Here is a 72,089-nt window from a genome sequence, read left to right on the forward strand (position 1 = left end):
GGACTGGACATTTCAATTATGTCAAGAAATTCGTGAGAGGAGAGGACATGACAGAGATAGGAACTGTTATAGGTGTTAGAATGATTGAAGACACTGATCCACAAGACGATACATAGATACAGTGTTGGAGCGGGATTAGGGAATAGAAAGATCCCAGGCAGCATTCCCACCATCTATTTGCAGGCCTGCATTCCCCTCTGTTGTCCTGGTGCTCACCAAGACAGCACACGTCTGGATTGAACACTGGGAACTCCAGATGCTGTCTCAGTACAATAAAACTTAAAGTAGGGGTGGTGATTGAGCCTGAGGGGAGTCTGTACTGTGCTCCCCCTCCAGCACTATATCTGTGTCATGCCCAGTTCGCTGATGTTTGGAGCCCTCTCACTGCTCTTTGCTCTGTGCACTGTGAATGATCTTACCTCACTGCAGGATTTATTGAAGGCTCCCGACCTCCCTGACCTTTGTCTCTCTGGCTGACCAATCATCTTCCCAACCAGCAGTTGGCAAGTCTCTTGAGTCACGAACTCCCTGAGTATCTGTAGAAGACACACAAATAGTCAGAATGGGAAATTAGACTGATATTTGTGAGGGTTACACATGTAGAATGGCACTGAGCCCACAGAGATGTGGAAAATCCCAGTCTCCATTCCGTGCCTGCACTGCCTCATCTCTCTGGCTTGGAAAATTTTGTTGGCTCAGGAGCTAGAGTAGCTGCAAGAGTAAGAGACGTTGATAGAGGCAGTAATTAGACCCACACGGTGAGGGACCCCACATGGAGGGATACTGAGTGATATCACCAGGGTTCAGGATCAAACAATTGTGCAAAAAGATAGGGTTTCGATTCGTGTTGCACTGGGATGTGCAACCTGTGAACAGGTGAAGTGATGGCCTAGTGGCATTATGTGAGGCAATTTATCCAGAAACTCAGCAAATGTTCTCTGGACACAGGTTCAAATCCCACCATTGCAAATGATTGAATGTGAATTAAATACTTCAAAAAAGATATAATTAAAAACAAGTAAGTGAGTATTAAACAATTGCTGATGTTAAGAAAAATCCCTCGGGTACATTCCTGTCTTTAGTGAAGTAATCTAAGATGGGACTGGGATATCACAGGGATTACAGAACAACAGCGGAGGGAGGGACAGGACAGGCAGCTAAATGCCCCAGGGGACAGATGCTGCAGGAAGGACAGAAGGGGAGCTGAGAGAGGAGGAGAGCTGCTGGTTCTGATTGGGCGAAACATCACAGCAGGACTGAGAGAGGATATTCCTGCGGGACCGCCCAGTGACGCTGTGTTCATGGAATTAATCAATGACAATGGGTCTTCCCTTTCCTCTGATTGTTCTACAGACACCGATAGCTTAGCCCTCCTGCACCTTGACCTTCTCAAGATGGCGGCCCTCAGGCCCGCGCTCCCTCTTCCCTCAAACAAATGGCGGCTGTGACCCTGGGCCGCTTCCCTGATCAGAGACCGCCACCTCCTTCCCCGGGCCTGGAGGGGCTTTTTCGGTTTTTTTTAACATTATCGGGGACTTGTGAATTCTCTCCGCTCCTTTCTCCCAGCGAGGCTCCCACACACCGGCTCTGAGCGCCGCTCTCTGAAGCCGATCGCAGCCGTTGCCGGAGAAAGCAGCTCCATGTCTCTCTCTCCCTGTCCTGATCAGTGTGACACTGCGCATGTGCCACATAGGAACCAAACTGCGCGTGCGTCTGAGGTTATCGGTGAGTTTATAGAGAATATTCATATCTGCACGGAATCATGGGAGAAATGTTTGTCATTAACAATTGTTCTGTCGAGTTAGAGATGTACAGATATCTAGCCTGCAAGTAGGTTGTTCAGTCCAACTTAACCATACCGGCCAGGTGTTTAAATTCCCAGTCGTTCTGGGAGTTTGATATGAAGTTTCTTACTCGATTTGTGTAAATCGATTGGAAATATGTACGTTATCAGATTACTACTCAACTATTTCTTAAAATCTCACATTGATTTATGAGAGAGGTTTAATACTCTACTATGTAGTGAGGACGATCAATCTGCAAAACAGTTTGCTTTCTGACCAATCCTGAAGCGTTCGCTCCCGACAATGCTTTGGCCCCGCCCCTCACTCACTCTGGTTGGAGGACCGGCAGCTGCTTGGTCCTCCAGTTCTGCCCCTCCCTCCCATTTGCAGAGTTGATTCGGGCGTGACTCAGCAGCTAAGCACCCGAAATATTCAGGGACAAGGGAAGCTAGAGTCGATGAAAATATCCCGAATCTTGGAGCAGGAGGCTTGGGTTCAATTCACAGCTAGTGCAGATGTCTCAAATAACTTTGAACAGGTTCATTCGGAAAAAAACAAGGGAAGTCAGAAACAGAGTAAAAACAATAGAAACTGCATACAATTCGGTGGGGCTCTCAATGCTCAGATGATTTTAGTCTTTACCAAGTGTTTCAGGGCCCTAATGGCTCCCAGTGCAGACTGTTCCACTCTAATTGTGCACAGCCAGGTACCACCATTGTAGGGCAAAGTGTTGTGGTAGGATAAAGAGGTGTTTTTTCTGGAACTCCCTCGGTTTTGGAGGTGAAAATAGGTGAGAAGGAGCAGGGTTTTGTATGGAGTTACCTGTTCCACTCCAGTTGCAGTATCTTAATCTTGCCCTGACTCTACCTCGTACATGTTTGGTAGAGATCAGTGACATTTCGTACGCCCACAATACAAGATCTGTCACTCTGTTTTAGACAGCAGAAATATCTTGTAGCACAATAATCAAAGAACAATATAGAGCAGAACAGGCCCATCAGTCCTTGATGTCGCGCTGACTTGTGAACTGTTCTCAGCTCGTCCCCCTACACTCGCCTAAATCACCCATTTGTTTATCTGAGGATTGTTTTAATCTTACTGATGTGGCCGAGTTATCTACATTAGCAGATAGTACATTCCACGCCCTTACCACTCTGAGTAAAGAACCTGCCTCTGGCCTCTGTCTTGAATCTATCACTACTCATTTGTAGTTTTGCCCCCTCATGCACACTGACGTCATCATCCTAGAAAAAGACTTCCACTGTCTACCCTATCTAAGCTCTGATCATCTTATATGTCTCTATCAAATACCCTCTTAGCCGCCTTCTTGCCAAGGAGAACAGGTTCAAATCTCTCAGCCTTGCTTCATAAGACCTTCCCTCCAGACTAGGAATCAACTTGGTTAATCTCCTCTGCACCTTTTCCAATTCTTCCACCTCCTTCCCGAAATATGGGCACCAGAACTGCACACAATATTCCAAGTATGGCTGCACCAGCGTTTTGTGTAGTTGCAGCATGATATTGTGGCTCCGGAACTCAATTCCTCTACGAATGAAACCTAACACGCCGTATGCCTTCTGAACAGTAGTATCCACACGGGTGGCAACTTTCAGGCATCTATGTACATGGACTCCAACATCCTTCTGCAAATCCACGCTACCGAGAATCTTTCCATTGACCCAGTACTCTGCCTTTCTGTTATTCTTCTCAAAGTCCATCACCTCTCATTTAACTGCATTGAGCTCCATTTGCCACCACTCAGCCCAATTTTGGAATTTATCCAAATCCCCCTGCAACCTGTAACATTCTTCCACACTGTCCACTACTCCACCGACTTTAGTGTCTTCGGCAAATTTACTAATCCATCCACCTAGGCATGCGTCTAAGCCATTTATAAAAATGACCAACAGCAGTGGTGCCAAAACAGATCTTTGTGGCACACCACTAGTAACTGGACTCCAGTTAAATATTTTCCATTAATCAACACTCGCTGCCTTCTTTTACAAAGCCAGGTTCTAATCCAAACTGTGAAATCTCCCTCAATTCCATGCCTTTGCATTTTCTCCAACAGCCTACCATATGTAACCTTATCAAAGGCTTTACTGAAGTCCATGTATATCACATCAACCGCCCCACCCTCATCTACATGCTTGGTTACCTCCTCAATAAACTCAATGAGGTTTGCGAGACACGACCTGCCCTTGACAAAACCATGTTGATTATCTGAAATCAAACTGTTGTTTGCAAGATGATTAAAAATCTTATATCTTATAATCCATTCCAAAACCTTTTCATATAACACATGTAAGGCTCACTGGTGTATAATTACCTGGGTCATCTCTACTGCCCTTCTTGAACAAAGGCACAACATTTGGAATCCACCAGTCCTCTGGTACCAAACCTGTAGACAATGACGACTCAAATATCAAAGCCAAAGGCGCTGCTATCTCTTACCTAGCTTCCCTAGCTTCCCAGAGAATCCTCTGATGAATCCCATCCAACCCAGGGGACATGTCAACTTTCACTCCTTCTAGAATTGATAACACCTGTTTTGAACTAATCTAGATCCTTTCTAGTCTAATATCTCCTACCTCACTCTTCTCCTCTCCAATATTCTCCTTTTCCTGAGTGAAAACCGATGAGAAATATTCATTTAGCACCTCTCTGATCTCCACAGGGTACACACTCAACTTCCCACCTCTGTCCTTGATTGGACCTATTCCTACCCTAATCATCCTTTTATTCCTCACGTACCTATAGAAAACTTTAGGGTTCTCCTTGATTCTATTTGCTAAAGACTTCTTGAGTCCTCTCTTTGCTCTTCTTAACTCTCTTTAAATCCTTCATAGCTGATCTGTAACTCTCCACCTCCCCATCTGAACCATCTTGCCTCATCAACACATAAGCCTCCTCCTTCTTCGTAACAAGAGATGCAATTTCTGTAGTAAACCACGTGTTCCCTTACCTTATCAATTTCTCCCTGTCTGACAGGGACATACCTACGAAGGACACACAATATTTGTTCCTTAAACCAGCTCCATATTTCCATTGTCTGCATCCCGTGCAATTTGCTACCCCATTCCATGCATCCTAATTCCTGCCTAATCGCATTATAATTCACCTTGCCCCATCGATAACTCTTGCCCTGTGGCATGTAACTATCCCTTTCCATCGTTAAACTAAACGTTTGTGAATTATGGTCACTCTCTCCAAAGTGCTCACCAGAACTAAATCAAACACCTGGCCTGGTACATTACCAAGCAGCAGATCCAATGTGGCCTTCCTTCTTGTCGGCCCTTCATCATACTGTGGCCGGAAACCCTCCTGTACACGCTGGACGAAAACTGATCCATCCGACGTACTAGAGTTATAGCATTTCCAGTCAATGTTGGGGAAGTTAAAGTCCACCATAATGACCACCCTACCCAGAATAATTTTGCTGATCCTCTCTTCCACTTCCTTGCAACTCTGTGGAGGCCTATAAAAAACTCCAAGCAATGTGACCTCTTCTCCGCTGATTCTAACCTCAGCCCACATTACCTCGGGAGACGAGTCCTCATAAAAAGTTCTCTCAGCCGCCGTTATACTATCCTCGACTAACATGACATGCAAGGACCCATTGCAGTGCTTCAAACTCCATGAGGCAGCCATACTCTCTGTGACAGACAGACTCAGTCTGGAACCTCCTCTGTCCTTAAAACCTTATATACTGCCTGCGTTCCTCCATTTCCCTTTTGCATGTTCCCTTTCCAACCCACCCCACATGCATCACTCCACAATTGGAGCTGTCAAGGGCAGAAGTATGTGGAATAGCCTCCCTAACCTTCTCTATTCTCCTTTAAGATGTATTTTAAAATCATTCTCTTTATTCGATGTTTTGATCATCCATGAAGCACCTTCGGAGATTTGCCATTGTGAAAGATTCCATACAATGCAAGTAGTTATTGTTTTTGCCGTACATTAGGAGAAACAGGAATGATGCATTCAAAATTCTAACAAGGAAGTCACGGATAGGCATAGTGTGCAGGCCACCAATTAATAACATCACATTGGGATGGGCAATAAACAAAGAAATAACTAATGCCTGTAAAAATGGTATGGTTATTATCATGGGTGATTTTAATCTACATGAAGATTGGTCAAACCAGCTCAGTCAGGGTAGCCTTCAGGAGTTCATTAAGGTATCCATGATAGTTTTTATTTGACCAGTATGAAATGGACCTAACAAGGGAGCAAGCTATCCAAGATCTGGCCCCTGTGCAATGAGACAGGAATAATTAATGACCTCAGAGTTAGGGATCCTCTTGGAAGAAGTGATCACTGTATGGTTGAATTAGAATACATATGGAGAGTGTGAAGATATAACCTAATACCTGGGTCCTGTGCTTGAACACGGGGAACTAACATAGAATGAGGGAGAACCTGGATAAAGTAGACTGGAAACAAAAACTTTATGGTGGGAAGTGGATGAGCAGTGGAAGATTTTCAAAGACATTTTATAAAGTGCTCAGCAAAGGTATATTCCAGTGAAAAGGAAGGACTGTAAGAAAAGGCATACTCAGCGATGGGTATCCAAGGAAAGTGATCAAATTGAAAGAGAAGGCATACAAAGTGGCCGAAAACAGCATGAAACTAGAACTGAAAAGCCTTTAAAAGGTCAACCGAAAGTCACAAAAGAGCTATAAAGAAAAGTTAGATATAACATGAGAAAAATAAACTAGCACAGACTGTAAAGACAGATAGCAAAAGTCTATATAAATATTCAAAGTTTGTTATATATATATATATATATATATAACGAGAAAAGAATGGCTAAAGTAAATGTTGGTCCTTTGGAAAATGAGAAGGAACATTTAATTATGGGATATCACAGTGGAGGATGCTAATATCTTGCCAGTAATTAACAAAGAGACAAAGGTAGGTGAGGATTTGGAAAGTATCATTATTATGGAACGGGTAGTTTGAGACTGTTCGGAAGTAATTGAGCTAACGATAGAAAAGTCTCCTGACCCTGATGGAATGCATCCCAGGGTACTAAAAGAGATGCCAGGAAAAATAGCAAATGCACTGGCAGTAATTTTCCAAAATTCACTGGACTCTGTGGCAGTCCCAGCAGATTGGAAAGCAGCAAAACGCTGTTTTAAAAAGGAGGTGGACAAAAAGTGGGGAATTATATACTAGTTGGTTTATTCCCTGCAGTGGAAAAGATGCTTGGACCTCTTATCAAGGAAGAAATAGCAGGGTGTCTTAGTAGAAATTGTCCCATTGTACAGACACAGCATGGATTCATGAAGGGCAGGTCATGCTTGACAAATCTTTTGGAATTCTATGAAGACATTTCGAGAAAGGTGGACAACGGGGACCCAGTGGACACAGTGTACCTGGATTTCCAAAAGTCCATCAATAAGATACTGCACAAGAGGTTGTTGCATGATATAAGGGTGCATGGCATTAGGGGTAGAGTATTAGCATGGATAGTAGATTGGTTGACTAATAGGAAGTAATGTGTGGGGATAACTGAGTATTATTCTGGCTGGCAATCATTGACAAGGAGTGTGCCTTAGGGATCGGTGTTGGGACTGCAATTATTTACAATTGATAGAGATGATTTGAATTTGGGACCACACGTAGGGTGTCAAAGTTTGCGTATGACACTAAGATGGTTAGCGGAACAAAGTGTGCGGAGGAGTGTGAAACTTTGCAGAGGAACATATATATATTGGGTGAGTGGGTAATGGTCTGTTAAATGAGTTAGAATGTTTGTCAAAGTAAAGCTATACACTTTGGTTTGAGTGACATTAAAAAAAAACTTGAATGTTAAAAAGTTGCATCATTTGCTATGCAGAGGGACCTGAGTATCATTCTGCATGAAGATTGGTCACCAGGTACAACAATCAATTCAGAAAGCAAATGGATTTTGTCCTTCTTTGCTGAAGGGGTTGTGTTTAAAAGCAGAGGTTATGTTCCAGCAGTATTTGGGTGCTGGTGAGGCCATACCTGGAGTACTCCATTTAGTTTTTAATCTCCTTAGTTGAGAAAGGATGTACTGGCACTAGAGGGGGTGCAGCGGAGGTTAACAATGTTGATTCCGGAGTTGAGGGGGTTGGCTTAACAGAGACTGAGTAGATTGGGATTATATTCATTGGAATTCAGAAGAAAGGAAACATGTAAAATAATGAATGGAATGGATAAAATAGAAGTAGAGAGTTGTTTCTACTGGCAGGTGAATCTAGGACAAGAGGGCATCACCACAAGACTAGAGGCAGCAAACTTAAATCTGAATTGAGAAGGAACTTCTTGACCTCTATGGAATTCATTGCCCAGGGAAGTAGTTGATGCTAGTTCAGGAAACGCTTTAAAAGCTAAGTTAGATTTTTTTAAAAATAAATAATTAATTAAGGAACTCGGTGAGAACATGGGTAAATGGTTCTGCATCCATGAAATGATCAGCCATGATGTTATTGAATGGTAGAGCAGGCTCCGAGGGCAGGATGGTCTTCTCCTGTACCTAGTTCTTTATGTTATACATTCCTCCCTCACTCCTGACTTGGAGGTGCTGGTGTTGGATTGGGATGAACAAAACTAAAATTCACAGAACACCAGCATATTGGTCAACAGATTTTTCTGGGAGCACTAGCTTTGTTGTTTCTTCATCAGGTGGTTTTGAGATGGTGTCGTGTCATTTATAACTTTTGTCCCTCACTCTTGTAACTAATGAACAGCAACAAAATCCGCGAAGCAGTGCGCATGCTCCAGGCAACAATGGGCCCCGGGGATTGATGTTAGTGGTGGACCAATGGAAAGCTGAAAATGTGTTGCTGGTTAAAGCACAGCAGGTTAGGCAGCATCCAACGAATAGGAAATTCGACGTTTCGGGCATAAGCCCTTCATCAGGAGTTCCTGATGAAGGGCTTATGATGAAAACGTCGAATTTCCTATTCCTTGTATGCTGCCTAACCTGCTGTGCTTTAACCAGCAACACATTTTCAGCTGTGATCCCCAGCATCTGCAGACCTCATTTTTTTTCCCGTGGACCAATGGAAAGGCAGGGACAGAGCTGGAGGGCCTTGCCGGGCAATTATTCCTTTGACCAATCAGAGTGAACGAGGGGCGGGATTAGACGTGATCATGCTCGAGGTCGGCGCGGTTGGTGCAGCATGTGCGGGCGAAGAGCTGTCGGTAAGGAAAGAAATAAACAGCCGGAAGCGGTGGAGGGGGAGAGAAGCATAGTGCTGGTATGGGCTGAGAGGTTTCAGAAACATTTGGTGCACATCGTAAAATACAAATTTGAAACTTAGTCCCATTTTTGCAGTAAACGGGAAAATGTCTCATCTGGCGATTGACTCGAGTAAGCGCCGCCATCTTTATTCGGGGCAACGATTCACTGGACACGTGCAGCCGCCAGCTTTGTAGGGGGCAAAGTTCAGAGGGGAGTATGTGCAGCTCTCCCTGATAGAGAGTCATAGGACAGGATTTGCACAGAGCACATTCAAACCCAGAGAAATGGATTTTTTTTCTGGATTTGTTTCGTTATTCATTTAATTGATTTGGATACGAATAGAGGCGGTACAGTTGGTAAGTTTGCAGGTGACACCAAAATTGTTGGTATTATGGTCAGTGATAAAGGTTGTCTCAGAATACAATGGGATATTGATCAGATGGACCAATGGGCTGGGGAGTGGCAGATAGGGTTTAATTTAGATAAATGTGAGGTGCAGCATTTTAGTAAATCAAATCAGAGCAGGACTGACACACTGAATTGTAACATCTTGGAGAGTCTTGCTGAACAAAGAGACCTTGGAATGCAGGTTTATAGTTCCTTGAAAGTAGAGTCACAGGTAGATAGGATAGTGAAGAAGGCATTTGGTATGCTTCCCTTTGTTGGTCAGAGCGTTGAGTAAAGGGGCTGGACAGGACATTGGTTAGGCCACGTTTGGAATATTGTGTGAAATTCTGGTCTCCCTCTTATCAGAAGGAGGCACTGAAACATGGAAGGTTTGAGAATAGATTTTCAAGGATGTTGCTGGATTTGGAGGATTTGAGTTTCAAGGAGAGGCATAATAGGCTGGGGCCATTTTCCCTGGAGTGTCATAGGCTGAGGTGTGATATTACAGAGGTTTATAAAATCAGGAAGGGCATGGATAGCGTAAATAGACGAGGTGTTTACTTTGGGTTGGTGGAGCCCAGAACTAGAGGATACAGGTTTAACGTGAGAGGGGAAAATTCAAAAGGGACCTAAAGGGCAACTAAAATAGTTATATTTAAACATGATTTGAATAGGAAGAGTTCAGAGGGATGTCGGCCAAGTGCTGGTAAATGGGAATAGATTAGGTTAGAGTATCTACTTGGCATGGACGGTTGGACGGAAGAGTCTGTTTCGGTGCTAGTCATCTCTGACTGTGGGATCATAAAAGTGAACACGGCTCTAATTCTTCTCTGGTCTCCTTGATTTCCACTTGTTCATTAGCTTCCTCAGTCTCTCATGAGTGTATTTTTGCTCTGTTTAGTAATTTACTATTACGTTCACAGACCCTTTTGTAAATGAACTGTACACTGCTGCCCGGCTCGTGACCAGATGCTGCTCATTATCAAGTTTTTTTCCCACAATATCTTTTACAGTCAAGAATTTTTTTTTTCCCAATAAGCGAGTGTATTTTCCTTCTATTTCTGACAGTCAAATTCTGCACCATTTTCTTTCCCTATAATTCATATTGCACTCCCTGAAACATCGTGTGTATTTCTCCTTCCACAGTTACCAGTGATCAATGCCAAAGTCATGGTGCCTGTGGAGAGTGTAATGTTTGACTTCCTTGTACTGTTGCAGTTTTTATGATGAAGGTGCTCCCACAACGTGGTTGGGTAAGAGACATAACAGTTTATTCACTCAGCTATAGTGAAGAGTAGAAAATGTCTGTGCAAATCAACATGTTTTTAATTTCACAAAAATATTATTGAGGACTTTTGACATAAGACCAGAGATGGAGAATATTCTGTCCGGTGATCACAACCATTGCCAAATAATCCGTTTTCAGGAATGCCTTAAAGGAAGAAAGCAGGTCTTAGAGGGTTAGGGTGGGAATTCCAGACCATATTGCCTTGGAAGCTATAGAAACAGTCACACAGGTGAACTCAAAAATAAAAACATCGTTGCGCATCTGAACTAAAATGAGTTATTCAGATATGAAAGGGTATGTGTGTGCAGGGAGATAGGAATGATTACAGCCAGGAATTAAATCAAGGGTGTGCAAGTAAATGGTTGTTGCTTATAAATGGGAGCCTTTTGGTGGATCAGCACGTTTTGGTACAAGTGAGCACTTGGCCCGTAGCGTTTTCAATATTCTTGAGATTAACAGGACAGTGAATGTGGGATGCTGGCCAGGAGTGGGTTTACATAATGAAATCTAGAGTTAACAAAATGAATGAATGAGAGTTTCAGCAAATGTGGTGAGGTCAGATGATATCACTGAAGTCTAAATAGTGGTCTTGGAGTGGGACTGGCTATCACCCTCGCCTCACCTCCGGAATTCATCTGTTTGTCACTTTGTCAATCAAGTCTGTAATAAGATCAGGAACTGAGTGGCCCTGGCAGAACCCAAACTGGGCGTCACAGAAGGTTATTGCTGAGCAGCTGCTTGACAGCATTGTTGATGACACCTTCCACCACTTCACTGCTGAGCGAGTGTGAATGCATGGAGGGAAATTGGCTGAGTTGGCTCTGTCCTGTGTTTTTGTGTTGAACATCCATAGGCAATGTTCCACAATGTCGATAGATCCCAGTGATGGAGCAGTACTTGTCTTGGTGGGCAGCAATTTCTGGAGCACAGCTAACAGTATTATTGCCGCGATGTTGGCAGGGCCCATAGCCTTTACACTACTTGTCCATTTCTTGATCTGATTTGATATAAGTTTTCCACAAATTCGATTCACATCTGTGACGTCAGGAACCAATGTAGAAGGCTCATCCACTTGGCACTGTTGGCTGAAGATTGCTGCAAATGCTGTTGTCTTGTCTGTTGCATGAATATGTAAGACCCTTCCATCAGTCAGGTTGGGGATATCTGTGATGCTTCCTCCAGTGAATTGATTAATTTTCCATCACCATTCCTGACTAGGTGTGGAAGAACTGCTGAGCTCAGATCTGATCCATTGGTTTTGGATCATTTAGTTCTATTTGGTGTTGCTTGCACTGTTTAGCATGCAGGTTTGGAAGCTGCACCAGGTTGGCACCTCAATTTTTGCTATGCCTGGTACTGCTCCTGGCATGCCCACCTGAATTCTCCATTGAACAAGGATTGATCCCCTGGCGTGATGTTAATGGTTGAGTGGGGGATATACCAGGCCATGAGATTTCAGATTGGGCTGGAGTACAGTTCTGCTGCTGTTGTTGGCCCACAGTGAGGCAGAATTTGCAGTGTCAAGAGGGCTGACTTTGTGGTTGTAGTTGCCAGTGCATTGGGAAATGTAATGTGGTCCATCCAGTTTCATTCCTTTGTTGAGACTGTTCAGTGATTAATGCAAAGAGTGTTTGGGTGGGCTACTGTCAGGAATGCAACTTTTAAAACCAGGTTTTGTGATTGACACATGAAAGAAATGAAACTATTATGGTATTCGAACAGATGAAAGACTCAACAGACAATCAAGGTATTTTTCAATGTATAATTTCAGTACATCACACTGTAAATTTTTTGCCATAAATTCTGTGACTTAGAATTGTGCCCTCCACAATCACCTGATGAAGGAACGGGGCTCCGATAGCGAGTGTGCTTCCAATTAAACCTGTTGGACTATAACCTGGTGCTGTGTGATTCTTAACTTTGACAGCACTACTAACAGGGCTGCATGTAAACAGGCTCAGTCCAGTTAATCAATACATTCGGAAGGATTTCCTCCAAGTTTGATGATGCAATATTAGTCAAAAGCGTCAACTTCAACCTGCAATGTTGCTCTTAACAAAAACTTTAGGCTGACACAAAGCTCCCCACCCCATTGCAATGTGGTAACTGGGCCCGGCCCAGGAACTGGAACTGGGACATTTGTGGACTGTGATCTCAAAGGAAGCAAGCAAACAGAATTCTGACAGATTAGTCCTCAAAGATGAGTAGCAAGTTTGAGACAAGGCAGTTGGTATGCCTTCTTGCACTTAGCTTAATTGCAAAACACGACTGTAAGTAAGAAATGCAAAGTATAAAGAACTGTTGTTTTTTCCACGGTTGGGGAGTTTTATCCCAGTTGATCACAGTTGCTGCCTCTTGCTCCCGAAGTCAAATCATAGGACCTATAACAAAACAATAAACTGCAGGTGCTGGAGATCTAAACCCCAGAAACAAAGTGCTGGACAAACTCAGCAGTTCTGCGGGCATCGGTGAAGAGAAAAAAATGTTACATTTCAAGTTCACTGACTCTTCGTCTGAACGGACAAAAGATCATGAGACTTTGAACTTACAATGTTTTATTCCCCTCAGAGATGCTGCTGGACCTGCGGTTCTCCAACATTGTGCTTTTTATATTGAACTTTATTTACAAAATAGATTGGAAAATACTAATCTGCAAAAGTGAAAGGTTCATTGCAAACATGAGCATAGTGTCCACACTTGAGTTCCACAAGAAAGCCTCAGTTTAAAAACAAAATTTAACTAAAAGTAACATTCCATCTCAAAACTAGCCGAGTTACACCAGTAATAAAACTCATCCACCCAATGAGGCACAACATCCTGCATTGTTGTACACAGTCATCTTTACCAAAGAAAGATCACATTTCACAAAATTGAAGGCCAAGAGCATGTCTCTTTAAAGGAGCTGAAGTCAAACTCTCAATTTTTTTGGAAGGATTTTTATTAAACCTGATTGAACATTTAAATCTCAGAGCATAATCTTTGCTTTTTTAAACAAAGTGTATGCGAAATATTTCACATCTTGGTAAAGGTTCAGTTCGGTCTGATACAAAGAGCCAAAGGTCAAGCAAACATCACACTTTCCATTCACTTCTACGAATTGTTTGTAAAATCATGTCACATTAAAGAACTGGACAATAAATGTCACTGTATGCAATAAGAGTGAAGCCTGTGACAGCAGATTTAGCTTTGGAGGGCAGTGTGTGTGCTTTCTAAATTCTGAGAGCGCTTTGGGAGACTGCTCCCAGATGGTGATTGTGAGCATATCTGGAATGCACTGTTTAGATTTGGGAATCCTTGGGAGACAATCTGTGGCTTCAATAGTACTTGGCTTGTGTTGTTGGTGTACAGTAAGCAATTCATAAAGTTACTTATGTATTGTTGTTGACTACCTGAATGGTATTCAAATCTGCCAGGTTGCCTTCAATAGTGTGAATGCATCTATTGTAAATATTTGGAATATTCCAGAACTGCCCAGTGCTTGGCAAATTCAGGGGGGACAGAAAAATCACTGTAATTTGAAATTAAGAATCCAAGAGGACTTAACCACTGAAGTATTCCATTTAAATAGTTAAATGGAGTGCTCACATTTAAAATGCCTGTTATCCATCGGAATGGATGGACTGACAGAATTGGAACCAAATTCCTAGCTGGGGAGTGTAAAATGTGCTTTGATAAAGTCACCTGCATTTACCAACAACAATTTTGCAAGCTCGGAAATTTAAAAAACAATACGAGCTTCATTGCTGCTCCAGTCGGGTCCCAAGCTCTGTGAAAAAATAACCATGTTCAGGTTTATTGCATACACTCTGGAACACGTGTTTCTTCTACAGATCCTGCAAATTTCCCCAATGAGCATAGTCCATCCAAATGGTGTTGCTAACTTTGGCCAACTCATTTCTTTCCGAGTCTTTATAGCCTGAAGAGTGACCAGAAGCAATTACTCCACATATGTGGGAACATTACCGACGAGGATGTTTTCCTTCAGAATTGACTTCCATATATTCAGTGTCCGAACAGATAAAAAGCTTGTTATCTTTTATAGAGCAATGATTCAGTGGGAGTAAAACGCTAACCTTTTTTTGCTTAACAATCAAGCTGCCTAAATTTTAAACATGAACACTTCTTAATAGTTCACTCGATCCTAACGAAATATTTTGTGCGAAACAAATCACATGATACATAGTTATTCAGAGAACAAAACAAGTTTGTTCATTGAAGAACCCAGAGGAAGAGGTCATGAAACAATGTAAGTTTGATATACCTCAATCATCATTTCAAGTGCATTCTCTGCATAAATTCTCCTTTTCCTCCTTGAAGTTTTCAACTGCTTGAATAATTGAGAGAATGAAGTCACAGTTGTACAATGCATAAATCAGACCCTTCAGTCCAACTTGCCCATGCTGACCGGATATCCAAAATTAATCTAGTCCCTTTGCCAGCATTTGTTCCCTATCCATCTTAAACCCTTTTTCCTGATTATCAGTTTATTTGACTTTATCAGCAGTTGAAATATTGACATTTATTTCTCCCAACATTGGTTTAAGAAATCATAACTTCATTCATCCAAGTTAATTTTGTAATCTTTCACAAAGAAACAAGTGAGAACAACACATAGGTGAGTGCAAACCAAAATACTGCAGCTGTGTGATATCTGGGAACACTCTAAAGGTGAGCCACTGATACTTTGGTGTAACCTGCAGTCTGGCCAAATTGCAGCAAAAAGCTGTTCAATTTTATCGCAAACTATTGAATAAAATCCTCCTTGCACAATAATTAGGCAGCATTTTGGGATGTCATTTTTAAAATATATTAGTTTCAAAGTTTCGCACAATTAAGAGTGATCATTTGGTCCTGTCTGCATAACACAGTACGAAAAGGAATTAACAGAAAAAAAACATTATATGCCAAATTCAGAGTCATGAATTCATTGATATTGTATGGGTCCAGCATTTTATAAGTAATTGATTTTTAAAGATAAATAGATACATTTACTAACTATATTGGAGCACAGTCAAGTTTCTTACTGAACAGTGACAGGATTGGACAGAGTCCACATGGATTTAAGAGAGGAGAATCATACTTAGCAAATCTACTGAAAGAATCCACATAGTCAAATATTAAAGTAAGAAATTGCAGGACATTTAGAAAAGCTTATCATTAAACATGGTCGACTGGGTTTTGTGAAAGAGAAACTATATTTGACAAATTTGCGACAGTTCATTGAGGAGATAACAAGCAGGGCTGATAAAGGGCAATCCAATGATGTTCTGTATTTGGATTTTAAAAATGCATATGATAGTGTGCTACATAAAAGTTAATTGCACAATTTAGGAGCTCATGGTATCAGTATAATGTATTAGCATGGATTGAGGATTGGTTAACCACGCTGGCTGTTGCTGAGTCCTCACTTGCAGTGCTGTATACAATGTTAGCTCCCATATTTAATAAAGGATAAACCAACATCGGAGACCATTCAAAAAAGATTCACTTAGCTGCTTCGAGCATGAAAGGGTTGACCTATCAAGTATAGATGAGCGGGGGTGATCTTATGGAAACAAGATTCTGGGGAGCTTGACAGGGTGGATGTTGACTAGATCTTCCAGCACCAGTGAAGTCTCAAACCAGGGGACATTACACAAGGGAACATTCATTTTTGAAAAATTAAAGACTTTTTTCTCACAGTGAATGGCAACAATTTTCTCACACAAACAATTGTGAAAGTTAAATGTAGGAGGGGAATGGTTGGGTTACTCTTTGGAGGGTTGTTCTGGCTTGTTGGGCTGAAGGGCCTGTTTCCACACAGTAGGGAATCTGTGATTCTACCTCAAATTATTTTAAAAGGAGGACAGATAGATTTTTGAAATATTGAGCAGTTGGGGACTTTGCGGATCAAGCATAAAAGAGATGTTGGGGTCTGGGTTGGCCCAGCCATGATCTGATAGAATGGGGGAACAAGCTGAAAGGGATGAATTGCCTACACCTGCTCCGATTCCTGGAGGCTCCATTTCATGTTTTCTTTTGTCTCCAAAGAAGAGCGTGATACAATGTGCTAAAGATCTCAGATGTTGTGAAAATGGGGTGTTTATGTACTGATTCAGATGGCATTGATTCATCAATCACAGCTATACAGTCATGAGTAGGAAGGCAATTCCCTCCATGAATAAAGGAAATCTACTGCAGAGCTCATTCTTATCCGCAGGAAACATGACCCGACATCTCAGCAAAAGCAGGACACACTGCGCATGCTCTAGCCAACAAAGGGACCCCGGGTGATCGATGTCAGCACCGGACCATTGAAAGGACAGTGGGCGGAACTGGAGGTCCGAGCGGGAGGTTGGTCCTCCAACCAATCAAAGTGAATCAAGGGCGGAGCTAAACTGAACCACGTGATCGCCCTCGCGCGCGGCTCAGAGTCACTGTAATGAATGCTTGGGAAGTTATGGAGAGAAAGGATACGGTAGGGAAAGAAATAAACAGGGAAACGGGAGAAAAACTGTGTTGCTATGAGCGGAGAGGTTTTACAAACAAACTGTGCACGTCGGAAAACTCAAGTTTGAACGTCCCAGTCCCGTGTTTGCAGTAAATGAGAAATTGCCTCAGCGGCTGCAGGCCTGAGTGAGCGCCACCATCTTTAGTCGTGACAACGAGTCACTGCACACGTGCGGAGCCGCCATCTTTGTAGGGGGCAAGGTGCAGCCAGGCGCATGTGCAGCCTTTCTCTAGTATAGAGTCATTGTGATGACAGCAGCCAATCCTGCTCTGATTCACCTCTGGGCTCCCTCAGGACCACTTTGTCAATGTCTAGCTTCCTCAGTCTCAAACCATGGGTGTACGTTTGGTCTGTTTAGTACTGTATTATTACTTTTATAGACCCTTTGTAAATGAGTTTTTCACTGTGGCCCAGCCCCTGACCATGTGTTGCTCTATCATTAGACTACTTTTTTCTTGAATATTTTTGACTGTCAAGAATTCCTTTTTCCAACAAGCAAGTGTATTTTCCTTCCATTTCTGACTATCAAATTCTGCACCATTTTCATTCCCTGTAACCCGTTTTGCATTCCCTGAAACATCATGTGTATTTCTCCTTCCACAGATACCAGTGATTAATGCCAAAGCCCTGTTGCCTGTGGAGAGGGTGATGCTTGACTTTGTTGTACAGCTGCAGTTTGTGTGGTGAAGGTGCTCCCACAATGTGGTTGGGTAAGAGATGTTACAGATTATTCATTACAGAAACAGTGAATATTTGAAGATAATGTCCAAATCAAGAACAGTTTGTAGTTATATCATCATGCTTATAATTTCACAAGAATACGATTGAGAACTTTAGCTATAAGGCCAGATATAGAGATATTTGGTCAGGTGTCCAAAACAATTGCCAAAAATCAGATTTTGAGGGATGTCTTAACAGTGGGAAGCAGACCTGTGAGGTTTTGTCTGCAAATTCCAGATCATGGTGCTTTGGCAACTGTAGAATCAGCCACACAGTTGAAGTAATGGGAGTCTCAAAGAAAATGGGTTGTCGAGGTCTCAAAGGATGTGTGGTGCAGGGAGCTAGGGGTTATCACAGCCAGGAATCAAATCAAGAATGAGAATTTTAAATTGTTGCTGCTTATGAATAGGACCCTTTTGACAGATGAACATGTTTGGGGAGAAGTGAGCACGTGGGCGATAGAGCTTGCAATTTTTCTTGAGATTACAGGAAGTTTGAATTTGGGAGGCTGGCCAGGAGTGTGTTTGGATAATTAAGTCTGGAGATAACACATAATGGATGAGAGTTTGAGTATATGAGGTGAGGGTGGAATCAGCTAGAAATAGTGGTGTTGGAGTGGAACTGTGCTGTCACTCTCACCTCGCCTCTGGGATTCAGCTGGTTGTCAGGTTGTGAATCAGGCGGTAACATATCGGGAGCTGAGTGGCCCTGGTGGAGCCTAAAATGAGTGTCGCTGAGCTGGCTGTTGCTGAGCAGCTGCTGCTTGATAGCCCTGTTGATAACATCTTCTATCACTTCACTGCTGATCGAGTGTGGACTGACAGAGGGACATTTCCTGGGTTGGATTAGCCTTCTGTTTTTGTGTTGAACATGCCTGGGCAATGTTCCACATTGTCAGTAGATGCCAGTGCTGGAGCGGTACGCGGTTTGGTGGGTGGCAAGTTCTGGAGCACAAGCTATCAGTGTTATTGCCAGAATGTTAGCAGGACCCATAGCCTTTACACTAATTAACCATTTTTCGGTATTATTCAAACTAAATTGAACTGGCTTAAAGCTCACATCTGTGATGTTAGGAAACACTGGAGAAGGCTGAGATGGATCATCCCACTTTGCATCTGGCTGAAAATTGCTGCAAATGCTATCATCTTATCTTTTGCATGGATGTGTGAAACCCCTCCATCAGTAAAGGTGGGGATATCTGTTTTGCTTCCTGCAACGAGTTGTTTAATCGTCCATCACTGTTCATAACTGGGTGTGGCAGAACTGCAGAGGTCTGATCTGATCCATTGGTTATGGGATCACTTAGCTCTGTTTCTTGCTGCTGATGCTGTTTGATCTGCAGATAGTCCTGTTTCGTAGCTTCACCAGGTTGGCACTTCATTTTTAGGTATGCCTGGTGCTGCTCTTGGCATGCCCTCCTTTCCTGTCCACTGTGATGGGTGAGAGCGGGATGTACAAACTCATGAGATTACAGATTGTGCAGGAGTACAGTTCTGCTGCTGTTGTTATCCCACAGTGCCTCAGAGAGATCCAGTTTGAGTTCCTACATTTATCCCATTTAGCACGGTGATAGTACCACTCAGCACAATGGAGGTTTTTCTCAACTTTAAGATGAGGCTTTGTCTCCACAAAGACTGTGGGATGGTCGCTCTTACTGACACTGTCATGGACAGATACATTTGCAGCTGGTAGACTCATACTGATAAGATCTAGTATGTTTTTCCCTCTTGCTGGTTCCGTTACTGCCTGCTGCAAATCCAGTTGAGCATCTATGTCCTTGAGGACCCGACCAGCTCAGTCAGTAATCCTGCTGCTGAGCTACTCTTGCTAGAGGACATTGAAATCCTGTACCCAGAATAGGCTTGTCACCATTTTATTACCTCAGTGCTTCCTCCAAGTGTTATTCAACATGGAGGAACACTGATTCATCAGCCGTGGGAGCACGGTACGTGGTAATCAGCAGGAGCCATGAGACTTCCTGGTGTCCAAAGTCAATGCTGAGTACTCCCAGGGCAAATGGTTCCTGTGTGTACACAACTGTGCCATCACCTCTGCCTGGTCTGTCCTGCTGGTGGGACAGAACATATCCAGAGATTTCAGGAGAAAGTGAAGACTGCAGATGCTGGTGATCAGAGTCAAGAGTGTGGTGCTGGAAAAGCACAGCAGGTCAGGCTGATGAAGGGCTTCGGCTCGAAACGTCAATTCCCCTGCTCCTCCGATGCTGCCTGACCTGTTGTGCTTTTCCATCATCACAATATCGATATCTAGGGATGGTGATGGTGGTGTCTGGCCGTTATCTGTAAGGGATGACTCCGTGAGTATGACTATGTCAGGCCGTTCCTTGACTAGTCTGTGAAATAGCTCGCCACGTTTTGGCACAAAAAAAAACAGATGTTAGTGAGCAGGATGTTGCAGAGTCGAGAGGGCTGATCCTGTGGTTGTATTTCCTAATGCCTTGTTAGATGCCAAGTGATCCATCCAGTTTCATTCCTTTGTTGAGACTTTGCAGTGATTAATACAGTGAGTAGCTTGTTGGGCAACTGTCAGGTTGGCAGGATCTTTTTCGCAATTGACAATGGTTCCATGGAGATCACAAGATTCCTAATTCCAGTCGTTTTTCCTTGAATTCAGATTCTACCATCTGCCGAGCTGGGATTCGAACAGGGACTTCAGTTATACATTTTAATATTCTGGATAAAAGTTAAATACATTAGGTTTATTCACTCATTTTAATTATCACTAACCCTGGTTTTGTTTCTTTGTAAAACACTGTCCATCATCCTGTCTCCTCCATCCTTCTCTCCAACAACAAGATCAAGGAGCACACGGAGTTTCTCTGTCACTAAGACTGAGACAATCCGACCAGCTGCCTCTGCTGCTTCCCTCCCTTCCACTAGCCCACCGAGACAAACTGCCTCACATAGTGTTCCTGATTTTTGTCCCAAACTAACATCTTTCTCCAGTCTCTTGTCAAACCTTATCAGAACGCATCTTGATCTTTTACTGGTCTCGCTAAACTACAGACATTTCAACTCTGTTTCCTCCTCATCACTCCCCCTCGCCAATTCACAGGTAATGTTCCTTGTTCTGTCTGTCTTTTCTGGTTATGTCCTTCTCATCCATTCTGCAAAAAAACTAACATTTGACCTCACCATCATTTGTAAATTCTGCTCCATCTCCACAATCCCTTTCCTTTCTGAATTCCTTGTATTTGGTGACCCTCAAGGATGTATCCTTGGTCCCTCCTGTTTCTCACCTACATACTGCCAGGAGGTGACATAGTCTAAAAGCACAGTGTGAGGTTTCACATGTACACTGTCAACGCCCAACTCTCCCTCCCCACCATCCCTCTCCATTGCTCCACTGTTACTCAGTTACTAAACTGCTTATCACATTCCCACTGCTCGATTAACTCCAATTTCCTCCAATGAAACATTGTTTTGGGTAAACCCATTACCTTCAGTTGCTAATACAAATTCCTTTCCTTTACTGCTGAGCCCCTCCCTCCTACTGGGAACTGTCTGAGGTAGAACTAGACTCTTCCCAACATTGCTGTCACATCTGTAACCCCAAGGTGACCTTCTGATCAGACATCTACCCAATCACAAATACCAGGAATTCCAATCTCTAAAACGTTGCTTGTCTTCACCTCACCCCAGCTCCATTGCCACTGAAACCCCTGACCCGTGTCGGTGTTGCCTTAAACTTGGTGAATCTGAAACAGAACCCTTGATTTCGTGACTGACCCAGAATCTGCTAGCTTTCAGTGTTTCCTGCACAATGATCACGCCCCCCACCCCCCACCCCCCCCCCATCCTTTGTGGTGCAGCTTTCTACAGTTCCCACCATGTAAATCGCACTCTGTTCTCTTATTATCCCCTTCAAACTGACCGACTTCACACCTTCCCAAATTACACTCCATCTAACCACTTGTTGCCCCTTTCTCCTGTGCATCTCTCACTCTTCACAATCCTCTTAGAACTTTACAATTATGCCTTGTCTAGGAGTTCTCTCCCTCCCCCATTCTTCTAAACATTTACTGGGAGCACTGGGCAGTGTGAAGCATGCAGAGTTGCTCTGTTTTTAGAGATATTCTATGGGAGGAGCTTGCTGCCCATTGGTCAGAATGGAGGCAACTTGCCCATCGAGCTGCATGAGCCTTTCACACCGCATGTCTTATTGATGAGGCACAGCGGCAGCACGGAAGGAAATAAAACAAGCAAATCCTGCTCTCCACATCTCACTGATTCTTGGAATATTCGGTCCCATGTGTCAAAGATCTGCCCTGTTCAGTCACATGAAATTCCAAGGTGGAAACTCCGAGAAACCAACATAGATTTCCACCTGAACTGACTGCTGACCTCCACAAGGGGTAATGTGTCCAGTCATCCTGGGCCAGGAGGAGGGGATGGTGCGAGTTTCTAACCTGAACTGACTTTGATGGCTTTTATAAACGTGTATTACAGGATACTACAGGTGGACATTCAGATGGTAATCTCAGTCATTGTAACACCAAACTCTGATTGAATTAGTCAGTTCATCAGGACCTGGATATTCGCATTGTGTGTGAGTATTGTATTCCATCTGAATCCCATTTGCTACATAAAAGTTCTCCTTTGAATCTTCCCAAACCTTTAATGTGTGTCTTGTAAGCCTTGTATAATGAGCTGATGGGTGTAAGGTTTATTATTATAATTTGTAACTTTTCTAAACCCCTCTGTCACAGCTCCCCTCAATTGCCTTTGCTCCAAGGAGAACAACCTCAGTTTTCCCCAAACCCCTGATTCCACAATGTCTGTTTGCTCTCTATAAGGTACACATCAGGATTGTGTTGGAACATTCTCCACTTGCCTCCATCAGTGCAGCCCCCAACAATATTAAAGAAAGTGAACATCCTCCAGGACAAGGCACTGTGCCTGAGTGGTGTCCCATCCACTACCTTCAGCATTCCCTCTCCCCACCCCAGAGACACAGTGGCATCACTGTGTAAAAGGTAAAGGCAGCATTGTCCTCCCAGACCATAGGGCTGCTCTCTCATTCGGGAGGAAACTGGAGCCCCTGGAAGAAACCAATGCAGACACTGGGAGAACGTGCAACTCCCGCAGAGACAGTTGTCCAAAGCTGCAACCAAACCTGGGGCCCTGGCAGCAGGGCTAATCACTAAGCCACCGTGCCACCCTAAAATTGTAATTTGTTTCACAGCTACCACTTCCTCTGATAGTTCATTCCACACACAAACCATTATCTGAACAAAAATAAAAAAAATCCCAAACGACTTTTTAAAGCCGTTCTGCTGTCACCTTCAAAGGTATGTACCTAGTCTTGGATCGTGTCCCTTCCTGGAAAGGACACCTTCTGTTCACATTACTGAAACCACCCCTCCGTGATTTCAGAAACATCTAATAAGGTCACTCCTCAGCCACCTGCGCGCCAGTGAAAGAAGTCGCAGCCTATCCAGCCTCTGCTTAGAATTCAAATTATTCATTCCCATCAACATCCTGGTAAATCGCTTCTGAATCCGTTCCAACTACATAATGTCCTCCCGATATCAGCATGACCAGAACTGGACACAGAATTCCAGAAAAGGCCTTCCGAATATCCAAAATAACGTCCCAACTCTTGTACTCAAAGATCTGAGCAATGATGGCAAGTGTGCTAAGCACCTCCTTAATCACCCTGTCTACATGTGGCACAGACTTGAAAGACCCGAACTCCTCAGCCTCTTTGTTCCATATCACTACTCGAGGCTCTGTTTTTAATTAGTGTAAGTCTGCCCTCGTTTGTTTTATCAAGATGTAATATTTTGCATTTATTCCAATCCAAAAATACCAAAACAACCCCTGAGCATTAAAGACAGTAGGAGTAAACTTAAGACGGAAATCAGGAGGGCAAAAAGGGGACATGAGATAGCTTTGGCAAATAGTTATGAATAATCCCAAGGGTGTTTATAAATACATTAAGAACAAAAGGGTAACTCGAGAGAGAATAGGGCTCCTCAAAGATCAGCAAGGTAGCCTACACGTGGAGCCGCAGGAGATGGGAGAGATACTAACTGAATATTTTGCATCAGTGTTTACTGTGGAGAAGGACATGGGCAATATAGAATGTGGGGAAATAGATGATGAGTATGTCCATCTTACAGAGGAGGACGTGCTGGGTGTCTTGTAACCCGTACAGCTTGGTTAATCCCCAACACCTGATCAGATGTACCCTAGAGCTCTGGGAAGCTGGGAATGTGATTGCTGGGCCTCTTGCTGAGATATTTTGTATCATCGATTGTCACAGTTGACATGCCGAAAGACTGGAGGTTGGTTAACGTGGTGCCGTTATTTAAGAAAGGAGGTAAGGACATGCCAGGGAACTATTGACCCGTGAGCCTGACATTGATGCTGGGCAAGTTGTTGGGGGGAGTCCTGAGGAACAAGATGCGCATGTATTCTGAAAAGCAAGGACTGATTGTGACAGTCAGCAAGAATTTGTGCATGTCTCTCAAACTTGATTGAGTTATTTGAAGATGTATCAAAGAGGATTGATGAGGGCAGAGAGGTGGGCATGATCTATGGAATTCAGTAAGGCACTCGACAAGGTTCCCCATGGAAGACTGTTGAGCAAGGTTAGATATCATGGAATACAGGGAGATTTAGCCATTTGGATACAGAACTGTCTCAAATGTAGAAGGCAAGGTTGTGGTGGAGGGTTGTTTTTCAGATTGGAAGCATATGACCTTTGGAGTGCCATAAGGATCAGTGCTGGGTCCACTACTTTTCGTCGTTTATATATATATGATTTAGATATGTGCATAGGAGGTATAGTTAGTAAGTTTGCAGATGACGCCAAAATTGGAGGTATAGTGGACAGCAAAGAGATTTACCTCAGATTATAACAGGATGCTGTTCAGATGGGTGAGTAGTGGCAAATAGAGTTTAATTCAGATAAATGTGACGTGCTGCATTTTAAAAAAACAAATCTTAACAGGACTGATACACTTAGTGGCAAATTCCTAGATACTGTTGATGAACAAAGATATCTTGCAGTGCAGGTTCATGTTTCCTTGAATGTAGAGTTGTAGGTAGATAGGATACTGAAGAAAGTGTTTGGGATACATTCCTTTATTGATCAGAGCATTGAGTATAGAAGTTGGAAGGTCATGTACAGGACATTGGTTAGGCCTCTTTTGGAATAGTGTGTGCAATTCTGTTCTCCGTCAATCGGAAGGATGTTGTGAAACTTGAAAGCGTTCAATAACGATTTACAACGATACTGCCAGGGTTGGAGGGTTTGTGCTGCAGGAAGAGAGCAAAAAGGCTGGGGCTTTCTTTCCCTGGAGCATCAGAGAGTGAGGGGTGACCTCCATAGAGGTTTATAAAATTATTGGGAGCATGGATAGGGTAAGCAGACAAGGTCTTTTCCTGAGTAGGAGAGTCCAGAAATAGAGAGCATAGGTTGAGGGTGAGAGGGGAAAGATATAAAAGGGAACTAAGGTGCAACTTTTTCACACAGAGAGTGGTGTGTGTATGGAATAAGCTGCCAGATGAAGTGGTGGAGGCTGACAATTATAGCATTTTAAAGGCATTTGGATACTTCACATGAATAGGAATGATTTAGAGGGATATGACCCAGGTGCTGGCAAGAGAGATAAGATTAGGTTCAGATATCTGGTCGGCATGGACAAATTTCACCAAAGGTTCTGTTTAGTGCTGTTCATCCGTGACTCACAAGGTTTTGGTCTCTTCAAAGATAAATCTTAGTTTGTTTTATTTAGGTAAAGCTACAACATTCAGTGTGGTGACGGTTTACTTCTTTAAATACACATCTTATATTTAAAAACTTAGTCAATGTATCATAAAATATTGGTACTAATTTATTCTAAAGTAGAGTTTTGTAAAGCTATCTTATCTCCGTAAGACTTGATTCCATTATCTTTAACAGCTCTATCCATCTCTTTCTCGAAAGTTCCCAGTAACTTGACCTCCACTGCCTTCTGGGGCAGTGCATTCCATGTGTCCACTACTCTCTGGGTGAAGACGTTTCTCCTCAACTCTGTTCTAAATGGCCTCTCCCTTATTGTTAAACTGTGTCCTCTGGTTCTGGACTCACCCATCCGTGGAAACATGCTTCCTGCCTCCAGAGTGTCCAACCCTTTAATAATCTTGTAGGTCTCAATCAGATTCCCTCTCATTCTTCTAAACTCCAGTGTATACAAGCTCAGTCGCTCCAATCTTTCAACATATGATCATTCCGCCATTCTGGGAATTGACCTCGTGAACCTACCCAACACTCCCTCAATAGCCACAATGCTCTTCCTCAAATGTGGAGACCAAAACTGCACACAGTACTCCAGGTGCGGTCTTACCAGGGCCCTGTACAGCTGCAGAATAACCTCTTTGCTCCTATACTCAATTCCTCTTGTTATGAGGGCCAGCATGCAGTGAGCTTTCTTCACTACCTGCTGTACCTGCATGCTTGCTTTCATTGACTGACGTACCAGAAAACCAGATCTCGTTGTACTTCCCCTTTACCAAACTTGACTCCTTTTAGATAATAATCTGCCTTCCTGTTCTTGCCTCCAAAGTGGATAACCACACATTTATCCACATTCAACTGCATCTGCTATGCATCTGTCCACTCACCTAACCTGTCCAAGTTAATCTGTATTCTCATAACATCCTCCTCACATTTCACCCTGCCACCCAGCTTTGTGTCATCAGCTAATTTGCTAATATTGCTTTTAATATGTTCATCTATGTTATTAATTGTATATTGTAAACAGCTGCGGTCCCAGCACCGAACCTTGTGGTACCCCACCAATCACTGCCTGCCATTCCGAAAGGAAGCGTTTATCACTACTTTTTGCTTCGTGTCAGCCAGCCAAATTTCAATCCAAGTCAGTATATTCCCCTTTGTAAATCCATGCTGACTCTGACGAATCCTATTACTGCAATCCAAATGAGCCATAATTTCATATTTTATAATTGACTCCAGCATCTTTCTCACCACTGACATCAGGCTAACTGGTCTATAATTCCTTGTTTTCTTTCTCCCACCTTTCTTGAAAAGTGGGACAACATTACCCACCCTCCAATCTGACTCTACATCTCCGGATTCTGTGTCGCCCACTTCGCAAGGGGCTGAACGTCATCCCTCACCAAAAGGGCCATCCCACCCCCTCTGCCCAACAGTCTGTCCTTTTGATAGCACTGCACTGCATTTATTTCAATGCAAGGGGTTTGACAGGGAAAGCAGATGAGCTTAAGATATGGTTTTGAACATGGGACTGTGATATAGTGGGTATTACAGAAACGTGGCTTAGGTTGGACAGGACAGGTAGCTTATTGTTCCAGGGAATAGGTGTAAGAGGAAGGATAGAAAGGGGGATAAGAAAGAAGGTAGAATGGTGTTTTTGATTAGGGACAGCATTATTGTTGTGTTTAGGGAGGATATTCATGGGGGTTCGCCCGTTGAAATTACATGGGTGGAACTGGGAAATAAGAACAGGATGATCACCTTATTGAGGTTGTCTGTGTGGGTTTCGTCCGGGTGCTCTGGTTTCCTGCCACAGTCCAAAGATGTGCAGATTGGATGGATAATCCAGGCTGAATTGCCCATATTGTTCAGGGATGTACAGGTTGGGTGAATTGGCCATGTGAAATTGCCTACAATGTTCAGGGATGTGCAGGCTAGGTGGATTGGCCATGGGAAATGTATGTTACAGGGGTAAGATAGGAGGCTCTGAGGGTCAGTGTGAAAGTGATGGGCCGAATGGCCTGCTTCCACACTTGGCATTCTCTGACGATAATTCTACTAGTTTTAAAATAGTTACAGAAAATAATAGACCAAATCTAAAAGTTGGCGTTCAAAATTGGACAAAGGTGAATTTTGACGGTAGAAGGCGAGAACTTTCAATATTTCTTTGCAACCCCCAGAAAAAGGGACGGCTGGAAAGTGGGAACATGAGAACAGAAGGAATAGGAGCAGGAGTAGGCCATCTGGCCCCTCAAGCCTGCACTGCCATTCAATAAGACCAGGGCTGATCTTTTCGTGGTCTCAGCTCCACTTTCCTGCTCTCTCACCATAGAGGCTGGAGATCTGATCTCCAGCATCTGCAGACTTCACTTTTTACTCGAAGATTTTAACCTCCTGCGAATCCTCTTGCAAGGATGCCTTCCCCTCATTCCTGATGAAGGGCTCTGGCCCGAAACGTCGAATTTCCTGTTCCTTGGATGCTGCCTGACCTGCTGTGTTTAACCAGCAACACGTTTTCAGCTCTGATCTCTCACCATAACCCTTAATTCCTTTCCTGTTTGCAAATCTACATTTTGCCTTAAAGACATTCAAGTTGATAACGTCAACTGCTACACTCAACAAGGAATTTTTCAGATTCATAATCTTTAGCTGAAGAAGTTCCTCCTCAACTCTGTCCTAAATCAGATACCACATATTTTGACGCTATGCTGTCTAGGTTGACCCGCCCCCAATGGAAAGAACCTCCCTGCTTCTATCTTATCTATTCCCTTCTTAATTTTATTTTTTTCCAATACAACCTCCCATTCTTCTAAATTCCAACAAGTATAGTCCCAGTCTATTCAATCTCTCCACATACACCAACCCTCTCAACTCATGACTCAAACTAGTGACCCTCCTCTGCACTCCCTTCAGTGTCAGTATATCCTTGTTGAATTAAGGAGATCAAACCTGTATTCCAGTACTCCAGGTTTGGCCTCCCCAGCACCCTGTACAGCTGTAGCATAACCATCCCTCTAGCAAGGAAGGACAATAGACACTTCACCATCTCTTTTAGCCCCTTGGGATGCATTCCATCACGGCCAGGAGACCCATGTACTTTTGGGCTGTTATCCTTCCCAACACTACCTCTTTACTGAGAATGAGTGTTTCCATGTCCTCATCTGCCATTGCCTCCATAGGCCTGTGAAAATGAGACAACAAGAGAACATGGACAGTATATTCATGTTAAGGCCATGTCTGGTCGGTGTAGAGAATGCTGTGTGTCTAGAGAAATTGAGGGACTGGTTAAAAAAATGAAGGAGGGATATGGCAGGTACAGTCAGCTGGGTGACTGGTTTGAGTGAATCCCTCGGAGTATAGGGCCAGTAGGAGTACACTCAAGAGAAAACAGGTGGGCAAAAAGGACACACAAGAGAGCTTTGGGGGGAAAGAGGTTTAAGGACAATCCAAAAAGATTCTACAAAACACTAAGGACAAAAGAGTAACCAGGCAGAGAATAGGGACACTCAAAGACCAACAAGGCTGTCTGGAACCACAGAAGGTGGGAGAGATACTATCCGAGGATTTCATGTCAGCTTTTACTGAAAGAGGATATGGAAGCTAGAGAGTTTGGAGAAATAATTTGTGATAACTTGACAACTGTCCATATTACAGAGGAGGTTGTACTGGATGTCTTGTACATAAAGCTGAGTAAATCTGTGGGACCTGATCAGGTGTATCCCAAATGTTTGTGGGAAGTTAGGGAAGTGATTTCCGGGCCCCTCGCTGAGATATTTCTATCACCGATAGCCACAGGTGAGGTGCTGCAAGACAGGCGCCATTATTTGAGAAAGGTGATGAGGAAAGGCCAGGGAACAATACACTGGTGAGCCTGAAGTTAGTGGCAGACAAGGTGTTGGAAGGAATTCTGAAGGACAGGTTTATATGTAATTGGAAAGGCAAGAAGTGATTAGGGATAGTCAGCATGGCTTTGTACATAAATCACTAACTTGGACTTCAGAAAGACATTCAAAAAGGTTCACATAACAGACTGGTTCGCAAGTTAGACACCATGGGATACAGAGAGAACCAGCTATTTGAGTACAAATTGGGGACGGAGGGTAGTGCTTTTCGGACTGGAGGCCTGGAATGAGCAATATGGTGTAAGAATCGGTGCTAGGTCTACTGCTTTTCATCATTTATATCAATGATTTTAATGTGAATATATGAGATATAGTTAGTAGGTTTACAGTAGGCATCAAAATTGGAGGTGCACTGGACAGCAAAGAAGGTTACATCAGAGTACAATGGGACTTCAATCAAGTGGGCTGAGGATTGTCAGATCGAGTTTATTTCAGATAAATGTGAGGTGCTGCATTTTGGAAAAGCAAATGGGGGCAGCAATTATACACTTAATGGGAAGGTCCAGGGGAGTGTTGCTGAACAAAGAGACCTTGGAGTGCAGGTTCATAGTTCCTTGAAAGTGGAATCATAGGCAGGGTAGTGAAGAAGGTGTTTGGTGTACTTGCCTTTACTGGTCAGTGCATTGAGTAGTGGAGTTGGGACGTCATTTTGCGGCTGCACAGCACATTGATTCAGCCACTTCTGGAATTCTGCTTTCAGTCCTGGTCTCCCTGCTATCGGAATGATATTATGAAACTTAAAAGGGTACGGAAAAGACCCGCAAAGATGTTGCCAGGGTTGAGGGTTTGAGCTATTTAGGTAGAGAGTGAACAGGCTGGGGCTGTTTTCCCTGGTGCATCAGATACAATTGTGAGGGGCATGGATACGGTGAAATCCCAGGGTCTTATTTCCAGGATATGTGAGTCCAAAGCTTGGGGCACAGGCTTCAGGTGTGAGGGAAAAGATTGAAAAGGGATCTAAGAGGCAATGTTTCCAGCTGAACATGGTACGTGTGTGGAAGGAGCTGCCAGAGAAAGTGTGGAGGCTGGTACAATTACCCAATTATGCCTTTGAGATGTTGTATGTGATTAGCAAAAGTTTAGAAGGATATACGCCAAGAGCTGGTGGATGGGATGAGATTAATTTAGGATATCTGGTCAGGATGGACAAGTTTTGGATCGAAGGGTCTGTTTCTCTGTTGTACATCTTTATGGCACTACTAAAATTAAGATGGGTTTCTATTTTATGGAGAGTTAGCAGAAGATCAACTAATTTTGATTAGATTACTTACAGTGTGGAAACAGGCCCTTCGGCCCAACAAGTCCACACCGACCCGCCGAAGCGACAACCCACCCATACCCCTACATATACCCCTTACCTAACACTACGGGCAACTTAGCATGGTCAATTCACCTGACCCGCACATCTTTGGACTGTGGGAGGAAACCGGAGCACCCGGAGGAAACCCACGCAGACACGGGGAGAACGTGCAAACTCCACACAGTCAGTCGCCTGAGGCGGGAATCGAACCCAGGTCCCTGGCGCTGTGAGGCAGCAGTGCTAACCACTGTGCCACCATTCTTCTTGGAGCTGAGAAGGTTAGGCAGGAATTTCGACCAGGAGCAGATTTCTTTCCAGGATATTTAATTTACAGAGAGACAGAGGGAGAAATTATTAACGTCACAATTTTTGAGTAACTACCTTCAGGTAAATGGCTAATAAAATAGGTTAAAAATGTGAAGATTATTGTACTCACTAAGTTCTGAGCATCTGGAACAGTTTGTCCGCCAGCTGGATGCAGATCCAGTAGTTATTGAGAAAACGAATTTAGAATGTAACTTTTTTAAGGAAGGATTTGGAGGTCTACAGACAAATGGGAGGTGAGTTGGGATAGACTGGCACCATGTCCAGAGCGGCCAGTACAGCTGAATAGCCCCAAACCCTTGTCCTCTGTGTTACTGCCCCATTCACTGTGAAGGATGAAGCTTATCCCAGGGCAGAGTCATAGAGATATACAGCATGGAATTAGACCCTTTGGTCGAACTGGTCCATGCCGACCAGATATCCCAACATTTGGCACATATCCCTCTACACCCTTCCTATTCACATACCCATCCAGATGCAGAATGGTGTAACTGTACCAGCCTCCACCACTTTCCTGAACAGAAGATTCCATACAGGCACCCATCTCAGTGTGAAAAAAAGTTGCCTCTTGGGTCACTTTTAAATATTTCCACTCTCACCTTAAACCTACACCCTCTCGTTCTATACTCCCCCACCCCAGGGAAAAGACCTTGTCTATTTTTACCATCCATACTCCTCATGATTTTATAAAGCTCTATGAGGTCACCCCTCAGCATCCGATGCTCTTGGGAGGAGCCCACTCATGTCACAATGGGGCCCGGGTGATTGACAGCAGCTTCAGACCAATAGGAGAATTGGTGTGATCCTCCAGCCAATGGGAGTGAATTGGGGTGGGTCCAGCAGGCCAACACATGGCCATGAGCTGTGCAGGCACAGTGTCACGGTGAGGGAGGGGGGGGGGGACCTAGTGAGTGTGAAGGGAGTGGGAGAGACTGCAAAGTCTGGGGAAGAAATGGAGCTATTGTGGACTGGGAGGGTTTATAAACGCACAGTTTTAGGCTGCTAGACCTGAATTAGAAATTCCTGGTAAATTAGAACCAAAAGAACTGCGGATGCTGTAAATCTCGCACAACAACCAGAAGGTACTGGTAAAACTCAGCAGGTCTGGCAGCATCTGTGAAGAGAAATCAGAGTTAACATTTTGGATCCGCTGGCCCTTCCTCAGAACTGATGTTACTGAAAATTAATGTCGGTTTATATGCAGAAGGTAGGGGTTAAGGAGTAAATGATAGGTGGTAATATAGTCCAAGAGCAGTTGGACTAAGGAGTGGATAACGATCTGGCTGGGGGAGGGTGAATAGCTGTTTCTGGGGACTGTTCGTGGCTAACTATAGCTAATGTGTAATGGCAGGCTATGTGATAACAAGGCCTTGTGTGTGGGTTAAGAGGCTAGGGCGCTAGGACATTGGAGAGTTCAGGACGTAAAATTATTGAATTTGATACTGGGGATAGAGGTGTGCAGGGTCCCCAAGTAGAAGATGAGGTGTTGTTCTTCCAGCTTGTGTTAACGTGTGGCACTGGAAAAGCACAGCAGATCAGGCAGCATCTCAGGAACAGGAGAATCAACGTTTTCGGCATATTCCTTTTATCAGGAATGCCGGGATTGGGTGGGGTGGGAGGGAGTAAGAGGGCTGACAGATAAATAAGAAGGGTGGGTCCGGTTGGTGGGAAGGGAGCTAGGAAGGCAATAGGTAGATGTAGGTGGAGGGTAATGGAGAGAGGGTGGAGTGGATAATTGGAAAGGACGATGGACAGGTGGGACAGTTCAAGAGGGTGGTGTCGAGTTGGAGGGTTGGATCTGGGATAAGGCAGGGGAGGGGAGATGAGGAAACCTTGATTCTGTGGTTAAAGGGTCCCAATGTGGAAGATGAGGTTTTCTTTCTCCAGGCGTCGGGTGGCTGGGATTTGGTGGTGGAGGTGGCCCAGGACGTGAATGTCCTTGGCGGAGTGGGTGGGGAAGTTGAAGTGGTCGGCCACAGGATGGTGGAGTTGGTTGGTGCATGCATACCAGAAATTTTCCCTGAAACATTCTGCAAGTTGGTGTTCTTTGTCAACTCCCCAGTAGAGAGGAGACCACATCGAAAGCAAAGGCCAGGTGAGGTGTTTGGATGCGCAGGAAAATCTCTGCTGGATGTGGAAGGGCCCTTTTGAGGTGTGGGCACAGGTTTTACACCTCTTGCAGTGGCAAATGAAGGTGCTGGGAGGGGACGGTGGGTTGGTGGGGAGCATGGATCTGACTAGAAATTCACATGGAATGGCTTTTGAATGTAATGGAAATGTTTGAAGTGAAAGATAGTTGCTACTCATTTAAATTCTCTTAATGGGAGTAACTAGCTGAAACTAGAGAGACGTTGTGACAGGAGACCTCAGACCCGTGGAATGCTCCTCTTGTACATTGTGGGAAATAAGGGACACTTCCAGTGTCCGTGACGGCTATGTGTGCAGGATGAGTGCCCATCTGCAGCTACTGGGAAACTGCTTTTCAGACCTGGAGCTGAGAGTGGACTCACTGTGGAGCAATACTGAGAATGTTATGGGCAGCACGTTCAGTGAGTTAGTCACACTGCAGGTGAGGGTTACACAGGCAGAAAGGGAATGGGTGACCATCAGATCAACTAAAAGGCTCAGGAAGGAGTGCAGGACTCCCCAGTAATCATTCCCCCTTCTCAGACAGATATTGTGCACTGCTTGGGATTCTATAATGGGGGGAACAGGTGGGGTGGACTCTCAGGGGAAATCAGCAACAGAGAGCTCTGCTGCACAGAACGGGAGGAAGGAGAATGGCAGAGCTATAGTGACAGGGGATCCAGTAGTCAGGGTCAGAGTCAGGCGTGTCTGTGGCCACAGACATGAATCCAGGACGGTGGAATTGAACCCAGGTCCATTTATTGATGAGTGCACAGAACAATAAAGGTCAGTTTCCCAAATGCAACCTTCAGCACTTGGTCACCCTGAAGGTCTACTGTCCAGGGACTGTGCACTTGTGCTGAGCCCTTCAGAGGGCTTGAAGGAGATGGGGAGAAAACAGGAACAGGGTTGTGTTGTAGATCTACAAACTAACCGTCACCCTCCGCTTTTGGTCTCCCCCCTCTGTCTCCCACCTCCCATCGTACCTCCTCCCCACCGCAGGGAAAAGACCTTGTGTATTTACCTTATCCATGCCCCTACTGATTTTATAAACCTCTATAAGGTCACCCATCAGCCTCTAACGTTCCAGGGAAAACGGTGTATTCAGCGTCTCCCTGCAGCTCAAATCCTCCAACCCTGGCAACATGCCTGTAATACTTTTCTGACCCCTTTCAAGATTCACAAAATTGTTTTGATAGGAAGGAGACCAGAATTGCACACAATATTCTAAGCGTGACCTAACCAATGTCCTGTACAGCCGCAGTATGACTTCCCAACTCCTATACTCCGTGCTCTGACCAATAAAGGAAAGCATACTAAACATCTTCACTAATCTATCTACCTGCGATTCTGCTTTCAAGGAGCTATGAACCTGCACTCCAAGGTCTCTTTGTTCAGCAGCACTCCCGAGAACCTTACCATTAAGTGTATACTCCCTGCTAATATTTGCTTTTCCAAAATGCAGCACCTCCCATTTATCTAAATTAAAGTCCATCTGCCATTCTCAGCGCATTCAACCATCTGATCAAGATCCTGTTGTAATCTGAGGTAATCCTCTTCACTGTCCATTACACCTCCAATTTTGATGTCATCTTACTAACATTACTTCCTATATTCACATCCAAATCATTAATATAAATTATGAAAATTAGTGGATCCAGCACCGATCCTTTGTGACACCCCACTGGTCACAGGTCTCCAATCTGAAAATCAACCTTCCGCCACCACCCTCTGTATTCTATTTTTGAGCCAGTTTTGTATCCAAATGGCTAGTTCTCTCTGTATTCCTTGAGATCTAATCTTGCTAACCGGTTTCCCATGGGGAACCTTGATGAATGTCTTACTGAAGACCATGTAGTTCATCTCCACCGCTTTGCACTGTCAATCCTCTTTGTTGTTACTTCAGAAGAATTGACTCAAATTCATGAGACGTCATTTCTCACACACAATGCCATTATTAATATCCACGACTTAATTCTGTACATTGGGGTCGGTGTCACCCAGTTATAGGTGTTAATATTCTGGATGAAGTTCATGTACACCAGCTTTGTGTTAGTGACTTTGTATTGTATCTTGTTAATATCACCAACACAGGTGGGTTCCTTTGGAAAGGCAGTCCCTATATCCCTAACCCCCCTCCCATCTGCTGTGCCTCCTCCATCCCCACCGTCGACAGTAAGTGGGAGGAGCTCATGGAGTTTCCATGTGAGTGAGATTGAGAACATCTTCCCTTCTTTCCATTAGCCCACCAGGAAATGGTGGTCGTGTCCTTACCTCTGGGCCAGGAGGATCGGGTTCAGGGTTGAGTAACAGCATCTTTGAAAAGGCCCAAGCCCAAGCAACCAGGCCATACTGTCTCCCAGCTGTCCCTGCCTGAGCTTCCAAACAGAACCTTCATGTAGTTTCTCTCCTGTTAGATTCTCCCATTGCTCAGTTTGTCCAGGATCCCCTCCTGCAGCTGCACTGCTCCTGTCCCTCACTGACCTGTCCATCCCCCAGTGTCCTCCACATTCATTCATTGTTTACAATCCCATTGTCCCAGTCCGCCAGCCCCGCCCCTTCACCCTATTGGGCAGCAGCTGCTGTCAATCACCAGGGCTCCTGTGTGATCTGGAGCATGCTCTGTAGGAAGGGAGACCAGTGCACAGGCACAGTGCTGGGCAATTGGTAGCGTATGTGCAGGCTGGGTCAGTGCCAGGAAGGGAGGCTGTGGGTGTGTGGGATTAATCTGTCATTGGCAGCTCCCTCCCTTCCTCCCTCTGAGAACAGGACCCAGGGGAATGGCCCCTCCCCCGGTATCATGACAAGTGGTCAGCGTATCAGTGTGGGGAGCATTTTGCAGAAAGTTATCAGAACTCGGGAATGTTATGGAAATGAACAAAGATGGGCCTGCAATTAAAGTTCAAACTTGATTCATTTTAGTTCAACCAGATATGATTTTGGCCAGTGTGTGCAGGATGATTCTCATCAGAGGATGGGAGTGGGGAAAATAAATAAGAGGTTCCAGATTGTGGAAAAAAAATCAGTGCGTTCTGCCCCAGAAGGGAACCCTGAGAGGTTTGGGGAGGATTCACTAACACCCAGGAGGCTCCGAGTCAGACTCATTGATTTGACTTGATTAGATTAGATTTCCTACAGTGTGGAAACAGGCCTTTCGGCCCAACCAGCCCACACTGACCATCGGAAGAGTAACCCACCCAGACCCATTTCCCTCTGACTAATGCACCTAACACTGGGCAATTTAGCCTGGCCAATTCACCTGGCCTGTGCATCTTTGGATTGTGGGAGGAAACCGGAGCACCCGGAGGCAACCCACGCAGGCACGGGGAGAATTGAACCTGGGACCCTAGTGCTGTCATGCCACCCTTTTTTTTGGTTCTTTGTCTGCAGGCAGGAGCTAGGAAGCTGAATTCAAAGAGAGGAGAGTGTGTTAGAGCTGGGTGTGAAGGAAAGGAGTGAGGAGATTGGTTTGGATTTCAGTTCACAGAAGAGAGAAATTGTGAGACTGAGATTTAATGTTTTGGGGGAGCAAAGAAACTACAATTTAATACTATAATTGTCTCATGAATTTCCATCCTGTGTTAACGGTGGTGACTTGTTTTCTCAGTTGTCGGGTACTGAACGGGCAGATTTGTGGATGAGAAATTCAAATTGAACTTTATGTTCAGACCCGATGGTTACTTGATCCGTGCCGATCTGAATATCATTGGCCTTTTCATGTGGAAGGAAAGGTGTGTATTCTGTCCGTGGGCAAATATTTCAAATGTCAGTGTGTCTGGAAAAAATACTGAGACACAGCCAAGTCCATGTTAGTGTGGTGACTGTGGAGAGAGATTTAATTTGCTTTTAAAAGTCTGAAAAAACATGGCACATTTCCAAGGGACAATTAAGTCACAGATTTGCATGAGGATAAGTTTGAAATTAACCATGCATTCAGAAAGACACAAGGATACCTGCAGCATGGAAAATGCAATGAAAATGGAATTGTTGTAAAGGAGTTGATTCTCGATCATGGTTTTTTATCCATTAGTGTTGTCACGTCGGTCCCAGTGCCATGGGGAAATACTGGAAATGTGATGAATGTAACGTAGGTTTCAGTTATTAAACTGGAAAAAGTGCAGACGAAACTTACAAGAAGTTTTGCCAGGGCTCAGGGGCCTGAGTTATAGGGAGAGGTTGGACAAGCGAGGATTTTTGTTTTTTGTTTAGAGCAGAGGAAACAGAGGGGGGATCTTTTCTGGAAGTGTATAAGATCATGAGAGGCTTGGGTAAGGTGAATGCACTCAGTCTCTTTCCCAGGAAATCAAGGAGTGTAGGCATCAGTTGAAGGTTAGAGGAGAAAGAATAAAAGGGAAGCTGAGGGGGCAACAGGTTTACACAGAGGGTGGTATGTATAAGGACTGAGCTGCCAGTGGAAGTGGTTGAGGTGGGTACATTAACAACAGGTAAAAGACATTTGGACAAATACATGGATAGCAAAGGGTCAGAAGCAGATGGGCCAAGTGCAGGGAAATGGGGTTAGTGTGGATGGACATTCTGGTCAGTTTGGGCCAAAGGGCCTGTCTCTGCTGTAGGGCTCTGACTCCAAGTCTATTTACTATTTCTCCTGCTATCTCTGGGAGCACCCTGGGATGTATTCCATCAGGGCAAAGAGACTTATCTACCTTTAGCTCCATTAGCTTGCCCAGCTCTAACGCTTTTGTGATAATGGTTATTTCTTTTTCCTCACCTTCCCCAGTTTCTTTATCAATTCTTGGCATGTTCTTCATATCATCCACTGTGAAGACTGACTGCTGTGTACTCCTATTCCTGAACCCTGCTGGATAGGAATAACTACATTAGCAGAACTCTGAGAGGTCTTCTTTGAGTCTTTATTGATGAGACATGGCAGTTACCTGGATAGTGTACATGCAGAACACCTCCAGGCAGCATCAGGTAACTCCCCGCTTGTCCGATGTATGCCTCCCATTCTTATACCTTTGTGGTTTGTGGTTTTGAATGGATGCTGCCTCTCAGTATTCTCTCCATGGCGATGGCAGTTAAAAAGTCGAGTTCAGCTCAGCACTTTGTGGTTAAACCACATACCCCTCCCCCACGCCCCTGTGGCTCAGTGAGGTATCTGACAGGCACTTCAGTTTCAGCTGGGCTGTCTGTCAGGATTCTGATGTGGAAGAACTGGTGTTTGAGCGGGGTGGGCAAAGTTTAAAAAAAAACACACATCACCAGGTTATAGTCCAACAGGATTATTTGGAAGTACAAGCTTTAGGAATGTGCTGTGATTTTGAACTTGATCAGGATTATATCTATTGTCACAGTTTCGTGTTTCAAAAATGACAGAGGCCATATGTTCCCCACACAACAGGTTCCCCTCTAGCAGTGCAAACTGCTATTCTGGCCCTGGGGACAGCTACTCATCACTTGTCTCCCCCAATCCCATTTAACGTTCTGCTGATCTTTAAAGTTTTTCTAATCTCCTAGTTTCTCCTTGGTTATTGCCAATTTGTATGCCTTCTATTTCAATTTGATAAGACTCCCTTATTTCCTGAGCCACCCAGGGCAGATTACTCCTTTTCCTACAGTCCTTCCTTTTCCCTGATATATACTTTTGCTGAGCAGTTTGAAATATCCTTTGATATCTCTCCACTGTCTGTCACTGTCCCACCCTAAAGTCTTTGCTTCCAGTCTACATTAGCCAGCTCCTGTCCCATCCTATTGCAGTCTCCTTTATTTAAGCACAGGATCTGGATTCTTTCCCGCTTTCCAACTGTATTCTAAATTCAACCATACTTTTCACAAGTCTTTTATCAGATTACAAGGTGAGGGGATGTTTCCTGGGTGTTTTGGTTTTTATTATCAGAGACCTTGGCTTTGTAATAAAGTACAGGATGGATATTCACAACAGAGTATTCTGGACGGTGTGAATGTACTACACAGTCTAAAACCATAAATCACTGTCTCCCCTCAGTTTACATGATTTGGAGAATCCGATGTTGGACTGGGGTGTACAAAGTTAAAAATCACACAACACCAGGTTATAATCCTTCAGGTTTAATTGGAAGTACACTAGATTTCGGAGCGTTTCTCCTTCATCATGATCCAATTACACCTGTTGGACTATAACCTGGTGTGTGATTTTTAACTCACCTCAGTTTAAAATTGCAAAATCATTATCTCCTACACGCTTCCTCACTATCTAAGTTTGGAACACTAATCCACCTGACTATCCTGCTTTTTCCAAAAATCTCCTTTGGTGAAGGTGGTGAGTTTTGGATCCAGCTTTCCAGTTATTACCGTAAGAAGATGAGCACTGGGTACAGGAGAGGCAATGCAGCCCTTCGAACCAGCCCCACCATTTAATACGGTGATGATTGAGCTCACCTCGGTCTCAGCTGGATTTTCCCACCTGCTCTCTCTCACCCTTCAACTCAGTGCAAATTCAACATCTGTATCTCTTCAGTAAATTTCCTCTTTGTCCTGGCATCCACTGTATTTTGAATAGGGAATTCCACAGATTTACAGCACATTGAGATAGGTACATTCTTCCACAGAGAATAGAATAGAATACCTACAGTGCAAAAACAGGGTATTCATCCATGGAGTCCACACCAATCCTATAATGAGCATCCCATTCAGACTCACCCATTCCCTGTATTTCCCATGGTTAATGGTTTAACCTGCGCATGCATGGATATTGTGGCCAATCTCGCATCGCCGATCCACTTTACCTGCACATATTTGGACTGTGAGATGAAACTGGAGCACCCAGAGGAAACCCCACGGACACGGAGAGAACATGTAAATTCCACAGGGTCGCCTAAGGCTGGAATCAAATCCAGGTCCCTGACGCTGTGAGTAAGCAATGCTAACCATTGAGCCACCTCTACTTAAAGTCTGCTCCTCCTATGAACCTCCACACCCCCCAGGTGACTGAATCTATATTCCTTACATCAGAAAATCAGGTTGTGGAAGCAGATGTCTCAGTAAAACCCAGTGACAGACCACAGGTCCTGTCTGTCTGAATGGGGATCGTATACACAACACCCTCCAGCCTATACTTTTCATTCACTTTCTAGAGACAGGGCTCCAGTGGCTTCATGGGGACTACAACTCCCACAGTCCCTGAGGCAGGGACCACACGTGTGTACATGTACAGAATGTGGGCAGGTTTTGGAACATATGCTTTGGGTAAGTATACTTTGCGGAAAGTTTTTCACACTGGCTGGAGGAGGAATGCATCTGCTTATTGTATTGATCTGCTGGGGGGTCAAAGTGTCACCACTCCCATGTAGGACCACTCTCCATCCCCAATTCATTGTAATGCTGGGAATCGACCAATGGGCATCAAAGAAGAATCTGATCCATTCTCCCAGCCTGAAGGACCCTCTTCTGTCCAGGATCTGCCACCTCCCTTTCTGTTTCCTTGTGTTTCATTCTGCTGTTACATTATTGACTTGCAGCAACTGAAGGGAAAGGAAGTGAACCCAGAAAGGGTGCAGAGTCTAACCAGGGACGGGAAGTGGTGGAATGGATCTGTTTATCAACAACTCCATGAGAATGGGGAGGGTGTACATTAGGGGGTAGCAGAGTCAGAATGGTGGGAGAGAGTAAGTGGGCTGGAGGGTTACAGCTTTGGGGGAAGAAAGGGGAAAAAGATATTCCACAGAAACTAGAATTGTCTGTTCTGAATTTCTAATCTGTACATATTCCTTTATACAGGGTGCTACATGGTGAAGGTTTGCAGACTGAAATCTCAAATTCATGTGCAGATTGTGATTAAGTTAACCAGCATTTGAAGAACCAAAGATGGAGAATCACTCGGCCAAAATCCTGCACACTCTCCTCACAGCATTGTCGGTCTATCTGCAACAAATGGGCTGTGAATGCTTCAAGACAGCAGCTCGCTACCATCTTCTCGAGGGTAACTAGAGATGGGGAATAAATGCTGGCTGAGCCAGTGATGCCCATATCCTGGAAATGGGTTCTATCTCTAATTGCTGAAACCCCGTTGATGTTACTGCAGGATGATGAGGGATGCTGAGTGCATCCTCCAGGAGGCAGCACCATCACATTACCCCTGCCTACACCCACACAGTAACACCGCAACATCACTGGAACAAAAGGCAGTGAAACCAAAGGAGGACTTAGATATAGTTCTTCGAGGTAAAGTCATCAAAGGGGATTGGAACACAGCAGGAACAGGAGACTGAGCTGGATGGTCAGCTGTTTCCCATTGAATGGTGGGGCAGGATTGAAAGGCTGAATGGCCTTCTGCTGCTATCTCCCAGGTATGTATGTAGCCATGGAGCCCAGGTAGGAAGGAGTGGGCAGGGATTCTCCAGGAGATTGCACTTCCCCAACAGTTTTCAGTGAGGGATGGTTTGATGGATTTTATTTAACATTTATCTTTAACACAAGGTTTGTAAATTTTGGTTTTAAAATGTTTTCGAAGTTTTTTGCACAGCAAATAAAATTAAAGAAAATAAATGAAGATGTCTGAATATAACAGTTTTAAAACTTTCAAATTCCACACAGACAGTCACCTGAGAATGGAATCAAACTGAGGTCTCTGATGCTGTGAGGCAGCAATGCTAACCACTGAGCCACCATGCAACCATATGCAATGAGTAAAATCAGTGATACATATGCAAAGACATATTTCAAATGAACACACTCCGATATTGTCAAAGCATGTCAAATTTACATTCAATATGAATAGGTGAATGGAAAACAAAAAAAAAGAACATTCATGAATGAACATTAATTAGAAATTTAATATGATCAAAGGTCATAACAATATTTAGACGAATTGCAATTTTTAATAACAAATGTAGGTAATTAGCTGACTAATGAATAATTGGAAGTGGCATATATTTATTTTACAAATGAAGAAAGTGACTTGTTTTACACGTTTGAAATACTGCAGAATGACAATGTATGTGTTCGAAATGTTTGAATCAAGCTCTTTTGAACAAAAAAAACTGACCATTTGCGATCACTTCGCCTGATAAGTTGGAAATAGATATAGTGACCACATAGAAAATGGAGCTTAGAATGTTAACTAAAATGGCTGAAGCACATTGGCTGTATTGCCCAGCATCCTGAGCGAACAAATTGCTAATACAGCAACTTGCACAGGCTGGGTAAACATGTCCAATCCCACAGATCTGAGAATGACATAGTACCAGCACTAGGTCAAAGGGCAGCCATCAGAGGAGTACGGTGCCTTACGGTCTAGGTGTAACACAGTAATGAGGTTTGAATGTTTACATTTAAAGAGCATCTTTGAGATTTGACTGTTGCCTTGAAAGAGCTAGAAAAATAATGGGAGTTAATGTCTGACTTTAAAGATAGTGTTAATATCTTAACCAGATGGGTGCTGGTGTCTGTGTGTTAAGATTTAGAGCATTATTTGATGCGTAAGCTTACAATTAAGTATACTTTGATTAATATACTTTGCGATCGCTTAATGACACGGGACTCTGTATTGCGTGAGAAGTTATGTATAAATGTAACAACTTTCCCTATCAACGGTGAGAGAATTCACTCTTTAGTACCCAGTGTGGTTAAGTGGCTTTTCTCTCCCAAGCCTTGTTAGTATATTCATATACTGATAGTCTTGAATAAAAACAGTACTGTTGAAGTGTATTAATTAAGTGGTGGTTCTCTGTTCTTGGACAGGCGTTCACAGAAAGCCAGGTAACGTGGCTGAGCTTTCACACGCCTTTTCACCTTTAAGACCACAACATTCTCAAACATTTTCCACGAATTTAGAACCAGCAGAACTAGTTAATTTCTTTTCTTGAGAACTTGAAGAGAATAAACAGCAGATACTGTGAATTAGTGATTCCATGCAAGCATTCGACTGAAGACAACATTCCTTCTTTCCAAAAATATATAACTTACAAAAATCCAAAATGTATTGTTATTTTTGAATGAAACAATAAAGAGATGTTAATTCTTTATCATTTGACTTTGTTGTATGAAAAATCCTTAAGTCTTATTGTGATTCCAAACATGATAAATCTTAGCATTGAAGTGAAATATAATTAAATGTTTCCACAGGTAAAATAAAGATTAATATTAACAATGATTGTGACATTGTACCCTGCAAAATCTTTACAGTAGTTCACGTACTGTGCCGTAATTCCACATTTGCACAATATACTGGATTGAATGAATATTAAAAATTATTAGATAACAACAACAATTAAATCGTCAAAGTCTATCAATGTATTAAGTAATAACGAGAAACCTCATTTTGCTATGGGACTGAGTGAGAAATGAACTGGAATTAATTCAGTGAAAAGTAATTACAGTTCCCTTTATTTTAAGGCTGAGATTAAGGCTGATCATTCTAATGAGCAAACATCAGATATTTGCAATGACGTTGGATGGGAAGTCATTGGTTCTGTTGGGAGATAGGTGACCTGCAAAAAAATGCATTTTCACACTGTAGTATTAGTACTAAGAAACAATGGATTAAATTTAAATGTGAATCTTACTATATTTGTTCAAAAGGCTTTCTTAAAAATTGTGCCATTATTGAAATGACAACATCTTGACACTTAGTGTTGGACATGAAGAATTAAAATGATTCAATATTTCAAAAGCACTTTGCTGTGATGTTGATTGAATATTTATTAAGATCAGTAACCTGAGGAATAGGACCTAGTTTTATGGATTGAAGAAAACAATGAGCCATGCAGTGATTATTGAACAAGATTCTTCTTTTTTAACACAAAAATATACATTCTACAAGAATTGTGAATTTCCATCCACTGAACTCCTTGTTGAGATGTGTTACATTGATTTATATGATGATGAATGTTTAAACATTTGTGTTAGAATTAGGAAGAGAATTAGTAGATCATGAAAGTCAACAGGAAATTGAACAAACAATGTAGTCAACAACATGCGGTATATAAAACAATTTTAATAATTTTGTCATTATTGTACAATGATGAATAACGTCAGAATAGAAACGGCAAAAAACAATCGACGTGATCAAAGCTGTTCTTTTCTTACAATGAAATGAAAGCAATAATCATTTTGTAGCACACATGATTTGAAAAAGCAGTCCTTTAATATGAAACATACCTTTTTGCAAAAATGTAGGAATTTTAAGAATTTGAAATGAAGCGTTTGTTGAATTTGCAACAAAAATGGTTATAATTTGAATTGTCTGTTGCACACAACAAAAAGCTTAAAAATTGTTAGAATGACAAAACGTTTGTTCCCAATGTTCTTGTATTACAGTCAATGTCCAGGATAAAGTAGAATTATTGGTTTAAACAATATAAATCATCGTTGACGACTGGACCTCCACCGCATCTCCTCCACTTCCCGCTCCCTCCACCGCATCTCCTCCACTTCCCGCTCCTCCGCCCTTGAGCCCCGCTCCTCCAACCGCCACCAAGACAGAACCCCACTGGTTCTCACCTACCACCCCACCAACCTCCGCATACAACGTATCATCCGCCGTCATTTCCGCCACCTCCAAACGGACCCCACCACCAAGGATATATTTCCCTCCCCTCCCCTATCAGCGTTCCACAAGGACCACTCCCTTCGTGACTCCCTCGTCAGATCCACACCCCCCACCAACCCAACCTCCACCCCCGGCACCTTCCCCTGCAACTGCAGGAAATGTAAAACTTGCGCCCACACCTCCACACTCACTTCCCTCCAAGGCCCCAAGGGACCCTTCCATATCCGCCACAAGTTCACCTGTACCTCCACACACATCATCTATTGCATCCGCTGCACCCGATGTGGCCTCCTCTATATTGGAGAGACAGGCCGTTTACTTGCGGAACGCTTCAGGGAACACCTCTGGGCAGCCCGGACCAACCAACCCAACCACCCCGTGGCTCAACACTTTAACTCTCCCTCCCACTCCACCGAGGACATGCAGGTCCTTGGACTCCTCCACCGGCAGAACATAACACGACGGCTGGAGGAGGAGCGCCTCATCTTCCGCCTGGGAACCCTCCAACCACAAGGTATGAATTCAGATTTCTCCAGTTTCCTCATTTCCCCTCCCCCTCAACTCAGCACCGCCCTCCTAACCTGCAATCTCCTTCCTGACCTCTCCGCCCCCACCCCACTCCGGTCTATCACCCTCACCTTGAACTCCTTCCACCTATCCCACCTCCATCGCCCCTCCCCCAAGTCCCTCCTGCCTACCTTTTATCTTAGCCTGCTTGGCTACTCTCTCTCATTCCTGATGAAGGGCTTATGCTCGAAATGTCGAATTCCCTATTCTGAGATGCTGCCTGGCCTGCTGTGCTTTGACCAGCAACACATTTTCAGCTGAAATATAAGGTATCAATTGCACTTACTGCAGGGAATCGTAGACAAATGCTTACTGTTGTTATTAGTCTCAGGAACAATAAGGTATTTACTCAGTAATCAGGTGGTGATAAGGAACTTTGTGTTGCTTTATGAGCACTGTTTTGTGTTAACATTGATTTCAATAAAATTGAGGTACTTACATGAATTAGGAACAGACTGATATTTGAGTGTGAAGGATCTTATTTAAGATTAGACAATTTTAAATATTTACTAGAATTGCTGAGCAAAACACACTTAAGACATCATGCAATAAATGAGGTAAGTGAGAAATATGTAAAGTCAATTTTCAAATGAATACACCCTGATATTTTCACAGCATTTCAATCTTACATTCAACATAAATAGGTGAGTGGAAAACTAAACATTTCACACAATTCACAAACAGATCAATAACTAAAAATTGATGAATAATAGCAAGTGGCATTTGTTTATTTTACTGAAGAAGAACAATATTATTTTCTAATATTTGTAGCACTGGAGCATCAAGTTCTATGTGTTGTCTGAACTAAGCTCTTCAGAACAAAACAAAATCAATGAATATAATTCCTTTGTATATTTCATCTTTATGATTGCAACATTCTCAAATATTTTCCGAGGAATATTGATTGAGTGGAATTAGATACATTTTGTTATTAATGACCTGATGAAAGTAAATAACAAATACTGAGATTATTGGAATTAACAACAGATGGAAGCATATCGAATATTGATTTGAAAGGCAATTCAATTGATTCTTCGATATTTTCGAATCAGAATTCTGTACAAGGAGGGAATTGAAACTGTGCCTACTGGTGTGGTAGCAGAGACAGTAACAGAGCTGCACAAGATTCCTTCATAACGTTCCCAATCATAATGGGCATGGCGACAATCACATGCTTGTTACAAATTCTAAGCTAAAGTGTTGTGTAATTACTGTAATTGATAATTGTTTCTAAAATCCTGATATATAAATTGGCTTAATATTTTGAATGCACTTTACTCTGATGTCGATTGTATATTCATTAATACTAATAAACTGAAAATTAACATGTAAAAGGTGGCTTTAATAATTAAAAAACACTCAGCAACAATTGATTTTTTTTGTAGAGTCATGTCTATTTAATTAATGTAACTTTTACCATGACAAATGTTTAGACATTTATGTCAGAATTAGGAAGACAATAATTAGGCCAGGAAAGTGAGTATTATTGTGAAGGAAAGGTCATGTTAATGACGTTTGGTCCCAGAAGTCATTTTGTACCAAATGACTGATAATTGTGGGATTATTGTTCATTGAAAATTAATGTTGGAAGAAAAATAAACTATCTCAACATTTCAAAAGCAGTTTTTTTTTCTTCTTATGAAATTAAATAAATAGTGTTTTGGCGGTCATAGGATTTGAAAAATAGAAGCAGCCATTTAATATGAGATTTGAGCTGAAGAATCGTTCTTTCACCCCAGTGTAGTGTTTCCAATAAATTAAAATTTAGTGTTAGTTGAACTAAAGAACAAATGGATGTACCTACATTGTTTTCTTGCACACAAAAGAAGTAAAACAATTTTAACATGGAAATTATATTGCTCTGAAAGTAATAATTTCACACAAAGTAAGTGTTTGTATTGAATTGAAGTGTCATCATAGCTGCCGGAGTGTTTTCCACTGAATGAAGACTCAGAAGGCAGGCAGAACTCTGGGAAGTGGGAGATGTTTATCTATGCTGCAACCAGTTAACATAGAACATAGAATATTACAGTGCAGTACAGGCCCTCTGGCCCTCGATGTTGCGCCGACCTGTCATACCAATCTGAAGCCCACCTACACTATTCCATGCACGTCCATATGCTTGTCCAATGACAACTTAAATGTACTTAAAGTTGACAAATCTACTACAGTTGCAGGCAAAGCATTCCATAGGAGTAAGTGAGGACTGCAGATGCTGGAGATCAGAGCTGAAAATGTGTTGCTGGAAAAGCGCAGCAGGTCAGGCAGCATCCAAGGAACAGGGGAATCGACGTTTCAGGCATAAGCCCTTCTTCAGGAATGAGGAAAGTCTGTCCAGCAGGCTAAGATAAAAGATAGGGAGGAGGGACTTGGGGGAGGGGCGCTGGAAATGCGATAGGTGGAAGAAGGTCAAGGTGAGGGTATAAGGCCGGAGTGGGGTGGGGGCGGAGAGGTCAGGAAAAAGATTGCAGGTTAGGAAGGTGGTTCTGAGTTCGAGGGATTTGACTGAGACAAGGTGGGGAGAGGGGAAATGAGGAAACTGGAGAAATCTGATTTAATCCCTTGTGGTTGGAAGGTTCCAAGGCAGAAGATGAGGCGCTCTTCCTCCAACTGTCGTGTTGCTATGGTCTGGCGATGGAGGAGTCAAAGGACCTACATGTCCTTGGTGGAGTGGGAGGGGCAGTTGAACTGTTGAGCCACGACGCGGTTGGGTTGGTTGGTCCGGGTGTCCCAGAGGTGATCTCTGAAATGTTCCGCAAGTAGGCGGCCTGTCTCCCCAATATAGAGGAGGCCACATCAGGTGCAGTGGATGCAATAAATGATGTGGGTGAAGATGCAGGTGAATTTGTGGCGGATATGGAAGGATCCCTTGGGGCCTTGGAGGGAAGTAAGGGGGGAGGTGTGGGCGCACGTTTTGCATTTCTTGCAATTTCAGGGGAAGGTGCCGGGAGTGGAGGTTGGGTTGGTGGGGGTGTGGACCTGACGAGGGAGTCACGGAGGGAGTGGTCTTTTCAGAACGCTGATAGGGGAGGGGAGGGAAATATATCCCTGGTGGTGGGATCGTTTGGAGGTGGCGAAAAAGCATTCCATACCGTTACTACTCTCTGAGTGAAGAAACTACCTCTCACATCTGTCCTATATCTATCACCCCTCAAGTTAAAGTTATGCTCCCTTGTGCTCCCCATTACTATGCTTGGAAAAACGCTCTCCCTGTCCTCCCCATTTAACCCTCTGATTATCTTATATGTCTCTATTAAGTCACCTCTCAACCTTCTTCTCTCCAACTAAAACATCCTCAACTCCCTCAGCCTTTCCTCGTAAGACCTTCCCTCCATACCAGGCAACATCCTAGTAAATCTCCTCAGCACTCTTTCCAAAGCTTCCACATCCTTTTTATAATGTGGTGACCAGAACTGTACACAATACTCCAAGTGCAGCTGCACCAGAGCTTTGTACAGCTACAGCATAACCTCATGGTTCCAGAACTCGATCCCTCTATTAATAAAAGCTAAAACACTGTATGCCTTCTTAACAACCCTGTCAACCTAGGTGGCAAATTTCAAGGATCTGTGTTCCTGGACACTGAGATCTCTCTGCTCATCGACACTACCAAGAATCTTACCATTAGCCCAGTTACTCCAACCAAAGTGAATCACCTCACACTTACCCACATTAAATTCCATTTGCCACCTCTCAGCCCAGCTCTGAAGCTTATCTATGTCTCTCTGTAACCTACAGCATCCTTTGTCAATATCCACAACTCCACTGACCTTACAGTCATCTGCAAATTTACTAACCCACCCTTCTACGCCCTCATCCAGGTCGTTTATAAAAATGACGAACACCAGTGGACCCAACACCGACCCTTGCGGTACACCACTGGTGACTGGACTCCAGGATGAACATTTCCCATCAACCACCACTCTCTGTCTTCTTTCAGCAAGGCAATTACTGTTCCAAACTGCTGTATCTCCCACAATCCCATTCCTCTGCAGTTTGTACAATAGCCTACTGTCGGGGACCTTTTTGAATGCTTTGCAGGGATCATCCCCCAGGGCCAATCTCAGAATGTAGGTCCATGACACACTGTAACGTGTACAGTGAAAGCAGCAATTGTACACACTTGCTGTATTACAATGGCCACATGCAATGTGGTTACAGTCCTTCCCTCCTTATACAGACACCCGATCCTGTAGAACACCTAATCTCAGATGGACATTGTTATGGATAGCCCCAGCTTCCTATTGTTTCATGATGTTTAAAAGGTCCTAAAATCTCCCGGCATTGGTATCTCTCAATGTATCTTATTTTTTCAGTTTACAAAGTTAATTATTACACTCCTTCCAGCCTCGCACTCTGCCTTGTCCACAATTCTCAAGAATCTGCAATTAGAAGTTTTTTTTAATGTTCTGAGCAACTTTAAAATAGTAACTGTTTCTGACAAATGAACCCTGTCTGTTGCCCTGATAGCTGCTGTGAAAGTTAACTGGGCTGTATCCTGCAGCTGGTGTTTATTCATTCACTGGGACAATTATTCTTTCGTTAATGAAGGTCAGGGTTGGTCGTTTTTCTGTATCTGGCATGTTCTTATTACTGTCTGGAATATTACTGTCTGGACTGGCATACTGATGGACTTGGAGTAGGATTTTACAAAAGATTATTTTCTTTCATCAAGATTGGAACAAACTGTTAGTTTATCTCTCCTCCGCCATCTTGTGTTCTAATTCTAAAGCAGGTTGCGTCTTTTTGTGTGTCGGACATTTTGTATGAGCCAACATAGGCCATTCTATTCCAGATGGGGCAGGGAACCCCTACAACAGCAAATCAACCAGGATTTCAGTATTAAAATACAAATCTGCATTCGCTACCATTAGGGAACAATACCGTGCAATATGCCTACGTCACTGAGACTTAATTCCACACTTAAAGCCAAATATACTGGATTTCATCAGTGATTAAATATTAGATATAAGGAAAAATTTGTCTTAAAACAGGTCACTGCAAACTTAAAATAATTAGAAACTTCATATTGCGATCTGTAACATGTAGATATGAACATTAATTATTGGAGTGTAAAACAATTAGACGTATCTTCATTTTAATGCCAAATATTAATCCAATGATTTCTGTGAACATTCAAATGAGAAGGCATCAGATATTTCCTGTGAGTGTTGGATGAAGAATCATTGCTTGGTTCATGGATGTGTTGACCTGTAAAAAAGATCCATTTTCCTTTGTAAAATTGGCACGAAGAAATAATGGTTTAAATTGAAATGTGAATCTCATGATATTTGTTGCTAAACTTAAACTTGTGTGATGTTGGTCTAACAATGAATTGGTAATTTATTTTAGAATGCTGACACATTAAATGATTCAATATTTCCAAACGAGTTTGCTCTGATATCGATGACACAGTAATTAGTATCAGTGAGCTGAGAACTAGAATGCTGGCATGATGGTTTGGAAATTACATTCGATATGCAGTGATTATTGATCAGAACTGTTTTGTCATTCAACATTCTCAGATACTCCTGCAATCTGTACTTGCTGTCTCAGCTTTTCTTCTGTAGAAATACAATATATAATCCATTCAATTTTCCATGTCATCAATATTCAGACATTTGTGTCAGCATTACAGAGAAAATAAATCGATAAGGAACATGGTTATTATAGCGAAATACAGTCAACAGCATTTATAGAGGAAATGTTTCAATTGTGTCTCTGAGTAAACATGTGAAAATTTTTAATGGGGATCTGTTCACAATGTACTTAGCCACAATTACATTTTCTTAACATGATGACTGGAGGGAACTTATCAGAAAACTCGCCTATATTTAGGAATTCCTTTATCCCGATACATGTTACTATCAGCATCCTCAGTCACAAATAATGAAGTATGATTATTGGCATGGGAACATGTTGTGTGTAAATTATAAGAAGGTATCTATTGCATATCTTTGGGATGATGTGATAGCGTGATGTCTGATGTGTTTACTTATCCTGAGAACAATATGAAACTGACAAAAGGTTTTTCACTGAACAATTATCAGGTGGCCTTGAAGACCATCTTATGGCTTTATGTGCAGTGATTACTTTGAGTTGAAGACCTTTGATATATTTTCCATGATTTGGAAAATGATTAGATTACTTACAGTGTGGAAACAGGCCCTTTGGCCCAACATGTCCACACGGACCTACTGAAGCGCAACCCACCCAGACCCATTCCCTTACATTTACTCCTTCACCTAACACTACGGGCAATTTAACATGGCCAATTCACCTAACCTGCACATTTTTGGACTGTAGGAGGAAACCGGAGCACACCCACGCAGACACGGGGAGAATGTGCAAACTCCACACAGACAGTCACCTGAGGTGGGCACTGAACCCAGGTCTCTGGTACTGTGAGGCAGCAGTGCTAACCACTGTGCCACCGCGCCGCCTAATGATTAATAACTTTATGACAAATGTCTACATGTGGTTATTAGCTGGATTCAAAGCATTCAATGTGTTGGTGCCAAAACCCTTCATTGTTGACATTTTCAAGAGAGATATATAATGCTCAGCCATTGGCTGGAAGTCAAGGTGTAAGAAAATTTGGGTCATCCTGGAACTGATTGATTCTCGCTGCTGTTTGACTTAGTTTGATTAATTTTGTGTTTGTCCCGATTTATCTGGCTGTAGGTGAATTCAGAATGTATAATTTCTGTCCAAGGGTCACTTCACATCACTGGAGAGTGAAAAAATAGTTCACATACCGTGATAACAATGAATTGATAATTAAATTTTGTGTTTTAACAGATAAAATGATTTATGCTTTCCAGTAGTTGTTAGATATTGATTAGATATTTATTAAAATAGATAAACTGAGAATTGTAGTCCTGTTGCAGGATTGTTGAATTGTTAAAAGCTACATATGTAGAGTGTTTTTGGAATGATTTGGTGGTGCCAGTGTTGGATTGGGCTGTACAAAGTTAAAAAAAATAAGCACCACCAGGTTATGAACCAACAGGTTTATTTTGAAGAACTAGCTTTCAGAGCGCTGCTCCGTCATCAGTTGGTTGAAGGAGCAGCACTCCGAAAGCTAGCGCTTTCAAATAAACCTGTTGGACTATAACCTGGTTTTGTGTGATTATTTAACTTTGTTTTTTGGAAGGAATTGTTCTTTTCATTCAAATATACAGGCTGTTCAAGAATTCTATCTTGCCTTCCATGGCTTTCTTTTAGAGATTACACATTTATAGATTAGATTAGATTAGATTACTTACAGTGTGGAAACGGGCCCTTTGGCTCAACAAGTCCACACTGACCCTCCGAAGAGCAACCCACCCAGACTCATTTCCCTACATTTACCCCTTCAATATAGTCAATTCACCTAACCTGTACATTTTTTGGACTGCGGGAGGAAACCGGAGCACCCGGAAGAAACCCACACAGACACGGGGAGGATGTGCAAATTTCACACAGACAGTTGCCTGAGGTGGAAATTGAACCAGGGCCCCTGGCGCTGTGAGGCAGCAGTGCAACCATGCCGCCCACAATTCATATAATCTTGACTGTAATCAGTATTTCAAATTTGCATCAGATTTAAGATGCAAATGAGGACCAGTAAACGAGTCCTTCCATGAATGGAAAACACAGTCAATTGAATTTACAGAAGCAAATTCAAGATTGGTCCAAATAAGCAAATAAATACTTTGAATGGAAATGATCCGAAAATGTTTACATCTACATTTGGACTAAGTCAAATGATTCTTTTTTTTGAAATGATTGGACTGAAAACCTGTTTGAAAACATGTACAAACCAGGACTATTGACAAGTCTTGCTGTTAGCGCTCTTGGCCAATCGTAATAAAGAATAAATACTACTTTGAGTAACAAGTATCATGTGTAATTGCTGGGCTGAAAAGTAAGAGGATAGCTCTTGTATTTATTGGCAAGAATTATAACCAAATGTTTACTGTGGTTACTGCACTCAGTAACAATAAGATCAAGATCAATGGCTGTTAGAATCCTTGGCCACTCGTAATGAAGAATAAACACTGCTGTACGCAATACGTATCTTGGATAATTACAGAACAGAAATTTCAGAAGACACTCATTGTATTTACTGGAGGGAATGATAATCAGATGCTTACTGTGGTGATTGATCTCAGGAACAATAAGACAGTTACTCAGATTATTCCACTGAACAGTAATTAAATGATCATGAGACCATTGTCTGGCTTTATGAATAGTGTTTTGTGTGAGCATTGATTTCAATAACATTGTCATAGTATCCAAGTCTACAGGTTAGGTGAGTTGGCCACGCCAAATTGCCCATAGAGTTCACGGATATGTAGGTTAGGTGCATTAGTCAGGAGAAATGTCGAGTAATAGAGTAAGGGAATGTGTCTGTCTGGGTGGGTTACTCTTCAGTGGGTCAGTGTGGACTTGTTGAGCCAAGTATCCTGTTTCAACACTGTATGGTTTCTATCACGCTATGATTCTTTGATTTAGTAATAGATTGATAAGCGAGTGCTAAAGATACTATTTAAAGTCAACAAAATCTTTATGTTGAGTAGAATTACTTAGCAAAATGCATTGAAGCCATCATACACAAAGTGAGATAAGTGGAAGTTGTAAGGTATTTTGATTAAATAAAATGAATGTCATCAGTTAGATATTTTAAATTTGAAAAACTACAGTGTCCTCAAATCTAAAATGTAGAGACAATGTAATGTGATACATACATTTATTAATGACTGAAGATAATGAATTGCCGAATCTGTGATTATTGGAATGAACAACAGACAGAGCAAATCCAAAATTGGATTGAAAAGCAATTCAAACTCTGCTTAGATATTTTCTAATCACCATTCTAAGCTGTTTTGGTGCATCTCTGTTGAAGATGGGAACTCAACGCTCACTTCCTGGTCTCGTGGGAGACACTCTACTGGAGTTCCACAGGTTCCTTTCATTATGTTCCCACCAAGGAAGGGTGGGATTATAATTAATTGTGATTACGCAAATGAAAACTAACCAGTGTCCACTCCTATAATTGGGCTGGGAATTAATTCGACTGTTTCTATGCAATGGACTGAGAATGAAATGGTAATTCACAATAATGATGGTACTAAGTATATAGGCTCTTATGTAAAAATTACTATCGTGACAATTGAAGGACAAATAAATAGACATATCAGGCGCTTATTGTAAATTCATGAAAAATACAACTGCTGAATATGTTTAAAGCAATTTTTCTGATAATGAAAAGATAATTAGAATGCTTAGCACCAGGTGGAAACACCAAAACAAAAATTATTCACTGTGACTATTCAGCTGCAGGCAGCTCCCCTTCCTTACACAAATGTACAACTTCCAACAATTCAAAATGTACTCTGATTGATAAAGGGAAGAACAAACACATGTACGTTTTTTTCTCGTGTTTACAAAAAAAGTCACAAATTTGAATATTTTTAGCTTTAAAATATTTAACCCTTGCTGAGATCAGAAATACAATAAGCCTTCACGTTGAAGAAAAATGTAATCAAATCAAATCAAAATATACATCAATATTCACAATAATTGGGAGAGTGAACACTGCAATATCTTTCCATCAGTTGATGTACTGAGCCATAATTCCACTTTTATATCCCTTACTGGATTGATCAGTTATTAGATATTAGCAATAACTAAATTATTAATATGCTGTCAGTGAACTGAATATTAAAGAGAAATCTCACATTGCTGTTTGAACATACAATGTTCTAAAATAAACAGTAATTATTGGTGAAATGTCATTAGATATCTCTGAATCGATGAGGCTATGGTTACTTTGATTGTTGAATGAGTGGCATTCAGATATTTCCAATGAGCATGGGATGGAAAATCGCTCTTTTTGGTATAGACGTAAAAAAAAAGTTTTATTGGAGTATTGTCAATAAGAAATATAGGATTAAATTATGATGTGCATCTCACCTTACCGAATATTTTCAAGTTTTCTAAAAGGTTTCTAGTCCAATCATCAGTTTAAAAGGGGTCATTTTGGTTCAGCAGATCAGTAACTGCAAACATTTTCAACACATCTCCATCAAAGCTGATAATTCAGAAAAAAATACCAAAGCAATACCAAATGATAAAATATATATTTAGATTAGAGTCAAGTTCATTCTCTACTTATTTTATTCCTATTTTTGACACCAGTGACTAAATATTGATTAGATTAAATGTCATATGTGTTAGACATGAGTTTTCTCTCAAAGATCTGTGCAACACAGGAATGGGCCCTTTGGCCCATAACGTTGTGCGGAACATAATGCAAAATACACTCACCCCTTCGGTCTACCCTTGGTCCATATCCTTCCAAATAATCTAAATGAACATTTAAAAAGCCCTAATGTATCTGCCTCTACCACCAACCCTGGAAGTTCATTCCAGACACCTACCACTCCCTTTGTAAAAAACAAATTGCCCCTCACATGCCCCTTGAACTGTCTCCCCTAACCTTAAACGTATGTCACTTACTTTTGACATTTCAACTCTGGGAAAAACATTTTAACTGTCAGCCCTATTTCCGTATCTCCTGATTGAATAGACTTGCATCAATTCTTCCTCCATTCTCTGCCACTACATAAAAAAGCAACCTGAGTTTTTCTCATGTCTCCAAATCCAGGCAGCATCCTGGTAAACGTCCTCTGTACCCTCTCCAAAGCCTCCATACCCGTCCTATAATGTGGCGAGCAGAAGTGAATACAATACTTTAAGTATGCCTTAACCAAAGTCTTATAAAGTTGCAACATGCCATCCTGACTCGTGTAACCAGTTCCCTGACCAATAAAGGCAAGCATGCCATTTGCCTTCCTGACCACCCTATCTACTTGCATGGTCACTTTCAGGGAGCCATGGTCTTGAACGCCAAGATCCCTTTGAACAACAAAGCTGTTCAGGGCCCTGCCATTACCTACTTTTCCTTAATATTTGAGATCCCAAAGTGAGACACCTCACAGTTGTATGGATTAAACATTGCCTTTAATTTCTCTGCCCATATCTGCAATTTATCTTTTTCCAGCTTCATTCTTTGACAACCCTCTACATTATCCATAACTGCACTGAACTTTGTATCATCTGCAAACTTATTAACTCACCAAATTAGATTTTAATCCATGTCACTTATATATATTTGTCCCACAAACAGAAGGGTTCCAGTGCAGATCCCTGTGGGAAAAAGACAGAAAATGAGGAAAATGCAGAATTCTTGAATAAATGAGGTTTCTTTCAATGACAAAACTATTCTGATGAATAATCTCTGAAGGTGTGATTTTTGTTTTGAAATTAACCCAATATTTTAATTCTCAGTTTACTGATCTTATTGAATATCTAGTACAAACTGCTGTGAAAATATTGAATCGTTTTAAGTGTTGAGTTCTAACATTAATTATTCTTTAATTGTAATTTCAATTATCACACCATCATGAGAGTTGAATCTATTATTTCTTAGTGCCAGTATCATGGTGAAATATTTACACTCGTTTCAGGTCAACACACCTGCAATCAAGCAAAGTTTTCTCACCCAACACTCATAGTAACTATCTCATTCTCTTTCATTTGAATTCTCATTTTAATTAAATGATCATTAATCAGTCTTATCAATTAAGAGATGACTAACTAGTTTTCACATCAATATTTCAGTTCTTTCCAACATATTGTACAATTACATTGCAGTAAGGGTTTCTCATCATTCTTAAATTTGTTATCAGCTATTTTTGTGTCTGATTTCCAGTATCCACAGTTTTTTGCGTCCTTGTATTAATTGTATTTCATTTCAATGCTAACATTTCTATATTTCTAATTATTACAATAAGAGCTAAGTATTTTTCATGTTAAACATTGTATTAATTTCACGTGTTTCTTGTGTATACAAACCAGAATTAACAAATGTTTGCTCTATTCTTTTACAATAAATCTTGAATTCTTAGAAATCACAATTTTGTGAAAATGAGGGAAATTATCTTTCGATTAATAGTCACATTGAATGACTAATGCTTTACTTCCAAGTCATGAGCATTACAAAGCAGTTTAATTTTGAGTACAAAAATGACTGCTTCAAACATATTTAATTACTTGATTATCATGAGATTTATATTTGTTTAAGATCATTGTCGCTTCGTTCCAACATTTGTATGAATTACTAATTCCTTTTATCAGTCCATTACACACTGGAATTGTCGAATACAACCCAGTCTGATTATCACAATAAATATTTGAGCAGTTTTCCCTGTGAGTAACCACCGTAAGTATGTGATTATAGTCCTGCCCTTCTTGCATAGGGACATTATGTAGGGCTCTGGTAATGTCTGTACTGAAAGACCAGGAGGTATGGATTCAATTCTAAACTTCAACAGAGATGTGTCAAAGCACATCAGAGTTGATTAGAAAATATCTAAGTGTCTACTGAATTATTTTTCAATCCAACATTTTCTCAACTTGTATCCGTTGTTCATTGTAATGTTAACAATGTCTTGAATTTATTTGCTTCCGTTCACTGACTAAACTATGAATGTTATTATGCTGCTTCTAAGTACCTCTCAACTTTTAATAACTTTGCAGTCATAAAGATTCTACAGTGTAAATTACATTTAAGGTAAGGAGGAAAGATTTAAAAGGGATCTGACGGGCAACTTTTTTCACAAAGTGTGTTTGGCTCACATGGAATGAGCTGTGAGAGGAAAGGCGGTGGCTGGTACAATTATAACATCTAAAAGACTTTTGGACAGTTACATGGATAGAAAACGTCCAGAAGGATATGGAACAAACACAGGAAAATGGGGCTAGTTTAGTTTAGGGAACCTGGCCGGGCTGCCTGATTGGCCTGTTGCCGTGCTGTATCAAGCTAGCATTGTACAATTCAAACTTGCCTGCGATGGATAAAGGAGGGAACAAACGGGTGTTGATTCTATTTTGCGTCTATAAAAAAGTGACATGAATTTTAAATAATTTTGTCACAAGAAATAGTTCACTCTTATTGTGATCAGAAATACAATGCATGTGAGCATTGAAGTCAAATATAATTAAAACAATTCAACTGTGTTTATATGGTTAAAATAAAAATTGATATTCACAATCATTGTGCGTTTGTACACTGCCATATCTTCACATTACTTCATGTACTGAGCCATTATTGCATTTACTGAGCATAAATATACCCCCGACTGAACGGAAAAATAATTAGATGTTAGCAACACTTAGATTTTCAAAATCTATCATTGCACCGTGAAGAAGGAGAAATTGATGTAATTTTATCCTGATCGATGATCCAACATTTGTGTCTGAATCAGGAAGAGAGTAAGGAGATAACCAAAGTGAATATCAGAGTGACCACAAGATACAGTCCATGACATTTGATAGAAAAAGGAATTTGCATAATTCCATGGTTATTGAACGTTAATAATTAATTCCCTCCGCAGCTACTGAAACAGTCCAAGTCCAAGTACAACAAGATCTGGACAATATCCAGGTTTGGGCTGATAAGGGGCAAGTAACATACATCCCACACAAATGCAGGCAATGACCATCACGTATAAGAAATAATCTAACCACCATCCCTTGACATTCGCTGGTGTTGCCATCATTGAACACCCACTATCAACATCCTGGGAATAATCATTGATCAGAAACTGAATTGGTCTCAGCACAAAAGCACGGTGGCTACAAGAGTAATTCAACTGCTGTCTCCTGAAAGCCTGTCCAACATCTACCAGACACAAGTCAGGAGTGTGATGGAATACTCCCCACTTGCATGGATAGTGCTGCCCTAACAACACTCAAGAAACTTGATACCATACGAAACAAAGCAGCCCGCTTGATTGGCACAGCATCCACAAGTATCCACCCCCCACACCCCCACCACCACTGATGCTCCGTAGCATCAGTGTATACTATCTACAAGATGCATTGCAGGAAATCACGAACCAGCACCTTTCAAACCCATGGCCACTTCCATCGAGAAGGACAAGAGCAGCAGCTAGATGGAAAGACAACTATCTTCAAGTTCCCCGATAAGGTACTAATCACCCTGAATTGGAAATATATAGCTGTTCCTTCACTGTCGCTGGGTCAAAATCCTGGAAATCCCCACCCCAAGGTATTACATAGAACATAGAAAAATACAGCACAGTACAGGCCCTTCGGCCCCTGATGTTGCGCCGACCAAAGCCTACCTAACCTACACTCGCCCAATAACCTCCATATGCTTATCCAATGCCCGCTTAAATGACCATAAAGAGGGAGAGTCCACCACTGCTACTGGCAGGGCATTCTATGAACTCACAACCCGCTGAGTAAAGAATCTACCCCTAACATCTGTCCTATACCTACCACCCCTTAATTTAAAGCTGTGTCCCCTAGTAACAGCTGACTCCATTAGCGGAAAAAGGTTCTCACTGTCAACCCTATCTAAACCCCTAATCATCTTGTACACCTCTATCAAATCTCCCCTAAACCTTCTTTTCTCCAATGAGAACAGACCCAAGTGCCTCAGCCTTTCCTCACAGTTTTGTGCTGTATACCCACAGCAGGTAAAGTGCAGCGGCTCAAGAAGACAGCTCACCACCAATTTCTCAAGGGCAACTAGGGACGGGCAATAAATGCTGGGCCCAGCCAGTGACACCCACATCACATCAAATAAATATTATTATAATGTCTGCAAGATCAAAACAGCTCCACGCTGTCCTAGCTGCAATCTCTGCCCCTTATTGAAAAAGATAAAAGAATCTGACCTTGCTCAACTTTCTTATCAAAACCAAGTACAGTATTCACCCCAGCCCTCTCTTATATGAACCAGCAGCATTTCCACCACCAACAGTAGATCCTCTTAAAATATTTTGTCAGTAACTTTTAATTAACTGGTTACTACAATTACAATGCAATCTGTACAAACAGATTAAATACCTTTTATGCAACAACAAATTTTGTAACAACTTTTCTCGATCTCTGTCATTCTTTTTAGTTCGATGAGGTAGGGAGGGATGGAAACACGACAGTGATGTAAGATATATGTAATACAGTGAGACAGGAAAGCTAGTATGGCTCATGTTGACTCTTAGACCCCACACAGTGAAGCAACACATTCACTGCATAATAAACATAACATAACATTTCAACCCCACTCACACCCGGCGTGACAGAAATAAAATGTGGATCGGTTGGACAGGATAGGTTTGTTACAGTTAGAGTTTGGGAGAGTGAGGGGTGACATGACTGAAGTATCTAACATCCTGAATGGTTTGATAAGGTGGATGTGGAAATGATGTTTCCACTTGTGGGTCATTCCTGAACGAGAGGGAACTGCTTTAAAATTGGGTTCACCCTTTCAGGACAGCGATGATGATATTTGTTTCCCATCAGAGGGCTGTGCAAAGTTGGAATTCACTGCCCCAGAAGGTGGGCTCACTGAGTATTTTAAGACACAAATTGATAGATTCTTGTTAAGGGACGTTGGCGGAAGATGGAATCCAGATCACTAACAGATCAGGCCTGGTCTTATTGAATGGTGGAGCAGGCTCGAGGGGCCGAATGGTCACCTTCTGCTTCTCTCACACATGATCCCCGGACTGAGAGCTTTGTTTAAAATTCATTCACTGGATGTAGGTGCCACTGGCTGAGGGCAGCATTATTCCCCAGAGGGCAAATAAGAGCCAACCACATTGCTGTGGGTCAGGAGTCACATGTAGGCCAGACCAGGTCAGGATGGCAGCTTCCTTCCCTAAAGGACACCAGTGATCCAGATGGGTTTTTCCTGACAATCGAGAATAATTTCATCAATAGACTCATAATTCTAGATGATTATTAAATTGAAGTTCCACATCTGTCGTGGTGGGATTCGAATGAGGGTCCCCAGAATATTCACTGGGTCTCTGCATTAACAGTTCAGCAATGATACCACAGGACTGTTCCCGAGCTACAAAGGGTGGGAACCAAAACCTTGATCAAACAGGGAGAATTAAGGAGCGTTGAAGGGAATGGGGGAACAGAATGACCAAGTTTAGGTTCAAGGCAACTGAAACTAAAGCCACCAACAGGGAGGAGAACAAAGTAAGAAACCCTCACACAGCTAGAATTGGATAAGTGCAGATACCCCAGGGAGGTGTGGAACTACACAGGGAGGACAGGGTGAAGGCCCGGGTAGGGTTAAAAGCAGTGAACCAAATTTTGAAAATATCTTTCTGAACATAATGTAGATCAGGTTAAAACTGAGGTAGTGTCTGACACAACTTGCTGCAAGGACACAGACAGTAGAATCTGAAGTGATCATGAGGTAATGGAGGTAGAATGTGGGAGACAAGCTGGGACTGTATTGGAGTAGTCACGGTGAGAGGGAACAAATGCTGGATGCAGGGTTTCAGCAGCTGATGGACTGATGCTGAGGTGAGCCATCGGAAACTGAGCAAGTGAGCACCATCTAACAGGACAGAGAAACTGATCCATCAGCCTGAAACTGACTGACCACGTGGCTGTCAGTGACTCCAACACAAGTGAATGGAAACATTGCTCAGAGCCTGTTTCTGTAACATTCAACACAACCAGGAAATAAAAAAAAGAATAATTAGCTGAAAACAAGGCAACTGCTCTGTTAGAGTCTAAACTATTCAATGTTCAGTTATTCAACATTATTGATTCACAGAATATTCTAACCTGCACAATCACAGTAAAAGGGGAAAGTAAACAACATTCTTGGCAAAGACATAATGAAACAACTGCTTGTATAAAACAGCTGAGAACAAAGGGGCTAAATTCTCCACAAACTGACAAACACAGGTACCATCGGTTTATAGATAGACAATGAAATTCTTCAGAAAAACCCTTCCCTGCCTCTGGTGTGTGAACTGCCACTTATTTCCTTTGAAAAGAGTCTCTGTTTCCCCTCAGAAAGGCAGGTGTGTCGCACACTTACAGACTGACTTACAGACAAAGGAAACCTGATCTGAGACTCGCAGGTTAATGAAGCTATTAGTGACAGTCCATTGCACACAACAAGAGCTTAGACCACAACAGATTCTAGTGAAACCAACAATGCAATGAAAAAAGTGAATTAGTCTTTATAATCATGCAGCCTCTCTCAATCAAATAATCCTAGTCAACCTCCAAACATTTTAAAACTATTAATCCCTAATTTCCTCCAAAAATATATCTAATTATTCTCTTCAAAGTACATTTTAAATGGCCAATTCATAATCACATTTCATTTCCAGTTATTCTTAGAGCCAAACAACTAGCAAACTAAAATAGTTTTCATGTTAATAATGACACTGGAAACTTTGTTATGTAGTTTAACCATATGTCCAAATATTGTTTTGGTTCATTATTGCAGTGAAGCTAAAATTAAAGTCTATTGATTTTCTCTGATATCCTGCCATTACTTTATTCCCTAATAACAATGCCCATGGTGTAATGGGTGACAAGCATTAAAATAAAATCAAATTTTCATTGCAAGAACTGGTACAAATGATCACATATTATTCAGTTCATTCATTGTCGTTGACGTTAAGAGTTATTTTCACTGTATGATCATGTTAAATTCACTTAAATAATCACAGTACAATTCTCACCTCTATAGATATGTAAAGTGAATGTCAAGTTATAAATATTTCAAGTAAAACCAAATTCACATTTTGTTCTGTGTTATTCCTGGAAGGACAGAATGTGTTCCATTATTATGGGGAACAGGAACAAGTGAAGGTGGTGCCTCTCAGACGTGAGGCCTTAAAGCCAAAGGGCCAGCTGGCAGTCACAGTGGGGGATGTACCTAGTGCCCCGCTCTCCTCAGAAGGCAGTGAGGATGGTGACACTGGGTAGAACAGGTTAGATGGTGAAGCGCCCACGTATGGACAGAGGGACAGCAATGGGTGGGATGACCCACTGCCCTGTAAGGCCCAGAAGGCCGTGTCCATGGCACCGCTCGGCATCAAAGCTCAACGTGGCTAGACAGTAGGGAGCAACAAAGGGAACTGACAGAAACCAAACCTTAACAGTTTCCCCGGCTGAATGACAGGTGTTGGTGAATGACCACCCAGCCTGATAGAGAAATGGTAATAATGGGCCTCATTGAGACAATATGGATGAATTAATTGAGGTACACAGTCTCACCGATGATGGTGTCAGCCAAGATCTCTCAGGCCAAGATACCCTGACGTGTACAGCAGAATCTGTCCCTGCAATGAGAGGGTGAGGGTGTGAGCCGGTTCCCCCCAGTGCACAGCTGACCAGTGCCTCCAGGCATTTACAGATATTGCAGGGACACACTGGGGAGGGGACAGGCTGAATGGTCTAAAATAACCTTGGTGACTCATGGAGCCAAGGGTAATATCAAGAATCATACAGAGAGGAAGCCTGAGGTGTGTAAGGAACACGGGGGATTACCAAACCCCAAAGTATGATGATGAAATAGGTTTGATGTGTTTAAAAGATGACATGGGACCCCATTTAACTGTAATTATAAACATGGGACTCCCAGTGGGAGATAATTCTAACCAAATGCTGAATTGGTCATGAGAGCTGAGGCAAACGCAGAAACATAGAGGAATAGATTCAATACAGGGAGGGTAATCAGACCCACAATGTTACAAGGGAAGCAGGAAAGGGCACATAGCCAAGGAACGGAGGCAGAGAGAGGGAGATAGATGTTCACATTGTGTGTGGCCTGTGTTCACGTAGGCACATGCAGAGCCCATGAATATTTATTGATGCTGTGTTTGCTGTATTAATAAATATTAATACAGGAGCAGCTATATCAGTTACCGATATGGATTTGCCCCCACCCTCTCAATTACTAAAATGAGAGCATTTGGAGAGGGAATCGAGGAAGCTGGATAAAATAATCCGATGCAGATCACCGATATGGGAAAATATACTCAGATATGGGAGTGTGAAACTGAGGAAGGGACCATTCTGGGAGTTGCCATTTTAGAACAGTTCGGAGCAACTATTGATGTAGAGACCTGAACTGTAATATGGGAACAACCTGGACAGGCCTGAGACAGGAAGCAAAGGAGAGGCGACATCTCCAGAGTAGTTGTATTGCAGGGAGACTGGAACAGTCAGGGAATCTGGGGAGTTATAGCTAGGACCCAAACAGCAGTGTGGGGAACTCAAACAGGAATGTGGGTTATTATCTGTGGATCCTGTAAAGATCGAGGGCCCTCTCACTCCCCACACACACAGGATCCCATTAAAGCTGGGGCTGAGGAGGCAGTAATTGTGACAGTAACAGATTGAGAGAAGCAGGGAACAGTCAGACCGACAGTATCCCAGACTAATTCACTGAATCCAGACGGCTCATCCCACCTCACTATTGATTATACCTCCCTCAGTAAATCCGCCTCTAAAGAGTATCCTACAGTAGCGAACCACACCACTGTATTTAATGGATTGAAATCGCAACAGGATATAGTCTCAGCCCTTGATATTGTGAATGGGTTCTGGTCCATAATGGCAGAATAAGCTGGTGTTTACTATCAAAAGAAAACAGTAGACCTAGATCCAGTTATCTCAGGGATCCCATAATATTCCATTATATCCCACCGATGTATGGCTGATGGAGTTAGTCTATTTAATCTTACCAACACCTCATTACCTCAGTTGGTGAGAAAGAACATATCCAAATATTAAACATAGTATTGTGTCAGTTCAGGCAGGCCGGGCTTAAAATTAACCCACAGGGAGTGCAACTGGGAAGGTAAGTAGAGGCGTACCTGGGACATCATATCAGGGAGATCAAATCAGGAAGGCAGAGGGGGTAGTCCCATTGGAACAAAAGACCATGATTTTAAAACTATCCATCTGCACATCGCGAAGGGGTAAGGCAAACTCTAGATTGTTTAATTATTGGAGGCCTTTTGTGGAGGCCAGAATTGGCAGAACCATCACGAGCCCTGACAGAAGCACGGACATTAGCCAGGGGTCAGGGAGTCAGCATATACACAGACAGTCAGCATGCCTTTGGTATTGTTCATGACCATGTGTTGGTCTGGGCTCGGTGAGGGTACATCACCTTGTCTGGGGGCCACATAGAGCATGAGGAACCGGTCAGAGAGTTAGTGGAAGCAGCTAACTTTCCCAATGAAGCAACAATAATAAATATTAGAGCTCACAGGAAAGTAGAAACCCCACACCAACAGGGCAGTGAGTATGTGGCTAAGGCAGGTAAAATACTGACTGAAACAGTGCAGACATTTGAGGAGATGGCAGTGGCAGGAGCTGCAGAAGTGAGAGAGGAAGATTTAAAGATAAATCCAGAAACGGTCCCACAACAGGAGAAAGAGGAATGGGAAAAAGGTGGGGCAGTAATAGGACAAGACAGAGTCTGGATGATCCAGCAGTGCCACCACACTGTATAAGGCAAACATTATTAAAACCATATCATGGGTCAGCCCATATTTAGCAGGATACAATGCAATATCAGATGCTCCGCTACAGGGGGAGGCCTGGAACTGGGAGAGATACAGCAAGGTTTTGTCGAAGGTGTGTAGTGTGTTCACAGTGTGAGCCAGTGAAAGCAATCAGGATAAAATGGAGGCAGCAGCAGGGACCCAGGGGCCCATGGGAACAATTACAGATGGATTTGACACAGACACCCATCCCAATCCCAGGGAAGGAGATCCTGCTGGGTCTTAATAAACAGGTTTACTCAGTGGGTGGAAGCATTCCCCTGCAGATTTTGACCAAGGGACATATGTTACAGGGAACGTAGTTAAACAGCTCTGTGGCCTGTTTGGTACTGAACAGAAACCCCATCTCCCATCCCACCCCCAGAGCTCAGGGACAGCAGAAGGAATGAAGCAGACACCGAAAGCTAGTCTGACTAAGGCCCTCCCAGAGACAGGCAGAGATGGGTTAGAGTACTCCCCACCATCCTAATTAAATTAACATCAACCCCAGCAAAGGGAACAAGGCAGTCCCCCTTTGTATTAGTGACCGGACGGACTACGCAGGTGCCACAGGGTGTGGCATTGGGAGTGCCCGAGATGTCCAATGGCAAGGATAGGGTCAAACAATTCTTGAATGAACTGGCAAAGCAACTGCATGAGCTGAGAGGGGAAGTTGCAGAGGGACAGCGAATAAGAAACTGGGAAAGGGAGCACAGAAATATCCGAGCTGACATTCCAAACCCAGGAGATCGGGTCGGGAGAAAATATTACCGGAAAGCATGAAGGAAACCCAGCTGTACTTGGCTGGGGAAGCCACAGAGTTCTCGAGAGGGAACTCTCCCACCATGCTTAAATGAGGAGCGCTGAATAAAGGTCACACGCACTGCTAAACTCAGGCTCCTCTTTGATACTTCTCCCAGCAACAGTTGTGCAGGGACATGTTGCTGGCTGGAGGTCTGTGGCCAGTGCATCTGTTCCACAAGGATCAGAACTGGGACATCTGTTGTCTGCAACATATATCAGTGATTAGCAAGAAAATGTAAACAACTGAATTAGCAAGTTTGTAGATGGTACAATTGATGAAGCTGTGAACAGTGAAGAATGTTGTCAAAGGACACAGCAAGAAAGATCAGTTAGAAGATTATATGGAGAAAATACAGATATATCTGATTTGGACAAATGTCTGGTGATGCATTTTGGGAGGCACATTGCAAGAGGAATGTATACACTAAACGGAAGGGCCCTGAGCAGCACTGATATACAGAGGGATCTTCAGGTGCACGTTCACAGCTCCCTGAAAGTGGTGAAGGAGGTGGATGGCAGGCTTGCCTTCTTCTGTCAGGGGGGTGATTATAAAACTGTAATCAGGCCACCTTTGGGGTATTGTGTGCTGTTTTGATCACCACATAAGGAGGATGTGGAGGCTTTGGAGAGGTTGAAAACAGGTTTACCAGGATGTTGTCTGGATTGGGAGAGGTTGGAACATCTTGGGTTGTTGTCACTAGAAAGTCAGTGGCTGCGGGGTGAACCAAGAGGCACAGAGTGAATAATCTGACTCTTTTTCCAAGGTGGAAACGACAAATTCTAGAGGCCATAGGTTTAAGGGGAGAGGGGGGACGTTTAAAGGAAATGAAAACCAAAACAACTGCAGATGCTGTAAACCAAAAACAAAAACATTTTTGTGAAAAGTTCAGCAGGTCTACCAGCATCTGTGAAGAGAAATCAGCGATAACGTTTCTGAGGAAGTGTGACCAGACCCGAAACATTAACTGATTTTTCTTCACAGATGCTGCATGACCTGCTGAGCATTTCCAACAATGTCTGTGCAGGTTTAAAGGAAGTTATGTCGGGCAAGTTTCTTCTCCAGGAGGTGGTCAGTGACTAGAATGTACTTGCCTGAGAGTTGGTAAAAGCAGAAACAATCACAATGTTTAAGAGGCATTTGGGCAGACACATAAGCAGACATGGGTTGGCAGGGATATGGACCATATACAGGCAAATGGAATTAGTTTGGAATGGTATCATGATCCGTACAGACACAGTGGGCCGATTATCCCAGTGCTGTCCTGTTCTGTTTTCCGGGGCGTGTAGAATGTGTCGAGCAAGAGATAATATTTTGAGTGGAATATGTCTCTTCATTAGAACACATAGTAAGTTGATGCATTTTGAGAGAAACAGTGTAGAAAGGGAATATATATTTGATTGGAACAGACACAGGGAGCAGGACAGCAGGATGGGGGACAATGTGTACAAATCATTTAAGGAGAGAGAACATAAAGTGTTTTGAGTAAACGTATAGGATACTGGGCTTCATTAATAGAGGGAATGATAACAAACTCATGGAATAGATGCTGACCATTGACAAAGCTCTAGTTAGGTCACAGTCAATCATTGCATCCAATTCTGGTCACCAGATTCCTGGTCAGAATGGGGAATTTAAAATACCACAGAGTGGCCAGTTCCATACTTTGCTTTCTTTCAGGATGCATTGGCGACTCAAGGGTTAAACATTCTCCTGCCAAAAGCCTTACTGCTGCATTGTAACAGTACGAGGCCCGTACTCTTACAATACAGACAGAACACCTCAGTAGGGGGAGGCGGACTGTACCTTCAAAATAGAACGCATTGCAGCCACACATGTGGATTCCCCCGTAACCCCAGACAGAGGAATTTGCCCTTTCCAGACAAGACTGAGAGCCCTGGGCACAACCCTGTTAAACTGCCTCCCGCTCCCATTGTCTTACCTCCCCTCCCTATTAGCATAGGTAAGTGAATCCCCCATTTACTGAAGGAAGAACCCTTCTGCCTTAATCTCTTCCCATCAACACATAATCATGAACAATACAATAATCAGTTTCTGTAATCCATTCACACTTTATCACAGGACATCGCCATTCATCAAGCTTTGTAAGGTCATAATTACCTGCTTTAAACTATGTAATGACAATCGCCCATGTGACTGATATGTCTTTGTCTAATTCCTATTAAATATACTGTCTCTGTGGGTAAGGCAGAGATTCATGAAGAACAGTCTCTGCAAGTAGACACTCGGCTACTTTAGAGACATTTTGAAACTCCCGCCAGCTGTCCAATAATAAAACTACTGCTGTTGTGCAGAAAACTTGTCTCGTCTGGATTTGTGGAACAAATTAGACATCAATATTGAATGATATGAGTGATCTTCAGAGTGTGGAGTACAGACTTACTGGTGTGGTTCACTGATGAAGAAAATGCACTCAGTGAATTGATTTGAAGAAATTTGTATTTTCTTTGAATTAAACAAGTTGAATATATTTTTGATAGAGCTATATAAGATTATAACACACCTAGATATAGCAGACAGAAAATATCTGTATTCAATAGGTGATGGCACAAGAATTAAGATCAGATGTAAAGTTTTGATACAGCGGGAGATGAGCAAGTGTTTCTGCTGACTGTATTGGCTGGAAATATGCAGAACATGCTGCCTATTATGGTAGTGCAAGCAGAGAAGATGAATGATTGATAAAAACAATTAGATCAGATCCGAGGGAAATAAAATTGCAGAGTTTGGGGGACGTATGGGGAATGAGAATATTGGATTCTGCTACAGAGAGCCAGCTTGGATTTGATGGGCCTCTCTCTGTGCTATAATGCATTTTATGTGGACTTGCTTAACTTGCTCTGGTCACCGATTAAATTGTCATTGAGGTAAATCTGCTCAGTGTTCCTACTCAGTCTAACACAGGCTGTCCTTCCACAGCAGGAGATAAAGTTTTACTGCCTTATACTGGGTTCTGGGAGGGGGGAAGGGAGGGGGCGGTGGGTGGGGTGCGTAATGGTGTGTATAACAGTCTGCCAGCACTTATCTGAAATCAAAACACTAGTGCAGCCACACTATGGACAGACTCTGGAAATGTGGGGAATGCCAGAAGGGAATTCTTTACCCATTCCCACCTGGAAACGGGCCAAACCAGTCAGACTGGGGAGAAGCTGTTCACCTGCTGTGTGTGTGTGTGTGTGTGTGTGGGGGGGGGGCGGGGGGGGGGGGGGGGAGAGAGAGAAGGGTAAAGGATTCACTCAGGCAGCCATCCTGCTGAGACACCAATGAATTTACTCATAAACACAACTTGAAGGACTTTTTTTTCTCTTTTCACACCAAGTAATGAACAATGGTATTGGCACTCCTTCAAGTTATTTTGCATATAGAGAACTTAGCTTTGGGAATGTTCACAGCATTGTGGAACATGTACACATTCACACTGGGTAGAGACTTTTATTTTCCTTTATTCATTCACAGGATGAGGATATCGCTGGCCCGGCAGCATTTCCTGCCCATCCCTAATTGCCCAGAGGGCAGGTATGAATCAACCTCATTGCTGTTTATATTGATATTAATCAACATGAATGTCAGACTAAATTAATTATCATCAAACTCAAATCCATTTGATATTCATATATTTACAATCAGTGTTCAATTCACCAAATGTAGCTGAAGATAATAATCTTCAAGTAATTCTAACAGAGAAGATACCTGAATACTTGTTCAGCAAATTAAAGCCTGTTGTGTTTAGATAGTAATAATTTTTAAAAAGTAACTTGAGAATAATGAAAGAAGTTGATTGTTGGGTAACTGATAATCTTGTTTTAATCTGAAGTTAATTTAGGATGAGTTAACAAATGGTAGGGAATCCCAGCCCCATGGAGTGCACATCCAGTTCCATGTGGGAAAACCAGAACACTTCTTGTATCAGCGACAACCACAAGAACACGGAGGTGACACTGGAAATGTCAGGAACACAAGTTAATCCATGATTAAGGTACTGCACTCACTCCGAGTCCCCACGTTGATGTGTTCTCACCAGAGAGGGTACAGAGGAGATTGATCAGAATGTTTCCATGATTGGAGAATGTCTGCTCTGAGGAAAGGTTGGATAAGTTGGGCATGTTTTCCGAGGAGGATGAGCTGAGATTTAATTGAAGTGATAAGATGCTGAGGAATCCAGATCGAGTGAATAGGAAGGAGCTATTCATAACAGAGAGGTCAGAAACTGGAGATTTTCGATTGAAACTAATTCTCAGAAAGAAGGGGAGTGGATGGTGGGGGGCAGGAACTCACTGATGGGCTTGTAAAGGCAGTAGCCAGCATCACATTAGAATAAAAGGACATGGATGTAACTGAAACGCTGGAACATGCAGGGCTATGGACTAAAGTCTGCAGAATGGGATCATTGCGATTTATTTGACACTTCTCCAGAATATTAAACTCAAGTAAATTTGTCAGTAAGTTACAGCACAGATTGAGGCCACTTTGTCCATCCTGTATGTGTTGGCTGTAATGGAACGATCCAGGTTTTACAGCGTTCTGTACTCACCAATGACAGCAACAATTTCAGACTGTGTACTCTGCCCTCTATGTGATTATGATCTGTTTTTTCAATGTATTCCTTTGGCAGCTGCTCACCTTGCTTCCTTGTTTCTTTCCCAGCCCTAACTCCATTCCCCGTGGCCTTGAGGGATTACATTTCTGCTGCTTAATCTCTCCGGTCTTCCCCCGAGTGACAGACTGTCCTTTTGTCCTTGTCTCACCCCCACCTTGCTCACAACCTGTTACATTTCTGATGGTTCCCTGACCTCTGTAACTTTCACTGCGCCCCCTGGGTCAATGGCATGAGTTTTGAATTCTCTTCCTCATGAGATAATCAGAAATCTTTCCAGTTGCAGTTGCCCCCAGATTTTATTTTGAAAAAAAGAGCATTTGTGTCAGAGTCAAGTATTTGTGAGCCTTCATCCACAATCCTGAGCACTTAGACATAATATGTGACCCTCCCACAGAGGTGCAGGTTTGCTGGATTGGCCATGCTAACAGGGCCTGTAGTGTGTAGGTTAGGTGGGTTGGGCTAACCATGGTAAATGTGGGGTTATGGAGGTAGGGTCATTGCAGACTTGATGGGCCGAATAGTTTCTTTGTGCGCCTCAGGGATTCTGTGATTCTAACTAATTGTGATTATCGACACGTTTTCCTCAGGCCAGGTTCATTCAGCTCAGGTACACACACTGCCTTTGTGTTTCTGTTGGTTCTCACTCAATCCTTTCCTTCTGTTTTACAGCAATTTCACACTGTATGTGAGGGTGAGAATGAATTTGTCAATACAAATACTCCAACCGAAACCCGCACAGGTCAGGACCTGTTTCTGCTGCTGATGTCGCTCACAGGGAACAGGAAAATAAAGGTTCAGTCATACATCGTACAAGGACACAGAGGTTACAATCACCAGGAACGGGTACACAGCTTAAACCCCTTTTCTCAAGAAATAAAGGACGCTGGAGAGACTGCCTGGTACAAGTAGGAAGCTTTGTGTCTGTATT

General features: G+C 42.6%; 1 long non-coding RNA gene across 1 annotated transcript; it reads left to right on the forward strand.

Annotated features, from left to right (window-relative positions):
• Positions 1 to 17,812: 17,812 nt before the first annotated feature.
• LOC132809304 (uncharacterized) lies at positions 17,813 to 41,737 on the forward strand. The gene is made up of 3 exons (XR_009642253.1): positions 17,813 to 17,878; positions 22,355 to 22,454; positions 41,001 to 41,737. It is a non-coding gene; the product is annotated as an uncharacterized LOC132809304 (long non-coding RNA).
• The last annotated feature ends 30,352 nt before the right edge of the window (positions 41,738 to 72,089 follow it).

Source organism: Hemiscyllium ocellatum, unplaced genomic scaffold (assembly GCF_020745735.1).
Source record: "Hemiscyllium ocellatum isolate sHemOce1 unplaced genomic scaffold, sHemOce1.pat.X.cur. scaffold_1037_pat_ctg1, whole genome shotgun sequence".
Lineage (NCBI taxonomy): Eukaryota > Metazoa > Chordata > Chondrichthyes > Orectolobiformes > Hemiscylliidae > Hemiscyllium > Hemiscyllium ocellatum.